Source organism: Lycium barbarum, chromosome 4 (assembly GCF_019175385.1).
Source record: "Lycium barbarum isolate Lr01 chromosome 4, ASM1917538v2, whole genome shotgun sequence".
NCBI lineage: Eukaryota > Viridiplantae > Streptophyta > Magnoliopsida > Solanales > Solanaceae > Lycium > Lycium barbarum.
The window spans coordinates 126,227,101-126,299,189 of NC_083340.1; the positions used below are offsets into that span (position 1 = coordinate 126,227,101).

Here is a 72,089-nt window from a genome sequence, read left to right on the forward strand (position 1 = left end):
CGATTTTGAAAATTCCCGAGCCTCGAAATATTCATGAGTTAAAAAGTCTGCAAGGGAAGCTAGCTTATATTAGGAGATTCATTTCGAATTTAGCTGGAAGGTGCCAACCATTCAGTCGTCTCATGAAGAAGGGCGCCCCTTTCAAGTGGGACGAAGCATGTACTAATGCCTTCGAGAATATCAAGTCATATTTAATGAAGCCTCCAGTTCTAGTAGCCCCTGTACCTGGAAAACCATTGATACTGTACATTTCAGCACAAGAAAGGTCGGTTGGAGCGTTGTTGGCCCAAGAGAATAGCGAAGGGAAAGAAAATTCTCTTTACTACTTGAGCAGAATGATGACACCTAATGAGCTGAATTACACGCCAATTGAAAAGTTGTGTTTGGCGCTAGTCTTCTCGATTCAAAAGCCGAAGCACTGCTTTCAAGCTCATAGTGTTAACCTCATTTCCAGAGCAAATCCCATCAAGTTTGTGATGTCAAAACCAGTCCTCAGTGATCGACTAGCAAGGTGGTACCTCCAGTTTCAACAATTTGAGATTACATACATCCCTCAAAAGGCTGTAAAAGGACAGGCATTGGCAGACTTCCTAGCAGATCACCCGATACCTGATGACTGGGAGCTAACTGATGAACTTCCTGACGAAGATGCAATGGTCGTTGAAATTCAGTCTCCGTGGAAAATGTACTTTGATGGTGCTGCACAACGTGATGGAGATGGTGCTGGTGTGGTGTTTGTTACTCCGCAGGGAGAAGTTCTACCATACTCCTTTACTTTGACACAACGTTGCTCCAACAACGTCGCTGAATATCAAGCACTAATACTTGGACTTGAAATGGTCGTCGACATGAAGCAGTTGCAGTTGCAAGTGTTTGGTGAGTCTCAGTTGGTGATCAATCAACTCTTGGGAAGCTACGAAGTCAAGAAGCCCGAATTACTCCCCTATCATGGTTATGCTCAGAAGTTGATAGGATGGCTTGGTGATGTGACTCTTCAGCACGTTCCAAGGAAGGAAAATAAGAAAGCTGATGCTTTAGCTGCTCTAGCTTCAACACAAACTCTGCCAGATCAAACTCAAGTGACTATCTGCCAAAAATGGGTAGTACCTCCACCAAATGAGGACAAAGGCGCGGAAAGTGAGCTTGAGCATCTCGTAGCTGTTTCTGAAGCTTCAAACGAAGACTGGCGACAACCCATCATTGATTACCTAAATTATGGGATACTGCCAGAAGACTCAAAAAGAAGAACTGAGATTCGTCGTCGTGCACCTCGATTCCTTTACTACAAGGATACCTTATATAGAAGATCTTTTGAGGGGATACTCTTGCGATGTTTAGGGGAGGATGAAGCAGTCCAAGCTTTGCAAGAAGCACATTCAGGAGTATGTGGATCACATCAATTTGGACCAAAGCTCCACTTCCACATAAAAAGGATAGGATATTATTGGCCAACGATGGTGAAAGATTGCTTGGACTATGCTCGAAGATGCAAGGCTTGTCAGTTTCATGCGAATTTTATACATCAGTCGCCCGAAGCATTACACCCGACCGTCGCATCTTGGCCATTTGACGCTTGGGGGTTGGATGTCGTTGGTCCGTTGCTGAAACCTTCTGGTGGACACTTGTACATCTTGGCTGCAACTGATTACTTCTCAAAATGGGCCGAAGCTGTCGCTCTTAAAGAAGTGAAGAAGGAGAATGTTGCGAACTTCATCTGAGTAAACATCATCTACCGCTTCAGCATTCCTCGTTACATAATAACGGACAATGGCAAGCCATTTGATAACAAATTGATGAACAAGATTTGTGATCTCTTCGGCTTCAAGCAGCGTAAATCTTCTATGTATCATGCTGCCGCCAACAGTTTAGCTGAAGCGTTCAATAAGACTTTGTGTAACTTGTTGAAGAAGGTTGTCTCCAAGTCCAAAAGGGATTGACATGAACGAATGGAAGAAGCCTTGTGGTCATATAGGACAACTTACCGCACACCAACGCAAGCAACCCCGTACTCGCTTGCTTATGGAGTTGAAGCAGTCCTACCACTTGAGCGTCAAATACCTTCTTTACGACTTGCTATTCAAGAAGGACTCACCGAAGAGGAAAATGCTCGATTGCGTCTTGCAGAGTTAGAAGCACTTGATGAGAAAAGGCTGGAGGCTCAACAAAATCTTGAATGTTATCAATCCCGTCTATCTCGTGCCTTCAACAAAAAGGTTCGCTTGAGGTCCTTCCAAGTGGGAGATCAAGTCCTTGCAGTAAGAAGACCCATTATAGTTTCCCATAAGTCTAGGGGAAAATTCACCTCAAAGTGGGATGGACCATATGTCGTACAAGAAGCATATTCAAGTGGCGCTTACAAGCTTGTTGATGCGGATGGCTTGAGGATTGGTCCTATCAACGCAAAGTTCTTGAAAAAGTACTATCCTTGAAGCGAGATGACGCTCCTTAAGGCACGAGCATAAACTGCATGTAACTCCTGGCCCGCAAGAGTATAAACTGTGCACGGCCCAAGAAAATGTCCGCTAGGTTGAAAATCCCGCAAAGGGCAGCCTAGGCAAAAGTTTCAACAACAAAAAAAAACTCATTTTTCTGAACTACGATATGACTTGATCCTCTTCACCGAGGTACGTAGGCGCTTAGAGTTTTATTCTAAGTTCAGTCGCATGAGTCAAAAAAAAAAAACGCATCCCCCTATGCGTTGTTCAAAATGAAGTTTGCCTAATCATGCGCATGGAGATCGTACATACAAGCATCATTTTGCTTCGGTTTGAATTTTCACTAAATATCAGTAGTCCAACGAAGGCAAATCTCCATGACAAATGGGTTTCTCCAATGGAATGACTGTAATCTCTTAGCAAGTGGTTAAATCAAGGAGTTAAAGTCTGCAAAATCATTGGTCTCCAAATTGAAGGCCTCAAATCTGGCAACTCTTTGAGTTGGAGTCCAAAGCCATCGCAACTGCACGGCGAAGCCTTCCAATATGTTAGTCTTCAAGCTAAAGTTTTAAATTCATCATATCTGCAAGTTGAAGTCTTAGAATCCAGCAAGCCTTCAAATTCAATCTGTCAAGTCTTCAAGTTGGAATAAAAAATCTAAGGTGGATTTCCCGAATTTATCTGGGATGATCCAGAGGGTTTCCAACTTTGATTTTTTGGATACATATTAGATTAATAATTCTAGTTTCCTGAGAATTTAGAGGCTCATGATTTTGATGTTCCTACATCGAGATATGAATTTTCTCGACGAAACTGCGCAAATCTGAAACTATCGACGTTTTAGCATGTATTGTCAACTTCTTGAATTTATCTGGAACTATTCAGATTGTTATTCGCTTTGATTTTTGGACACATGCTATATTTATAAGTCTAGTTTCTTGGGAATTTTGCGACTCGTGATTTCAACGCCCCTACGTCGAGATGTGAATTTTTTGCGAGACTGCTCGAATCTGAGAAATATTGGCGTTTCAGCATGTAGAGCCAAATTCTTGGATTTATCTGGGATGATCTATATTTTTGTTGAATTTTATTTTTGGATACATGCTATATTGATGAGTCTAGTTTCTTGAGAATTTTACGGCTCGTGATTTCAACGCCCCTACGTCGAGATATGAATTTTTTGGCGAGACTGCTCGAATCTGAGAAATATTGGCGTTTCAGCATGTAGAGTCAAATTCTTGGATTTATCTGGGATGATCTATATGTTCGTTGACTTTGATTTTTGGATACATGATAGATTCCTAAGTCTAGTTTCTTGAGAATTTTGCGGCTCATGGTTTCAATGCTCCTACATCGAGATATGAATTTTTTCTTGGCAAAACTGCGCGAATCTGAAACTATCGGCGTTTCAGCATCTAAAGCCGCCCGCAAGAACTTCGAGACATGAACAACAAAGATAAAGCAAAGCCCAATACAATAGCAATGTGCAATGAAACAAGTAAATGGTCCTTGATGTTTAAGCACGAAAGAGATATCAATGAGAATTGCAGTATAAACCAAAACGCAAGAAGCTTTTATTACTATCGAGAACATCAACTAATCAAAGGCAGGAAAATAAAAGGAGAGCAAAACAAAATGTTCCTATAGACTAATCTAAACACAATTTATAATTGATTAAGTCTTGGCGCATCGCTTCTAGACGCTCCTTCTTCTGCTCCAAATCAATCAAGTCGTCAGCACTCGATAAGTCTACGTCAAAGCATGCATCGAACTCATTGCTAGCAGTCGAGGCTCCTAATTTAGCTTCTTCAACTTCTGTCTCGGCGACTTCTAAGAGGGCTTCTAAATCTCTCTCCTTTTTTCGCAGCTTCTCTATCTTCTCCTTCACCTTATCTAGGGATTGATGGATAGAGGATACTTCTGCAACCTTTTCGTACTCTTCAAGCATGGCATTCGAAAGACGCTCTCCAGCTGCTATAAACGACTCTTTTCTTGCAACTTCCACATCCTTATCATGCAGAGTTGATCGTGCCTGGTCATATGAAGCAGCAAACTCAAAGAAGGAGTTCAATAATTTTATCAAAGGTAAAACATCCACATCCTTGCCATCCATCTCTTCGAGGATCACTCGGATCTCATCTTCAAGGGACGAAGCGCGATCTACATCACTTCTCGAGAGCTACCCTTGAATCACATCCCAAAGAGTAGAGATAAACTTCTTTCGATGGTTTAGGACAACCTTCTTTCCATCGAACACGGACACCGAAACTGCTGGACGCTTGTGTATATCAGAACTCAATCTTTCTCTAACTTCATCACGAGGAAGGGAGGTTGAATCTTTTCCTACTCTGGCTGTAAAAGGTGGTTGCATTAAGTCCGGACTAGATACAGACTCAGTACTATCTTGTGACCCTTCTCTTTGCAATACTCTCAGACCACTTGGTTGCACAAGAAAGACGAGAAATTAGTAAAGGTCACTGAGGTATACCTGGTAAACTAAAAGTTTATCTTATCATACCTCTTTAATGGGAGCTGTTATAGTCTTCGAAGGGCTACCAATGTTGTCAGAGATTTCAACCACAGGAGTTTTAGTATCTTCCAAGCTGCTTGGACGTGCTTTCACTCTCTTAAAGTTACGATCTCCATTGCTACTCTCGCTCCTTTCTTGGGATAGTCTTTTGGAAGAATAGACGACTTGAGCAGGACACTCTTCTCCTAAAACATTTGAAGGCAATTGAGCTTCCTCTCCTCGGTGCTGCCCAGACAACTTAGCATTTGAAGCACAAGGGATGTCAGTATTGGGGACTTCATTTGCACATACTTCATCTGATTCTTCCAAGAGTGCGGCAGCAATTGGCCCAACAACATTCATTAAAGTCTGCAGGTGTTTGTCAAGGAAATCCCCGTGCGTCTTCTTCCACCAGGTCTGGTAGTCAGCTGAAGAGAGTTTCTTTACATTGGAAGTGATTGAAGGAAAAACTGCTCGTGACATAGATCGATCCATCGTGCAAATCCTCCAAAACATGAGCCCTTCATCTAAAGATACATCGCGGACATCATTCCCCAAAATACCAGGCTTGTTTTGATAAAACCCAAATTGACGACTGAAGCGATGTGGACTATATGGCTCAATGATGAATGAATTATCGCACCTCAGAGGGAGATAGTTAAAACGGATATTCATAAAATAACTTGACTCCAGCTCTGGCACTCTACCACCATCTACATAATAGTAAGGGTGAGAATTATTCAGCATGGTTGATGTCCAAATCGCACTTTCCCCAATATGAATGCGCCTTCTCGCGTCACTTTTGTCAAAATACTTCGCACCACCTTCCCCTGAGTAGGCCACCATCTTGGGAATAGATGGTCCATGGGTAAGTGGATAATGAGTTTTAAAATAATGGGCAAGCCAGCCATAAACATAGTGAATAGGGAAGCAAACTTTAATTTGATCAAGTTGCGAGGAAGATGAAATCTTATTCAAGCCATTGTAGATACTTGCCAAAACTAGAATAGCAAGGCCGACCTTCCGTCCACTCGCCATCATGCTTGCCATCTTGAAAGTCCCTGGACGAATGAAATCACCTTTCTTATTTGGGAAGACGAAAGCGCATAACCAACAGGACAAGAAAGCTGCCAAATATGTATCGTCTCTTTTGTCATAAGTCACCCCAAGCTTGGAAAATACCGCGTCTTCTGTGTTTGACCATGTTGTCGTATCAGGTAAAGTCCCAGAAGGATTATGTGTCTATTTGAGACGAGCAGATTTCTTTTCCTTCCTTGGTGGAGCAGGTTCATACCTTAAAGGTTTCTTGCACCAAAATTTTATCCACTTGCTCAATGAGACTTCTTGGTCGACACCCCGGAGATGATGGAAGGCTGCGAATAAATATTCACAAGCTCGAGAAACATATCTTGTTCTTCTCTGGTCTAATCCTGTAAGTTCCTTAGCCTCAGGAACCACTTCTTCATAAAGAGAACCCCAAATAGGTAAGCCTCCAAGAACATGTAAGTCCCAAAGGGAAATGGATAATTCACCAACAGATGTAAGGAGTGTATTCGTCTTGGGGGCACCAAGCTTCACAGAATGCTTGCAGAATATCTGAATTGTGATCGTAAGTGAAAAGTGAAGCGTAAACCGCGTCATAAATCTGAGCCATGCCCAAGATTTCTTGACTCCTCCCAAGTATATCTTCAGCCCATTTCCAATACCCTGGAATGTGACGATACTCTCCCTCAATCGTTACGATGCCTCCCCAGCATACCTCTCCTTGAATTATACGACGAGCTAAGCATGGTAGTGCAGACGCAATGTTGGCATGATGATGGTTTGGTGCTTGGAGTGACCACATCTTGGATGATCGATTAGAATTTTGGGTTTTCTCCGACGTCCAGTTTGCCATATGAAGCGGATTCCTCAAAGAAGGTCACGGACTAGCATATCGCCCAGCTAGTATGGTATGAGTCAAGAATCTAGTTTGGTCTGTGCCATCTTCAGTCTCAACTACGAGATACCTTAGTTTGGTGGATGGGGAAGTGTAGTGTCTGAAGTAAACCATCTCTTCAAGCTGCAAAGGACAAGAGAAGTTATTAGTAGCAGACTTGGACATATATCCATAGGTACAAAGACCTTGACAAATGAACTCCCTAAATTCTTAAGGCGGGGACGAGTATCCATCTCTTTGCGCCGTAATATTACCTTACCATTCTTAGGGCGGGGACGAGTGTCCATCCTTTTGCGCCGTAAGATTACCTTACCGTTCTTAGGGCGGGGATGAGTAACCATCCCTTTGCGCCGTAAGATTACCTTACCGTTCTTAGGGCGGGGACGAGTGTCCATCCCTTTGCGCCGTAAGATTACCTTACCGTTCTTAGGGCGGGGACGAGTGTCCATCCCTGTGCGCCGTAAGATTACCTTACCGTTCTTAGGGAGGGGACGAGTGTCCATCCCTCTGCGCCGTAAGATTACCTTACCGTTCTTAGGGCGTGGACGAGTAACCATCCCTTTGCGCCGTAAGATTACCTTACCGTTCTTAGGGAGGGGATGAGTAACCATCCCTTTGCGCCGTAAGATTACCTTACCGTTCTTAAGGCGGGGACGAGAATTCATCCCTTTGCGCCTTAATATTACCTTCTTCATGCATGGGTCATTCTCTTGAACAAGAACTCATCATTGTCGTTTGGACAAAAAAAAAAGAGAAGGAAAAAGATGACAAAACGAAGCGCGAATCAGGAGAAAAAAAAATTACCTGGCACTCTAATGCTTTCGAATTGGACTCAAGCTTCTGTTAAAGAGAGCAAACAAATTGGTGCTCTAAGAATGAGAAGGACACAACTATTTATAGGGTTAAAAAAACTTACTGTCCAAATCCGAATAAAATATGGAAGTTGAATCCTAATAGGACCCTTATGTTGTTGGAGAAACATTCGGACCAAGGACATGTATGATTTGCAGCGGCGGCGCTATGCGAATCCTTGTTTGATTCAGAAAGAATTTCCAATTTGTCCATAGAGTAATCTTCCACTTCTGAAAATAGGAGTAAAAGCAACATTTATTGCTTGGGTATTATTTTGCATGGCAACAACAAGAAAAAGAAAACAAGTGGAAATTTATTTTACCGACGTGGGATCAGGTGCTAGGCGGCAACTATAAGCTGTTTACAACATTAATTAGGTAGCTGGCCTCTTCCTTATCCAAGTAGACATCAAATAAAGCTACTCGACTCCTAACGGGATTTAACGAAAGTGAGCAGTCGAATTATATACTTGTGATATGTCAATTGAGCAAGTGATTGAAGAATTAATATTTAATTATCATGTCTACTTAGTTGGACCAATATGAGATGATGAGCATGCTTATTGAGGCATCTGTAACAAAAAAAAAATGTTGATGGCATTGATTAGTACTTTCAAGACTGGTCTTTAAAGTATGTGTACTCCGACACGTCTTGAAGTAGGGGGCATTTGTGGACAATGATATTTTATCAAATTTAAATCCACAAGAAATTCGGATTATATTCAAAATATATTAGTCCAAATAATTAAATTATGGGCTAATATAATTGAGTTAATTATTTAGGTCCAATAAATATGGATTTAATTAGAGGAGTTCAAATGCATTGGGCTAGCCCATTTAATTAGGCTAAAAATGATAAGCCCACTTTGTCAAGCTCAAGATGTCATCTTATTCAAGAGGCCCAAATTGATGCCACATGTCAAATGACGTGGCACGCCAAGTCAAATAAAGGAGCCTATAGGGTCATGCCACGTGTCAACATGATGCAGCATGCCTAGACAAATCAAAGGTCAATGAAGATGCGCCATGTGTACAAGTGACATGTTCTGGCCAATCAAATATCGACATGTCAGCTTAATTCTGATTGGTCAAAAGAAGTCTGCCCTTATCACAACCCCTCCATCCTACAACTATAAATAGGGGTCTCATAATTCAGAAAAGGGACAGAAATTTTAACAAGAAGCAAGAGAGAGCTCGTGGATCAAACGCTGCGGATTTCTCTACAAGCTAAAAGCATTCAAGTATTTCTCTAGAAGTTCTAGAGATCTAGACGAAGATTCAAGATCAAGCTTCAAGCCCTTGAATCCAAGTACAAGTTCAAGATCAAGACCACAGATTCAAGATCAAGCTCAAAAGCCCTTGAATTCAAGTACAAGTCAAGATCAAATCCATCAAGTTCAAGATCAAGCTCAAAAGCCCTTGAAATTATTGTTGAAAAGACGAATCAGAGGAATAATAGAGATTGTAACACTCATATTCTGAAATCAAATACAACGATTGTTGCGATATTTTTCTGTCTTGATTATTATTTTCTCGACGCGAATTTTATTGTCTACAGTACTTTCAACCACTTTTTTGTAACGTAAAGAGCCCACGGACAAAAATTAAAGACCAATGATTTGAGGGGCGTAAATTAAAGACCACCCCAAGATAGGGGCATTCGGGCAAATTGCCCAGGTGCTTCTACCTTTATCCGGCAACATTTATGAGGGTTGGAAAACTGACAGCTAGGCCCAATATGAGCAATCTAGTCCCATTGGTGTATTACCAGAGGATTTTTTTTTTTTTTTTAATAATCCGAATGTATTTCCAGAGTTGAATAAACTTGTGACTATTTGGATGAACTTTTCAATAGGAGTCCAATGCCAAAAAATAATACGATTAATCTAATGTTATATATAATAATTTCATTTTTCTTTTATCTTCAAACTTTTCCCCCTAAGTTAACGCCCTTTCTAGTTTGAATATTCTTTAAATTTTTGCTATTTTACTGGCCTGCTCTCCATTGTCTCCGATCTCTTTTGCTTCATCTTCTTCTTTTATTATTTTAATAATTTAATTTTATTGATAATTTTAAAATATTTATCAAACGGGGAAAATACATCAAAATTTTGTATACCAACTACTGTGGTTAAATAATATCTAATGAAATTAATTTGATTATTCATCTATACAGGTTAAGACGGTATTATTTTGATCTCAAGTTCTAACAGCAATTTTTGTGCGCACTTTAAGTAGTACTACTTTATAATTCAAAACAATTACTTTTAAAGTATTTATGCAGTTTAAAGTTTTCATCTTTATGTGATCTCACACATAGCAAGATGACCAGAGCTTCTGGAGTCAGCTAACAATGGTACTATCATCTTTATGTGATCTCACTTAAGGTTCACATTTTCTCTACCCATTTTCAACATGGGATATCACTGAATTGTCCTGGAAAGCTCTAATTTTGACAGTTCTATCGCCTTCCCAGCATGATATCAAGAGATTATATAAATACAAAATGTAGTTTTTGTTAGTTCTCGCATATTAGCTGGAAATATATCTTCTTATAGGTGTCCCTGGAATTATTGACAAGCAGAGAAACTATTTGTTGACATGGTGAGTGGTTTTGTTCTGACCTTTCTGTACTCGGAAGAGCGTGTCATTTTATGGATCTCTAAATACTACTGGTAATTTACAGCAGAAAGGAAGAGGGTATTTCCATTTTCCAGACTAGTAACTTACTGAATCCTCAAGTACAAAAGAGGATATGATATGGACTAAGTTTCAATTGATAGTTTGAGAAAGAGAGTATTTCCAGGTACAAGGGTTCATATTTAAAAAAAAAAAAAAAAATGGCTAACACTTTGTACAAGTATTACTCTTTCGATGGACATTTGCAGCTTTGCAATTTCTTGGCCAGCCATTGAGAAGCACGTTAAATTTGGAAAATAAAAATAAAAATTGTATGTTAGTCGTAACTGTGAGAGATCACGCTTTATGTATCATGGCCTTACAGAAAATGTTAGTCCACCAGCATCAAATTATCTTTCATAATTATTGTGATGAAGTGCAAAGGCGGATCCAGGATTTAAACTCTATGAGTTCAATCTTAAGATTCTTAGCATTGAAGCCAGTATATTATTAAAGTTATGGGTTCAAATCGACTATTTATTATAGTTTTAGTAATTTTTTACACATAAATCTATACTCCGCGTCAAAAGTCAAGTGTTGAATTGAACCCTACCTACAAGGCTAGATACACCTCTGATGAACTGACTAATTTTATATGGACCTCTGTGAAAAGGAAGAACAAGTTTTTACAGGGAATGGATCTGGAAACAGACAATCCTCCAGCCAAGAATGGCAATAAGTAATAAATATTGTGCAAAAAATCTCACCATATCTTCATATGAGAATAAATTTACCGGTGCTGGGTTTTACATTTAAGCCAGCAGATAATCATTAGAGTGGAAAGTTAATCAAAAGAAAATAGCAATAAAACATCAAGTATTGTCGCAATCTAAGAATCAAAGCAGCACCATCCATGCGTAAGAAATCAAGTCCATTTAGACTAGCAGCAAGTCAAAAGTTACCTCTGGATGATATAAAAGTAATGATGCTAAAAAGGGTCAAAAATGAACATGACTTGAATTTAGAAGTATTTCAGAAGATCATATGTAGGTTCTAAACAGCCCTTACATACTACATTTAGAAAGAAAAAAAAAGTAACAATACTCTGAAGTACTTTTTGAGAAATTTCACTGGGAACTTGGAAGTACTTTGGGACTGGTAGTGTGGAGGTAAAGCTCAATAGAGGTGATAGCTGCTTTAGAAATCAGAACTGGTAAAGCATATAACTATGTGACTGCAGTAAACAGTAATTTTACTTTTAATTTTAGTAAGCTTGCATCCATTAGAAATGGATGTAATTCTATAGTTAGCACTTGCCTCTTTTTTCTTTTCCAATTCTTTTCGATTGAGGATAGCCCTTAAAAAGTGGGGAGGAGAAAGGAATATTGAAGAAGTTAAGACTTCTAGTGGCATTAGAATCCTACACTTAACAGTGTAAGAGAAGTTGCAACTATTATATTGTAACTCATATCACATCACATCATCTTAGCTTTACTTTGCCACTAAGCGAAGTCAGCAAGCATGTCAATATCTGGCACTTTATTGCATAAAATATTCACAGTGAAAACGTCAGGAAACCTGATCCGCCGTTGTATCTCAAGTATATATTTCTCCACACTATTGAAACTGAAATATCTGCCCACTTACAACCTGGAGAACCAAATATTTGTAAGAATTCAGCTTTTAACATATTAGCTTAATGGAGGTAACTTTTGTGGCTTACGCGAACATCTGCGGCTGATTGCGGGAGACTTGAGGTCGTTTAATCGGCGAAAAGATGAGATTCCTAAGGGTCTTTGTGGGGTTGCCTGCTCCAGTTCCAACACCAAGCATAGAACTTGCACCTGTCCTTCTGTTTCCAGCATCTACTGGTATTGCTGATTGTCTTGCAGGGGAGCCACTAGAGATATCGAAAGGGCCAGAGTTAGAACCGTTCTGTCTTGGTGGAGGCCAAATGTCCTCTCTTGGCCCTGGAGTTTCAGGAGTGCGAACCGACCAATCTGCAGCAAATGAGTCAACTAATATTTTGCTAAAAGGTTAATGCAGTTTTGAAATATTGCAAAATTAGAATACTTAGACAATCAGTATTCAAATATTGAGCAGAATACATCTTGTAAATGAAGAATTTTGACAATGTGTACTTGTAGTTGTACACTAAGAACAACAAATCTTGTTTTCCAAACTAAACCAGCCTCGGATATGTCATGCAATTATTTCAAAAAAAAAAAAAAAAAAAAAAAAAAAAAAGGAGAAAGGATTACCTTTTCCCATGTGAACTCTGTTGTCCATCATATTAGCATTATTCGCAAACAAATCTGGCTCTGTTCTTGAAAAGAATTTTTTTGGCTGAATGGCTGAGCGCTTTACTGATTCATATTCATCTCTCAACTGATCATACATTTCATCAAGTTTTCTTTTTTGCCTGATAAGGAGCAATATTAATTCTGAGATTAAGTACAACTGATAGCAGATTCTAGAAGAAAAGCACAGTGTACTCTTGCAGCTTCCCCAAAAATTTAATAGATTATAGTGGATAATTAGAGCACACTTTTGCAGTTCCATTAGATTTCTTTTGTTTTTGGTGGGTGGGGAATAAATAAAACCTGGATTTCTCAGCAAATTTTTCTTGGAGTTCCTGCTTGTCTTTAGATAAGCTCTCAATCTCTTGTTCCATCATTTGGCACCTTTTACCCATTTTCTGGTATGCAGTATGCACTTGCTCCAACTTTTCAGAGAATTTTTCTTGCATCATCCCACATTTCTGACGACATTGAGCTACTATCCTGTTCATCTTGAATTGCATTTCCAATTCCTTTTGCCCTATGTAGAAAGTCACACTTCTGTAGGCACTCTTCATCACTGGGTATGATTAAGGAGAAAGTAACGAACTGTATCGTTACCTTACATCTAATTCAAGAAGTAGTACGTTTATTTAAACTAACTGAAGATCACTTTGTTTCAAAAGTAAAACTCAACATTACAAATGTTGCAAAACGGGGCAGATGATGAAGGATACATATCTGTGGTGATATTCCGGCCATGGCCATCTGCATAAGAATGTGAACAAATTTTAACTAGAATGCTAACTGAGAAATGAGGGACAATGAAAAAGATTTGGTCACCAGGAATGTAGAAAGTGAGAATATAAGGAAGCAATCTATGCTTACATTTGTCCATTCATCACTTGGACTGACGTCCACAGGTTTCATGAGACTGAGAAGAAAAAGGTCAGGAACTTGGTATTATAACAGACAATTCGACAAAATTGCCACACATTATTTTGAGTGATTAGTTAATCTTAGTAGAAGTGGAAGACCGACCACTTATTATATCAAATGTAGTAGTGCGAAACAAAACCAATGTTCAGGAAATGTCATCACCCCATGCCCCCAGCCTGTGAAAAAAAAAATAGAGAAACATATCTAAAGGAGAAAGAGACAAGCAGCTAGAGAAAGTGAAAATTTAGGATAAACCTTTCGCCAAATGAGTCATTTTTAAGTGAACTGCAAAACACTTCAACCTCAAAGATGAAAGGGGTGGGGAATAGCACTAACCTTTTAGACAATACTTGATCACAGATAGGACAAGCAGCATCATTGCTGAGAATCTTACTGGCATCGTCCTGGCCTATAAACATTGTTAAGGAATCATAGCATTTGTACACTAAAATCATGTTCCTGAGAAAATTGCGCAAATACATATGCCTATATGGAGAACCTTTTTTTTCAGAATAATAGTGGTATCTAGGCTAGCTTTCACGCACATTGACCGATCCATCAGGTACCTGTTACCTCTCACCGGTATAGGTACCAAATAACTTTGCCACTAGGACCTGGACAGACGGAAAAAGTTCACTTACTGCCTCCTCTGCTGGATTTGAAATTTAATTCCCAAGAATGTCACTCTAGTTCTTCGACACACACAAAACAAATGCCTGCCTATATGGAACACATACAAAAACTAGGATACAGAAGAGGTGGCCACAAGTGGTGGTGATGGCCTGTCCTTCCAGTTCACGCCAGCAAGCATTGCATCTCATCTCACCCTTCAGAAATGATTGTCAATTTCATAGCACATTAGACAAAGTTCTGGAATCATTCAAAAGTCCTAGAACAATTTTGATTCCATTCACTCTAAAGCTGTGGACACACAGAAATATTCAATAAGAAAAGACTAATTATCCCTACAACAAAGTTGACACAGCGCTGAACAAACTTTGCTTCTCGAATGACACCAGAGAGACAATCCACTAAACAGCCAATTGTAGCTGGTTAATCCATTTTCAAACAGGATTAATGGAAAGAAAAACGTCCTAACGGCAGACCAGAATATCCATAGCTGGAACCTCTTAACTGCTTATAAACTATTGTTCTATCAGGGTTCATATTTGGATAGTCTAAGGAAACTAACTAGAAACACAAAAAACGTGTTTTAATAACTGGAGTAGAAAAGCCAGTTAACTATCACGTTGCTTGCCAGTTAAGAATAATTGACTTCAACAAAGAAAAACGTCATGGATATGCACGAACCACAATCACTAAGTATTCAGATTAAAAGAAGTACTGGCAAAAATGCTACTGCAGTTGCAAGTTTTCTAAAAATGATTAAAGTTTTACAGAGTGATATTATTATACACTATCAGGTACTTAATAAACACTAAAGGTAACTGTATATAAGGAATATAAATAGATAACCTGGAAAAGATGGTAACTAACCAGTTATATATCCAGCTAAATTACTCTGATAGTGTAAAACACTGCCAGTCAATACAATTTAAAGGCGGAATACATAGAGAGACACTTAAACTTGGCCTCTACAGTCAGTTGAACACTCCAACTTACGAAATAATCATCTAGACACCTCAACTCGTCTCCACTTTATCAGTTTAATACTCCAACTTACAGATTGATCATCTAGGCACCTCCAAAATTAATGTATCACGTCAGCATTGGGTGTCCAGGAGACACAATGGGGAGGAGTTGAGGTGTCTATATGTGCATTCTCAAAGTTGGAGTGTTCAGCTGCTAGCTGAAGTCAAGTTAAGGTGTCTATATATGTATTATGCCTAATTTAATAAACATGAATGATTTTCCAGATTCCTTCATTAGGAAAGCTAAAATAGTTAAAGGAGTCTTCCTACAAAGACAAAGTAGGAAATAGACAATTTTCAATCCTATCTTTTCCAAACCGCCAAACAGATAATAAGAATATCAGGTGCTTTGTATAATTTTTTTTTAAGAAAAAGTACTTAGGAAACAAATTTTCACCTTCAGACGAGCACAATTAATGGCTTGTTCGCAGAAGTTCTGATCCGAAACCTGAAAATAAAAGGACAGCTGCTTTCAGAGGATATATTTACACAATCAACAACGTAATCTCCTGTCCCAATTTATGTAATACTTTTCGCTTCTCGAGATTTAAATTGGATTAACTTTTATCAATATTTTAAGGTGTATTTTTTCACCAAATTGATATGAGAAAAATTGAAATTTATAGTAGTAATTTTCAAATATATAAATTTTATTTTTAAAAAATTGAGTTAATCTAATCCAATTCAGCTTCAAAGTTTAGTCAAATTGACACTTGAAAAGCGAAAAGTATCACATAAATTGAGTTAGAGAAAATACTATTTAAAAAATATACACACAACGAGATTAATTCGTGTCGAACTTGTAGAATTTGAAATATTCTTAAATAACCGGAACATAACAAGCAAAATCGGAGTTTTAGAAGATTAAATACAGACTTTGAAATACTCAGGCGAAGGAAATGGCTGAAAATCAGATAACACGAAGCAACGATTCGAAGCGATTGAAATTCAATTCCAAATAGCGAGACTCCAAAACTAACTACATAGATCTGTACAACTTCAAAATAACATCCACGATTTTGAAATCTCCACTGGATAATTGATAGTGAAATGTGAGCTGTAATGTGTATTTCAGATTGAAGCTTCTCTCTCCATCATCTATTTGTATTTTTGAAATGGCGGCAACTTTCTTATTTATAACGGTTTCCTTGACCCGAACCGAACCGCGCTGTGTAAAGTGTAAATAACCATCGGGACATTTTTTTTCCAAATTAACTTTTCTTTTTGTTTTCTTATCATCCGCGTGCAAAAATAAAAACATTTTGGAGTATGTACCTTTTATGGAGAAAAATAAAAACATTTTGGAGTATGGAGAAAAATAAAAACATTTTGGAGTATGTACCTTTTATGGAGTATGTACAATAGACCCTTGTGGTCCGGCTCTTTCCCAAACCCCACGTATAGCGGGAGTTTAGTGCACCGAGCTGTCCTTTTTTTACCTTTTATGGAGAAAAAGAACGGGCAATTTCTACTCGATATACAATTGTAGTTATTAATGGTTAACATTGACCAAAAGCCCATAACTTGTTTCATTTCAAGTGGTCTTATATGCAAAAGTAATTTTGGAAGAGAGTATCGGGTTAGTCTTTATTTTTTGGTTAAAAAAAGTGTATACTTACCAATCTAAGTTTGTTCTTATTAGGTGTTAAGTGATTAAATTTCAATACTTATTTAATTAGGAATAGTTTAGTCAATTACCTATTTTTTCTTAGAAGTTAGTATTTTCTTAAGGGGTGTTTAAATGGCTAAGTGGACACTCTTTTTTAATCGAATGGAGTATATATGAGATGAAAATGTATTTATTTCGGAGAGGTTGATGAAAGTAATTATTATAGATGTTTGGATGTATTAATTCGTATTAGTATCAATTCCATCAGATGACTGAACATCACCACAACACTAATCAAGCCAAAATTTATCTTTTTTTATTTTTCTCATTTAGGATTGATTTTATGTATTTTCTCTATATTAGTAAATATTTCATATGTTGGTTGAGCATTAATCGTAAAATTGTTAATACTAGTTTTGCTTGCATTAGATGAAGTCTTGATTTTCCAATCAGATAACTTCTTTTGAGTTTTTCAATAATATAATCAAAATGAAAGGAATTGACCTTAGTGGTAAAAAGAGGAACACCTAGGTAGCTAATACAGTCGGATCTCTCAATGAAAGTATCCGTATATAATAACACCTCTCTCTAATAGTTAAATTTTTTGGGAATCGATTTTTTTTGTTATATTTTACTTCTCTATAACAACATTTTACCTATAACAGCAACAACCAACTTTATAACAGTACACTCTTTGTAAAATTACCCCCCATCTAACTGTTATCTTTTTTTTTTTGGTAATATAATAATTAACTATCTTTATAAAAATAGAATACTTATGATTACCAATAATAAGTATAGAGATATGACCAAATATTTGATTTTTTTAATACACTATTTATGGTAAAGAGTATTATACGAATATATATCTTTTCATCATTAAAAGATTTTTCTTTGTTATATAAAGTGTGAATAAGCTTAGAATTTAACAACTAAAATTAAAAAATTAGATTTTACGCATCTTTTTTGCATATAACAGCGAAATATTATTTAAATGTCAATGTTGTTATAGGTGTATAACAGTCATTCTGTATAACAGCTAAAAAAATTTTGGATCCAATAATGCTGTTACAGAGAGGTTTGATGAGAACATGATTTCTAAAAATATTTGGGAACACAAATATTTTAAACTTGAGAAGTTAATAGTACCATTTAATAATCAATACGTATGGCGAACTCATCAATTGTTGGACAAGCATAGGTGTTGCTTAGTAATAGTTCTACGGGTGTAAATATTTCCTAGTTTGACTACTAACTCTGTTGACTGTAATATGGTGGCTGGGCCACAACAAATTGATCCCCTGTAGTTGTTTTGCTAAATATATATTATGGATCTGATTTATCCAAATAATAATAATAATAATAATAATAATAATAATAATAATAATAATGATCGACGATCCAATTTCCGCCATCATCTTTAATTCCTCTAAATTCTAAATTTATTTCTACTGCAAACGGTAGAAAATGAGAGTTTAGCATTCCTTTCTTTCCTTGAAGAATCCAATTTTGTCTAGATTTAATTCCACCTCATTTTGCGAATAAAAACAAAAGTACGGAAGAAACGAGAAAAGGTCATAAATAGTCATTTATCTATGGGAGTAGGTCTAAAATAGTCTCTTAATTATATACTTACCGGTTTTAGTCCTTTAACTATCCAAAAACTTATCAAATTTGGTCTCCATCTATTTTTTTATACAAACAGCGTACAAACTCATAAACCTTCGTGAGATTAATCATTAAACCATTCCTCAGACATATATTTCTCTCTCCCTGCTTCTTTTTCCTCAAGTTCCTCTTGTTAAAAAAAAAAAAGTGCATTCTGGCACTGATGTCGCTCTCGAGTCTCTAAAATTCGAAAAGACAAACTCAGGCACAAAATTTCTGTAACCATTCTTCTCAAACACTACTAAAAAACTGGTAAAAATCGATGGAAAAAACCGACGGAAAGACCGACAGATTCTGTCGGTTTTTCAATAATATTTTTAAGAAAATCGACGGACTGCGTCGATTATTTTTTGCACAAAAATGCCCAAAAAAATATAATTATTTGTTATATTATTTTCTAAAATAAACCGATGGAGTCCGTCGGTTTTTTATTTTTATTTTTTTATAAAATCCGACGGAGACGGAGTCCGTCGGTTTTTAAAGCGAAAAAACAGTATAAATTAAATCAATGTAAGTATATGAACAAAAAATAATAGTGGTCTAGTGGTAAAGCCCTTTAATGCCAAGGAACATACCCGGGTTTGACTCCAAGTTCCTACATTTCATTCTTTAATTTTCAAAAAAAAAACCGACGTGAGACCGTTAGTTTTTTTTTTTTTTTTTAGCAAAACGACTGACTGGGTCGGTTTTAACCGACGCAGTCCGTCGGTTACGAAACGCGAGAGAGAACTTGAGGAAAAAAATTGAGGTTAAAGAATGAACTTGAGGAAAAAGAAGCAGGGAGAGAGAAATATAGGTCTGAGGAATGGTTTAACGATTAATCTCACGAAGGTTTATGAGTTTGTACACTGTTTGTATAAAAAATAGATGGAGACCAAATTTGATAAGTTTTTGGATAGTTAAAGGACTAAAACCGGTAAGTATATAGTTAAGGGACCATTTTAGACCTACTCCCATAGATAAGGGACTATTTATGGCCTTTTCTTCGGAAGAAACAATTATTTTTGCTCATTACCCTCTTAGCCAAAAAAAAAATTCCAGGAAAGATATTTTTAAAAATATTCTGGTTCAAAATGTTAATCTTTTCTCGAAAAAATGACATCATAATTAAGGCTACTTATATGTAGATTTAGTTCGATTTTGTATGTTATTGGTTAGATTTAGTAATTATTGGTTTGTAAACATGCTAAACCGATAATCAAGTCAATAAGATATTCGTTATGGGTTATCAATTAGTGATCCTTAACGATTCAGTTATCGCTTTACTTATAAGAAAAATGTCTTTTTAGGGGCTAACGACTAACCTACCCCTTTAAATATTTTTATTTTTTCATTCATTAATATGCACTTTCCTCAACGATAACCTCTAGACGAAACCATCTTCGACTTTCACATTAGCATGTGTTACCAAAACAAAAAACTAATGCAAAATCACAAAATCGTAATAACAAAATTATTTTCAGCTTCCGATTTATTGCTAGCTACTAAATTTTGGATTGAAGGATTATCAAATGGGAAAATGACCTAATAATACGTATTTAAGATATCATATTACAAAATATAAGAATACTTTTTCTTATTTACAAAACATATTAACAATATTACAAAGTATACCAGATTTGAGCTTAATGAGATACCCACGATTTTAGGCCTTTTTTAAGGAAGAAAATCTGATTTTAAATGTAGACTTAATTTTAGGATACTTACCATTCAACTTCTTTTTCTTTTTAAAAATATTTCTCTCTATCTTTCTCCCTCTATGATAGACACCATTTTCATACTTAAAATTCATCTTCTCTCTTAGTATAAATTTTCAAACCAATATTACAAAGTATTTTTGATTACTAACTTGTGTATTAATTGTATATAAAAATTGATTTGTATCGTTTTGAGATATATATGATCATTGTGTGTTTTGAAAATCTGTATAAATTATATAAGCTGTAGTTTTAAAAAATGTTGAAAACTAATATATGTATGAAATGTGTACGGAGTCTGCTATATGTCATTTTTTAGATATATGCGGCACAATGTGTATGAAATGCAAACAAATTCGATATCAATTAGTCTTTAAAATGTAGAAAAATGATGTGTATGAAATGTGGATGGAATTTGGTTTGTATCAATCAGAAAACTTATTATACATATATACTTTCTCATAATCTATACATACTTTGATTAGATTTTATATAATTTATATGTTTTTTATCATAATCGCAATATAGAGAAAATACTCAAAATACCCTCAACGTTTGGCTAAAATTCCAACTACACACCTAACCTTTGCGGGGGTCCTATTACCCCCTGGACAAATTTTTTTCAGTAGCAAAATGCCCTTTTTTTGCTGATGTGGCAGTCAAATATGACAACTCCCAATTTAAGACAGACGCTTGTCTACACGCGTCTAGCCCACGTGCCACGTCATCATCCTCTTCATTAGGAGTTGAAAAAAAAAATCACATTAGATTTATGATTTACACTTTCGTATAGCCAGGAAAGGGAAATTCTTGTGATCTTGCTAGCGTGCAACAGTATAGACGAAGGAGTCTATATCAGTTGCTCAAAATAGCTCCGACAAATCCCATAGAATGAAGCAATTAGAACAGCTCCAAATTCAGGAGCTTAAAATGCTACAGCAATTTGGGACGGATACTAAAATTAGTAATGACTGTGGAAGCATCTGATTCTTTAGAACTATATACATCTTCTCCACCGTTCAATGTTTCCCACGACGAAAACTCCTCCCTTCTCCATTTCCATTCTCTATTCTTATTTCTACTAGTATATTCTAAAACTCGGAAACAGATGAAATAGTTACAGTTGGATAGATCAGAATTTCCAAATAACTAATAACTACAGTTTAGGTCGGCTCTGGAGAGAGAAAGGCTCAAGGATGAAGGAAGCTGACAACGTAATTAAAAAATCAGATTTGAGCAAAAACAGGAAAAAGTTGGTGAAGTTAACAAATCTTTTTTTTTTTTTTTAATTTGATTTGGAAAAACAGTGATTATAATCCAAACAAACCCAAATGGGAAAGGAAGCTTCCTAACACCAAGTAGAACAAAGTTCATCCATTAATTTGATCAAACAATCAAGAATTTAAAGAAACTCACTTAGTGTTCTTCATAGCTTTCTCCACAATGGAGTTTAATTTTCTCCCCAAATCAACTCAAAGAATCTCCAACCAAGCAACAAGTAGCAACGGAGTTTAATTTATGAATTTATAATGGGTATTATTTTGACAAAAAAAAAATGGAGATGAGTATTAAATAGGGTGAAGAAGAAGATGAAGTAGCCTAAAAATGAAAGGAGTTCAAATTTTATCTACGTGGCATCATATGTGGCAGCTTAGTTGGCGTCCAAAACACGTCAGATGCAGATTTTTGAAGTCCATAACGCGCCACTGAGCGGTGCGTTCACGCTCTCTGCCACATCAGCAAAAAAGGGTCATTTTGCTACTGAAAAAATTTGTCCGGGGGGGTAATAGGACCCCCGCAAAGGTTAGGTGTGTAGTTGAGATTTTTGTCAAACGTTGGGGGGTATTTTGAGTATTTTCTCCACAATATACATACAACTTTTATACATATTTCATACGTAGAAATTATAACGAATTTATACATTTATACATATTACATACAAAAATTAATATATATTTATTTTCTGGTGTATGAACTTTGTATGGAATCTGGTTTGTATCAATTACAAGTTTATTAAAATTTATACATACTTTGATTAGATTTTATACTATTTATATGTATTTTATAATAATCAAAATACACATACAATTTTTATACATATTTCATATATAAAAATTATAAGAATCTATACAGTTATACATATTGAATATGAAAATTATACATATATGTTTTTTGGTATATGAAATATTTACATAAAAATTACCGATTATAATGGACTTTTTGAGTAAAAATTGGAGAAAATTAGGTAACAATATCTCTTAATCTTGAATGGGGAGAGAAAAGTGGATGAAATAAGGAAGCAAAAGTTGGAGAAAATCAGGGAACTATATCTCTAAATTTTGAATGGAGAGAGAAAAATGGATAAAATAACTAAAATGATTTCCTTACCTTATTTAATGTGTTTTATTTGCTTCTTTTTAAATTTACATAATTCGTATAGATTTTGTAACAAGTCTATTGATATATTTTGTAAACTAAAAAATATCGTCATGTTCTGTAAATATACCCTCTTATCATGTACATATATGTTTTTTGCCCTTATCAAATAGTGTTGCATCTAAATGATTTACTGATAAGCCCAAAAGACAATAGTATGGGTCCGAACAACCGGCCCAAAAGATGATGCCCGCTCAAAATTTTATGGGTTGGGCTTAAAATAATTTCATATTGGGCTAATTTTAGCCCAACCCAATATAACCCATTTTAAAGTGGGCAATTCGCAGAATTGCCCTTCTTTTGGAGTGGTCTTTTAATTTTGCCCCTCATATTTGTAATCTTTAAATTTTGCCCTTCAGCTAGAACCCATGAGTTCTAGGTTCGAATTCCCACTCAGTCAAAAATTTTAAAAAAATTCGCTAGGCAAAGTTTAAATTTCGCTATGCCCCCACCGGCAGAATTTTAGTTATGTTAACCAAAAGTCTGCCGATGGGGGCAGACTTTGCCTTGAGACATATATATATATATATATATATATATATATATTTTACTTTTCAAGGTAAACTTTTTGTTATGCCTTAACTAAAAGTGTGCCCCATAAGTATGCCTCATAAGGCGGAACTTTTTCTTAAGAAATAACTAAAGTTATGCCGGACCCGACATAACTATAAGTTCCGCCTTATAAGGCAAAGTTTATGTCTTAAGGAAAAGTTCCGCCTTAGGGGTATACTTTTAGTTATGCCTTAACTAAAAGTCTGCCCCATAAGGCATAACTAAAAGTATGCCCCATAAGGCGGAACTTTTCCTTAAGGCATAACTAAAAGTTTGTCTTATAAGGCAAAGTCTATGTCTTAAGGAAAAGTTATGCCTTATGGGGCATACTTTTAGTTATGCCAGTACCGAAGATAGTAAGAAATCCGGACAAAACCTTCCTGTTTTTGGGGAAGAAGAAAGTATTGGATTAAGTAGGCAATCTTAGGACAATTCTTTTTCTTCGTTAGGGCTTTTAGCCCCGAGTCGCTGACACAATGGAGCATCTTAGACAAGATGAAATTGAGCTTCAGATTGGATTCAACACTACATGCGGTATTCCATTCCGGCCCTCACTAGCTCTTTGCTTGCTTGTACAAAGAGCATGCCCGAGAGGGCTACTACGCTCACCGCGCACTTGCATTACCACTTGAGCTTCGCTACCGCTCCGCCCAGCTCCTACGCCTACCACGAACTTAAACTAAAAGCCTGCCCCATAAGGCATAACTAGGAAAAGACTTTTAATTAAGGCTTAACTAAAATTCTGCCCATAAGTATGCCGGACCCGGTGTTATACCCTATTTTAACCGGGGTCAAAATAGTTTACAACATTCCGGTGATTCCGGGGTTATTTAAAGTTAGAGAGTCGCCACCTAATTATTTACGGTGAATTAGGACACCTAAAGCTCATTAAAGTTATTTTTAAAGTTAACTCCGTTTAAGGTCTACGAAACTTAAGGCTCTAGGTACGGGTTCAACTAATCTAGAGGGAAGGTATTAGGCATCCTCTAAATTCCATTAATAATGGTTAACCGACCGAACTCAAATTTAATTAGGCTAAGAATGTAGATGTAATATTTTATAATATGTAAGAAAATATCTTGTACGTGTTGCCAAAGCTATAGTGGAAATATAAATATGCTATTTTAAAATAAGGCTTTTAGAAAAGATAATATTCTTTTACATAAAAGACTTTAGTTATAAGTAAACTAAAAAGTGCGGGATTATACGATGTTTTGTAAATATTCGAAACAACTTAATAACTAAGTGTTAACTGATTTATTAAGAAATATGTTATTTTGAGCATAAGCGTAACTGAAGAGAATATATTGAAAGTATTTTAAGAAAAGAGTCATCGTAAAATAATTTATATTTCACAATCTAATAAGTGGGTAAATACCATATATAAGAATACTTGTGCAATATAGTAGTATAAGTGAAACAAAAGCTTAAAGTTGGACATATAGATCTTGTAAAAACTTGTAAAATACATATTTTGATGTTTCTGGAACCGATTTGGACTCAACCATGAGTCATTTTAGAGTTAAAAATATTTGGTTAGTAAATCATCCTATGGGTTTTAGTCATTGGTTTTAAATCATTAATTAGAGGTAAACACCTATGTGATCAAACAAACTAGTTTTTGACTAAACACAATGTTCAGGAGCATCAAGTAAGATACCAAATAAATAACACATACAAGGCACTTAATTAATCGGCAAAAATAAAGTAATGCAGCAACTGTTTGCTGCTCTCTTTTATGCTATTGTTCGGACGAGTTTCGAAGGAGAGCGAAACATATAAAGGAGGATGTGGACGCGTATTTCAAGCCTTCGCGAGGTGACGTCGAGTCTTAAAGTAAGACCCTTCGACTCCGGTGTGTCATGCAAAAGAAAAAGAGAAAAAAAAAATATTAGAGTGGTGACATGATTCTATAACATACAAGATTTTTATAATCGACAACCAACACAACAGAACAGTTTCAATTCTCAAGCCGAACAAGTGATATTACGTAAATAGATGCGGTGGTTAATCACTAGTAAGGAAGAAAGAACAGAAACTGATTACTCAATGTAAACATAACTCTATAATATGCATAGATGCAAGCTGTGTACATAACAAGAAAAGATGATCTTAAGTATAGTTATTTGAATGCCACTTTCGGTCCAGGCCCAGATCATAAAAAAAGAAGAAGCAAAGGACTGACTTCTGCGCTACTGCTCTTATTAGCCCAGAATCCCTCAAAACTCGAAATTAGTTCATTTCACCAACAAATAGGCCGAATTCGATTGGCAGAAAACATCACAGGAGCCGAAAGATTCAAGAACCATAACTTAGTACAAAAAAAAAAACAAAGACTAAACCAACTGTAAAAGAAATGTGACAGTGATCACGACAAAGAAAAAATAAACTGGACTAAATAAAAAACTAAGTCTACATCATATTTGATATTCCAACTCAAAGAATGTACTATTAAGGTTAAAGCATGTAAATGAGACACGGATGAGTTTCTGATTTAAGAAATTGTATTTAGCAAAATTCAAGAAGAGAAAACAGAAAACTGGGCAACAATTGTTTAAACGACTTAAGTTACATACATGTACTTCAACTAAACGAGAAAAGAAACATTCTGACTCTATCCCTCATTAACCTCTACTAAGAAGTTTGACACTAATTCTTCAACTAGAACTATGGGAAAAGGAAGGGAATCATACTTAGGCGACTAAAACACCCATGTGAGCACAGAAAGAAAAAAGGCAGGGATATTGGTCATTTTCAAACAGTCACGGGCAAGGCAAGATGTGTTAATAGATACCGTTAGCCACATAGAGGGGACAAACAAATTCTGTAGGCCGTTCTATGGCTCGAACACTGCAGAGGCAGCTACATAGAGGAGATAAACAAACCGAAATTTAACTGAACATAATAGCTGTGCTAGTCAGGACGTAAATACTATACTAAACGAATAATGAGATTAAACCCTACTAAGCATGATCACTAAACTAAATAAAAGCCTAAATAATACGCAAGTGACTGAACTAACCTACTAACAAAATGGTCATGATAAAACAAAGTTAAGCAAAAAGAGCCCAAGAGCACATAGAGGAAAATAAATAAATGCAGAAAATATAAAAGGGAATAAAGTATTAGACGACACGAAGCATATGAACACTCACAAACATTTATCGAACACTCATACTTTAACGATATACAGCCCGAAAAGATGACCTTAAGTTTAAACTGATGAATATGATTGTAGCAAGCATCCGGAATACAAATCACATAAGCAGGGCTTCTTCATAACATTTCAACAACATGATTCAAACACAACGAGGAACAATATTCCAGATTAACCAAACGAAAGCAGTAGCCATGTTTCACTATCATTTTCATATATTTCATTTCGCCACAATCTCAACGAAAGACAGAACGAATAAGGGGATTGTGTTTACCTTTCGCGGGTGCAGTGAATGGGGCATCGGGTCTCGGATCGATGCTCGAACACAACAAACCCGAACTCGAAAAAAATTTATTTCGAATCGAAACCTCGATATCAGCAAAAAGAAAACAGTATGCTTTTGTTTGAAAAGAAATTTTATTTATCTCAAAAAAATTCCAATGTCAGTTCTCCCCAAAAATAACCCGAAACTACTGCTCAAGAAATATGATGATTTTCAATAATATATGGCTACTGTTTTTTTTTAGACCCGAAAAAGAAACTCAAATTCAACAAATCCAAGATTTTGAGTAATAGTCGGAAATATCGAAAAATTGAATGTGGTAAAGTCGGTTCTTTTTAAAAATGTTTCGTAAGGGGTGTATTTATATGAAATGTAGACTAGGGTTTCGGACATTTAAGATTCAAATTAGAAAAAAGAATCCCAAAAGAGGTCACGGGTCGAGATTTTGACTGAAATTTGGAATCGAGTCAAAGCTCTGCTAATCTGAACGTTGGGGCTTTAGTCACGTGGTTTGCTTCGGATCTTTGCCCGAAGTGGACCGAATTCCTCTGGTCTTTGAGGATTTCGTGTGTTTTGGAGCTAAAGAAAAATCTCTTTCTCTGTCGACGACAGAAAAATCGGGTAAAGCAACATATGGATGTTTTCTTGTGTGGAAATGGGGTAGGCAAAACTGGTAATGGTGAAAGAGGTACTGGATTTCACTGGAAATAGAGGAGAGAGGAGCAGGGAGGAGAGAGATGAAGAAGGAACGATGTGCGGCTGCTGAATCTTTTGTTCATTAGGTTTTAGGAGAGGAGATTGGGCTGATCGGGTCGGGTAAGTAGAAATAATGGGCTGCGGAAATTGGGTTGGTCGGGTGAAGGAGTGGGTATGGGATGGTCTGGTCGAATAAATGGCGGGTGTGGGCCGAAAGTTGAGTTGGACTCAAATGTTGGTCCGAAAATATGGGTTCTTCTTCTTTATTTAAATTATTTTTTGGGCTTCTAACTAGTACAATATATACATGTGAAGATAATTAATAATTAATATGTAAAGGTAGAGGAATTAATAAAGTATAATTAATTTAACGAATACAAATCCTAAAATGAAACGATGACGAACCCTTTTAGAATTTGTGATAAAGTAATACTAGTAATGTTGATAGTAGAATAGTGAAAATGAAAGTACCGATATTAATAGTAGTAAAAAATAAAAATATTTAGATTGTTAATAAATTCAGAAGCCCAAGGAAATAAATTGGAATAAAGGAGGGGCAAAAATTGGGTGTCAACACCCGGCATACACTTGTTAAGGAATAACCAAAGTTATGCCGGACCCGACATACTTATGCCAAGTCTGCCCATAAGATATGAGTATGCTGGGTCCGGTATAACTTTGGTTATTCCTTAACAAGTGTATGCTGGGTCTGGCATACACTCGACCCAAACCTTGCCTTGCGATATTTTATTTTTATTTTATGCTTGAGCGGGGGTTCGAACCCAGAACCTCATGATTTCTGCGCGAAGCTCAAGGTTGTAACGCGAAGGCAAAAATTAAAGACCAGCAATATGGGGGTTGGAGGGGGGGGGGGGGGGGGAATTTAAAAATCACAAATATGAGAGGCAAAATTTAAAGACCACCCCAAAAGAAGGGCAATCCGCGCAAAAAATGTTTTAAAGTGATCTTCAACTTAGCCCAATACTGTCCCAACTTTCGCCCATTTTTAAGATTTACTTAAATTTGAGTTTATTGCTTGGGATTTACTTTATTTTTTCTATGTATTCACTTCTCTTATATTATGTATCTTAGAAGTTTGTGGTGTGTCTGATATGAAGGAAAATATTTTTCACAAAAAATATTTTTCTCGAAAATATAAAATATTTTTCACGGAAAATATTTTCCCCAAAAAATCCGCGAAAAATATTTAGCAAATATTTTTCACGAAAAATGTTTTTCTAGAAAATAGACCCTTTAGAAAAATTGGATCCAGTTGGGCGGGCATGACCCAACACATTTTTAGCTCATTTCAACCCAACCATTTCAGCCCAAGTAATTTTGAGCCAATATTTGCTCAACCCATTTATTACCTCAGCCTATTTTGATTGGGCCAACTTCCCCTACTTGTCCATTTTACGGGAAATTCCCATTAATGCCCTTATTTTGGGGTGGTTTTTAATTTTCGCCCATCAAAATAAAAGTATTTAACTTTTGCCTTACACCTAAAATCTCAGGGTTCCGGATTCGAACCCCTGCTCAGGCGAAAATTACAAAAAAATTAGCTAGGCAGAGGTTGCCTACAAACTCTGCCCCATCGGGCATAGTTTGCTTGCAAAACTCTACCTTAAGGTAAAGTTTTGAAGGAAAAATTCTGCCTTGCGAATTCCAACCTCTGCTTTGTGAAATTTCTTTTTTTTTTTAATGAGCGGAGATTCAAACCCAGAACCTCAGGGTATTAGGCGGAGACAAAAATTAAAGACCACCAATCTGAGAACCAAAAATTAAAGACCACCCCAAAAGAATGACAAACCGCGCAAAAAAATGCCATCTCACACCGTAGACAATACTATGGGCTGCCCGACTCAAAAAGACTCGCTCATAGCCCGAACACGCCTAGTCGCTTCGTCAGCATACTATTGACAAGCTGGCTCAGCCGAGCATCAACAGGCTGTTAGAAAAGTATTAATTTTCTTAGTATCTCAAAATAATTAAAACACCAATGGTGAATTGAATTTAATACAAAGGTTATATTAGTATTATTTCAATGTTTTGATTATGTGAATTGAATAACATTAAGTGACATCATTTCTCTCATTATAGCCTTTAATACCATAAACGACAATTACCTTTATTCTTTGACATCTTTATGGTCATTAACCATTTTGCTCTTTATTAACCTATTAATTTCTTTTATTACCACAACAACAAATATTTCTTAACCATTGCAAGAGGCTGAAACCCCATTCGGTTGATTACACTAATTCTACTATATATACATAGTCTATTTCTTTGGTGAGATAAGAATATGAGGAGAAAACACATATACAAATATATATACTTGCTCTTATATTTTTGTGCTGGGTTTTCTGCTTTGAGAAATCTTTGTTAGATTCTGGCTTCTAGTTTTGTACTAGAATAGCTTGTTGAATCCTAGGGGATACACCCATATCGGGTGAAATATCCTTAAGGACAGTGCTATTGGCATGCCTCAAGCTACGAAGAATTCTCTACAAGTGTTCGTGATCAAGTATTTTCCTCAAGCTTAGAAGAAGTTCCTACAAATTTTCGTGATGAAGAGAAGTTCATACAAATGTTCGTGATGAAGTATTTTTTCATAAGATTTCCAACACAGGCCATTAGGCAACATGCAGTCTCCTCAATGACAACTGACAAGAAGTGCTGTTGTGTTAGATGGTTTGCTTATTTTCCTGCCATAATCCTCATGTGGCACTTTACATGTAAACGACTCCATGTGCGTTTGAGCTTACCATGATCTCATTTTTTCTTTTTTTTTTTCTTTTCTTGTTGTTGTTTATCTTCAAATGGATATCCTTAGGATCCTTCACCACGAAGATAACCTTCAGCATTTCCCACAAGTCACCCTAACGCTTGTTAGTTTACTTGAGTATGTAACACTGACAAATATCCCCTTATAGTCCGTGCCAGCTCAGCGTGTCAATTCCCCAGTAACTGACACGTGTATAACAACCTTTCTGCCAACAACCTAAAAAAAATCCAACATCTTGGAAACATAAGCATAAAGCCCGTTAAAAACATCAGTCTATACCTCTGTAACAATTCTCTTTAACCCCTTATGTTTTGGGCGGTGGTGGCAGGTACCATCGTTTTTCTTCCTTTTTTTTTTTTTGTTCACACACACCCTCTTTATTATTAGTTTCCCACAACCCCTTTGCACCATTTCGCTTGCAGATCTTTTTTTTCATGTAAAAATCAAAGATCTTAGCTTGTGTTTTTAGAGGTGGAAAGTTGTTGTTGTTGCTGTTTTTTTTTTTTTTGTTTTTTAAATTAAGGATGAAAATTCAGTGTAACGCGTGTGAGATAGCAGAGGCAAAAGTATTGTGTTGTGCTGATGAAGCAGCACTTTGTTGGTCATGTGATGATAAAGTTCATGCTGCAAATAAGCTTGCTAGTAAACACCAGAGAGTGCCTCTTTCTGCTTCATCTGCACCCATGCCCAAGTGTGACATTTGCCAAGTAAACTTCTTTTCTACTCTAATTGTAGTTTTATTCTATATTGAATTATTCTGTTAGTATAGCGTACTGTGTAGTGTCCTTTGTTCGATGAACTGAATATATGTCTACTTGCATTTTTTAATCAAAGGAAACGACATGATCTTTGAAGAGGTGAAGAGGAAATGAAATTTCTTGCTCTCTTGCAATTTAAGAAAATGACCTTTTCAGATCTTTTATCTGTTTTTTTTTTTCCAAGAAAATATCTTTAAAGGTGGTAAAACTTAAAAAAAGAAGTTTGTAAAGGGCTACAAAACCATTTCTCCCGTTGGTTGATGCTATTTATATTTGACTTAAATTGTGGCTGCTGCAGCACTGCTTTCTTTCCTTTTCTTTTCTTTAATGCTGAATAATAATGTTTTTCATTTTACCCATTTAGTTACTCCATATGATTGGAAAATAAATTCAAATTTGGTTGGCATTTGCTGTGGAAAGGTTGGTTGAGGTCGTAGTAGATATAGTACTAATACACTTCATTTGTTTGCCAGTCTAGTTTGGAAGAACTAAGAATAGTGTAACATAACAGGTGTTATGAAGACAACAAGAATTCGATCAATAATAACGAAAAAGAAGAACAAACAATTTTAATGTGGAAACTTGAAGAAAACCACGATCGTCACCATTTTTATTATCTAATGAAAGATGTATTTACAAGGATATATAATTATGAAGGAAAATCATGTATATTTAGGCTGCCGCCCTCTGCAACCCCTGCAGTCGATAGGACCTAGTGCTTACATCACTCCCGGGTGGTAATTTCTGAGATCTTTCTGCTCAGATGTTTCTATATATCTATCAGAATATCACTAAAGACAGTGCACTCCCAACATATCATATATATATTTTATATAAAGGTGCTAGACTTAGCATAAAGTTTAAGATATTAATTTGATTTATATTTCTACAAATGTTATGGCTGAAGAGTCAGTTTGATAATAAAGACTATAGATCAAAATTTGAACTTGAATTCTTGAATGTTGTGAAAGTTGGTTAGAAAATGTATAGTGTGAAACATATCTGGACGTCTTAAAATAGAAATAATGTCATATAGATTGAAATAAAAGGAGGATGATACGTCCCAAGATAGTCAATCACTGATTCCAAGATAGTCGACATTGATTTCAGATTACACAGCTTTATTGGAGAAAAGACCTCAAAGATACTTAAAGAACAGTCCAATACTGCAAAAGAATGAAGGAAACAACAAACAAGATGAAATAGGAAATATATCAAATTACTCCCTTATCGGAAAATAAAAGTTGAAAGAGAGATAAATCAAACACTTGTTGGGCAGAAAATGTTCTAATAGCCTATAACCGTCAACTGAAACACAGGCAAATATGCAGAAACAATCGGTACTAAATTGGTTGTTCTTTCAACTGAAATCAGAAACTTAAGGACCAAGTCAAGAACAGTAAAAAATAGACTACTCAAGTCAATTTTGAAGCACTTATTCAACAGGTTTGAATGCAGGTACAACTTGAATGTGCATTTCTTTTCTCACCTTAGTATTAGACTTTCGAAAAAATGATACTCCATTGTCCAAGTTCTTTACACCTATTGCTAGCCTGCTGATTGCTCAGCCATGAAACTGTCATATTTCCCCTTCTCTCCTTGACTAATCTTGCAGCCATGTCAAGTTCAATGTGTTACTTTAGTGTGTTCCGCCCTGATGCCGCGTAATTCCTTTCGTTTCGAGTGACAAAGGAAGGTAGAAGGTGTCTATTCTTAATAATGGATCCCTTACTTTAGGGACCAGCTGTAGAGCATCGCCATGTTGTGTTGGTTACTTTCCTTCAAACAGAGCAAGAATAGTTATCAGCCAAGGTCAATGGGATTATCGTAGCCTTTTTTTTTCCTTTGAAAATTTCTCTGAGAGCCAGTAGGATATATATGTGGAGAAAGTGAAAAGAGGAGGAAAAATATAATAATAAGAAGAAAGTGGTGTATCATTTAGCAGGATAGAGAGTACAAAAGCTAGTGAGGGTCTATTTTTCGGATTCGTAGTTTACTTTTCTTATCTAGTATACATAATTATACACTGATTATACAAGGTTATATACATATTTTTCATGGATAAAGCCTTCGGCTAATTTTAGTTTGAGCAGTTGTGTGGACGGCTATTTAGGTTAGTTCTTCTTCTTATAATTATATTAACCTATGCTTGCCGTATGAATGATAGAGAAGGAAAGGTTGTAATGGAAAAGGAGGAGGAGGAAAAGTAGGAATGGAAAAGAAAGGGAGAGGAGGGAAGGGGCAACTTACTCTGGACAGGAAGAGAAAGCTAAAGATGAATATACCATACCTTGTCTCAAAATTATAACTGTGAAAATTTTGGTTCTTGGTAACATATGATTGAATTTTGCATATCAAAACGCTCCTTAACCTTGTTCCCCAGAGTGACTCAACTCCAAAATTAAAAGAAAAAAAATATAGATGCTGAATGTTTTAGGATCATATCCGACTACATGCCGCTATGCGAATGTGTATCCATTCTTATATAACTATTCTCATCCTTTAACATTCATTAGCGACTTGATTATGTCCTTCGCAAACTGAAGTGCTGCCAAAGACTGCTCAACTTCTGCTATAGCAATAGAACTATATTCTCATCCTTTAACATTCGTTAGCGACTCGATTATGTCCTTCGCAAACTGAAGTGCTGCCAAAGACTGCTCAACTTCTGCTATAGCAATAGCACTTGTTTTTGGGAGACATGATTTCACCTGTGCTTCTTACTTACCTTTCTTTTATGGAGCCAAAGTAGTAGTCTCTCGTCAAGCAAATGCTATGCTCTATGTTTTCCAGATTCTTTATTTCACTGGTTATGTTTTGCTAATACCTTGTGGCGCCAATGCAGTTGTGTTTTATCAAATCTATCAAAAGGAAAAAGAATTATTTGTCCATGCTTCATGCGTATTTCCTAGCTTTTTACCCTATCTGATAGTAACGAGATGCTATTTTGTACAGGAAACTGTTGGCTATTTCTTTTGCCTTGAGGATCGGGCTTTGCTCTGCCGAAAATGTGACATCGCTATTCACACCGCCAATGCTTATGTCTCAGCTCACCAGAGATTCTTGCTGACTGGAGTCAAAGTGGGACTTGAACCTATCGATCCTGCTACATTAGCATCCTCAGGGAAGTCACATTCTATTCAGAAGGTTGTGGAGCAAGAATCTCCTCCAATTCCTAAGAGTACTACTCCTGTGTCATCACATGCTCAGTGTGACGGCGTATTACCTGTCCAGACTAGTGGGACTGGGGATCTTGCACCTGGTAGACTTCCATTGGTTGGAGGTTCTGCAGCTGGAATCATTCCACAATGGCAGTTTGATGAACTTCTTGGAATGGGTGATTTCAATCATAATTACGGATACATGGATTACGGGTCATCTAAGGTATATGATTGACGTCTCATCCTTCCTCTTCATTTTTTCGGTAAGTACGGTCGCCAGTTCTTTTTATATTTGCTTTTCTTATACATGATGATCTTATTGTGTCTATCATCATCCAAGTGTGGCGTATTCCAACGGCTGCACATACAAGTCTCGTGCTAACTGTGAGGAGTTCTTTTTCATATGGAGACAGGGAAGTATCTGATGGCCAGTGTCTGGTCACACATTCTATTTGTTATACCAACTATATCGGATAGAGCTAAACATTATGCAGAAGGTGTGCCCCCCATATAAAATCTTGGAGTGGGAAAGACAGGTTTAGGTACAAACTTGCCGGCCTTAGGCCAAATTCGGCAATCACCAAGATCATAGAATTTGTGGTTGCTAGTGTTGTATTGGTGGATAACTGTGTCACTTTGCCAAACTCTCAGGCGGTCGGAGTTTTGACTCTTGAGAAGTGTCGAGATGAGGAGTTACAGATTTCTGGTTACAGCTGTTGGGGAAATGCGTAGCCGTCGAAGAATAAAGAATGAGGAAATATATCTGTATTTACATTTGTGGTATCATATTGGCAGATGTAGCTTATTTAAAGTGAAATATGAGTTTCATCTTACCATCACTTGGCAAGGATAAGACTGGTGAAATTGAGGGAGATGAAAACATTATCATGTATCATATTTGTTATTTCACCTATCTGTGATTTCTTGGCAGAAAACTTATCACTTTGATGACTGCCTGTATTGTGGATTGGATTTTATGCTTGTATGAGTCAGATAGTCTTTTCAAATGGCTATCAATATAGTTTTACCGGATTAGATGGAATTCTCTGTGGTACCTAATTTTAGTTTTTCCTTCGTTGAAATTATCAGGCTGACAATGGAAAGCTTGGAGAATCAGATAACTCTCCAATCTTGAGAGATGCTGACGCAGAAGTTGAAGGTGATGAGTGCTTTAGTACTGAGGTGCCAGATACATGTTGGGCAGTGCCACAAATTCCTTCGCCGCCAACAGCTTCTGGACTATACTGGCCAACGAAAACTTTCCAGAATCCATTTGATGCTGGAGTGTTGGAATCTGACCTTAGTTGCTTCCCTTCGCAGAACATCCAACATCAACAATCAAATGGTTGTGGTTTCAAAAGGAGTAGGCATTTCTAAGCACATTCTCCTTAAGTTTCTTATTAGGTAGTGAATAAAGTGTTTCAGGCACTAATCTTGTTCGATATAGCGATGAAGTGGTAGTTTATGATTTGTCTAATCCCTTCCTGGTTAAAGTTGTCTTCCTTGCGAGACCGGTGCTATAAATGATTCTGACTACTGCTGAACATTAGGATTTTACCTCAATGGATCATGTTATAGAAGACGCCAGTGGGTTTCCCAGGGTATCTGAAACCAGCTCGATATCTTCAAAAGCTCTTCACGGATGGAAGGAGGTATTTGCTCGGACTTCATGATAAACAAAGTGGCATACATGTGGGGGTACTGTCTGGTTTTGCTATCACGTGAACGTTGGAGTTGGTCCAGTTTTTGATACCTGCAGTAGCTATCTAGGTCTATCATATGTTCAAGTGTAACAAGTTCTGGTATCAATAGTTTAGCCGCAGAAAATAGTTTCATCGTTCATGTTAGTTACAGAATGGTGTTAGTTACAGAATGGTGATACGGTAAGAGCTTTTTGTCTCCACTTGTAGCGCTACCTATAAATAACAGGCACTAATCAGCTTATGAATGATATCTGTTTTGTTTCTTGTGTCTGTGTACGCTTTTTGAAACTGAAATTACTGCATTTTCTTCCATCCCATTGTTGTTTCCCTTCTCCTTCAGCTTAAACTACCTGTAATGTTAGTTATAATTAGTATGTGAGCCGCTTTCTTGGACGCTTGAATGAAGAATCGTCAAAGCTTGAAAGGAGAGCTACGCTTGAATGAAGAATCGTCAAAGCTTGAAAGGAGAGCTGAAGGAGCAAACACTTAACTCCAGAATTACGCGATTCGAAGGAGCGGAGCTGAAGGAATAAACTGTAGATGTTGTATCGAAATGCAGGCAAACCAGAGCTGATCAATACTTTGGCTTTATTTGTTCTTATAAGCAGCTGTAGCTCAGGTAGGGATTTCACTTATTTTCCAGCTAAATCCCTCGATCGTTGAGGGATAGTGTTATTTCCACTTCTTGCAAAGACTTCAACTCGCACTGCCCCGCTTTGTATTGCAAAATTTATGTTTTTGAACTTGCATAAACCCGTCCCGCTACCACTTATTCTACGCATGGAATAGTTTGAAAATTTTCGTTACTTGTGCTATTTACTCAATTATGTAAATGTTATTATGGCTTTGAAGATCGGTTTTGGACTAAGATAACAAAAACTGACATATAGAAATAACTTTTTTAAAAAATATGTCAAGCTCTTCCAATATTCAACGCTTGAATACATATATTTGATGAAGAATAATGCATTTATTCCATTTATCCTTCACTAACTGAAATTGATGTCAGGCTGACTGATAGAAACTATGAGTCCACCAAACAGTACAGAGAGTCAAGTTTTTTATCTGTTCCCTTAGATAAAAGACAAAAAGTAAATGACACAAGATGTTTACGTGAAAAATTTCTTGCTCAAGGAATTAAAAACCACGACCCACCGGAGTAGGATCTCAACTTCACTAAACAGAACAACTTCATATTACAACTCTTGCAACCTAGGAATTAAACTCTTAATTCTTCATCCCTTACAATAACTCTATTGTAAGTTCCTTACAATAACTCTATTGTAAAGCTACAGATCTTGACTAGATCTAGACAAGAAAATCAAAACAACGAAAGTTGAGATCTATCTTACAATAACACTTCTTGAAAGTAGAGTAGGATTACAAGTAAAGGACTAAATGACAAAGACTCAACGAAATGACAAAGACTCAACAAACCTAAAGACTTAAGACATCTTTAGTTGTAGGGATTTGGTCCTTGAGTTTGTAGCAGCTATGTTCTTGAAAACGCCTTGAAAGCAGTGACGGCTAGCACTTGAGAAAATATGTGTTTTAGATTTGCAACTGTTAGGTTAAGCATTGTAACATGTTGTATATATATTGGGAGCATGTGAGAATCATGTGATAATGGATAGGGACATTTCAGCCTTTAGTTTGGCCTTTAGCAAACTGATACGCTCAAATTACACCTATTAATGGTAAACGCGGACGTTGTCAAATATAGTAACCCAACGAAGTTGGGGTCGAATCCCACAGAGAATATGGTGTGAAAAGTTTACTAAACAAGTATTGTACTAATCTTGCGGTCCTGGTGTATTCCAGAAAAGGGTTTTATAGTTGATTTGGTTTGTGGACTAATTTAAAGTGGCTGGAAATTTAAAGTTGTAAATATATGGGTAAAAAGAATCAGAGTTGTGTCCCCGTCAGATAAAGTGTATGATCATGGGTATCGATCTTGATATGCTTCTAATGGACTGTTTGTATGGATGCACTTAACCTCTACGTGAATCTGAACTATTTCCCAATAAGAAAAGATTATTTCTTTCTATGATTTTTCCAAAGATAAGAAAATATGCATGAATAACGGTTAATTATGCCAAGTAAATTCCTCTTATTCCTAAGTGAATTTATTAAACAAGGTTTAAAGCCCTGAGTTCTTGTTATTTGTTCTTATCTAACCCTAACTATTTTTCCAAATAAACTAAAGTTTATGGCGTTAGCTAATGTTTGCAACCACTAACTATATGATGAAAACGAAGAATAAATAAACCCTAAGTCTTCAAAACCACTAACTAATTGAATTATTGTATTGAACTTACAAATAAAATTTAAAAGCAATGAATGTAATTTTCTGGAAATCTTCAAAAGCAATAACAACTCAAAAGTAATTACTACAAGTCTAGAACTCCAGATGTCTGAAAAATAAAACCTAAACAGGTATTTATACAAGTCAAAACTCGGAATAATCAATCCCAATCCTGTTCCATCTTGGCTTGCACTTCGACGGGTCGTCTTTGCACTTAGACGGTCGTCGACATGCTCGACGACCAAATCGACGATCTGAGTATACTTTTATCACTCTCCAGGAACTCCATCGTCGAAGCATGTCGACGGACCGTCGATCATGTCGACGGTGCAAGTCGATGATCTGATGATGATATGATGAATTGTCACTTTGCAGGAACTTATCGACGAGGCAACTCGACGGGCCGTCGAGCATGTTGACGGTCCATCCTTATTCTTATCAGAACAGATTGTTTCTTTTCCTCGTTTTTCGCTTTCCGAGCATTCTAACTTCAAAATACCTGCACAACACACAAAACACATCAAACTAACACAAACTTGCTCGAAAACAAGTAAAACTTAGAGTTAAAAAGTATTAGATGTGCGAAAATTCCCGGCACATCAACACCCCCAACTTAAAGTCTTTGCTTGTCCTCAAGAAAGTCAACTAATAGACTCAATCTATAAATGCCTCGATATCACAAAGAAAAGCTATCTACAGTGGTTGTGGCAATTAACTTCCGGCATATCAAGTGTATCACAATGACTCTCCACCCAATAAAGACAAAACCAATCAAGGACTCGTTGCAACTAACCATGAGGCTTCAATTTATGACATCTAGTTATCACAGAAACCATCGCGCACACGAATCAAGACTCATGAGAAACCAGTCACTTAACAAATTCTAATGACCTCACAAAGACCAAAGAATGTCTTAACATATATGTATATACAGAATGAGACAGAAGACAAAGGAGAAGAGAAACACTCACACTCACAAAGAAATTCTCTAGCTATACATGCAAATACCATAAGCTTGCCCTTATTTTCAGTGCCCTCGACTTTGGACAGTTCGGCTGTGATCACACTAGGACTTTTTCAAGGTTGTAATGTAGGCTTGGGGATGGGAAGGATAGATATTTGGTTAACAATGACTCACCCTCCTTGAACACTACATCTTATTCTTCTCTTTTACCTTTTTTGCCTTTTGTTTTCTTCCCTTCTTTCTTTTTGTTGCCTCGGTGTTGTTTTATTGTGATTCTACTTCTCTACACAATCTTTTTCTTTGGATGCGGTGTGTGTTTGTTTTTTTTTCTTTTCTTTTACGCTTACCACACCGCCGTCTTTTAACTAGGCACTTTACTTCAACCCCACTTTAGGCTTATGCCTCATATTCCCCTTAGTCCACTTATCACCCCCAACTTAGGCTTTTAGCCTCAATCTTCTTATTTTAGTGCCAAGGAGGGACCGAGTGCAAAAAGAGATGGATATTAAGAATGGGTATCGGCTTGTTACGGCTAATCAAAGACAGGTTTTCAGGCTCAAAATGGCTAACAAGGGATATTAATCTATAGGTAGGCTTATATTCAGGCTAAACAGGGGTTTCCTAACACAAACAAAGCCTAAGATAATTTCACAACTTCACTTATCTTCAGAATGCAGGCACGACTAACCAGGCAAGTTCTAGATCACATACAAAACTAGAGAATATATCTACAAAACCTCACAACACATGGTATCAGAATTGTCAACACACTAGTCTCCCCGCTAAAATTTCGCACACAAGGTAACCCAATAATCTAAATGTCACACAAGGAAGAATGCATGTCAATTAAACAACCAAGTCCATTTTTTCAAAAAATTCGGAGGGGAGTACTTTGTTTCTCAAAATCAAAATAAGACAGCCCTGAGTTAATCAAACCACCACCACATAAGTCACCATTACTCTATTTTATCTAAACACGACCTGAACATTCCAGGTTCAGTAAGAAATAAACCCCTCAGGAAAAGAACTATGGCAAAGAAAAGCCGAGGGGGTCCTAAACGCATATATGATACATCAAATACTCCCACCCCCAACTGAAAAAGTATGCAATGTCCCCAATGCAGAAAAAGTAATACCAGGGAGTAGGAATACCTGTGGCGCACTAGGCGCGCTGCTCATCTTGTGACTCATTGGTCTGCGAGGCATCAGGTGGTGCAACCGCACCAACAACAGTCTCTGTAGCAGCATCAGTAGCAACATCAGTAGTGGTGCCCATAGGCACTAGCACTGGAGTAGGAAGGGATGGTGGTAATGTCTCACCACTGGGAGCACTGCTCGAGGTGGCTCCCTTAGTCCCAAACTGGACATTCTCTATGAGCGATCTCTGAATGGCCTCTGCCACCTGCTGCTCCTCTATACTTGGGCCCCTAGTGTGAGTGCTCTCTCGCACCTCCTCCTCATCATGGGCCACTCTCTTTCTCTTTCCCCGACCACCTGCTGCGGCAGGCGCAACTAATTGCACCACTGGAAGCTCCTCCTTAATATTCTCCGCAGTAGACGGTGGTGCTGCTACTAGGCTCGGATCACGGGCCTTCAATAATGCAACATCAGCCTTAAGCTGCTCTAACTATGCCTTCAAAGCATCTGTGGAAGTGGTCGAGCGAGCCATCTCCAATGTAGTAAATCTCAGCTGAAATCTATCCAACTGAGCGGACAGTGTCATCCTCACAGGATCTAATGCGTCTTCCACTCTCGTCCTCACATAATCATCCAGCTGGTTTACTATGATCTTTGACTGCTGGTCCGCTGTAGCTGCCTGCTTTGCAAATTTCCTAAAGTTATCCATTGAGAGGCATATGGATCAACTCTAGCAGTACCCTGGGGCTGTGCAGCTAGACCCGCTGGCTGTGGGACTGAACTCAGAGGCGGTGGAGCCGAAGTCTGTGGGTCAGGAATAACAGTCTAAGTCTCAACAGAATCATCACCAACATCCACAGCTGGAGTCTCAGAATCTGCAGCCTGGACAATCTCAATAATAGGGGCAGCAGTGGCGGGTAACTCCAGTGTAGAGTCACCCACGGCCCCGGGATGAACAGGCTCCTGCGGTAGGGGTACCCCTCTAAGTGCCACTGGGAACCCATCCACTTCCCCTTGGCTCTCATTAAGGACCTCATTCCTGCTCTTTTCTACCGAATAAACCGAGGAAGCTGTAATCTGGTGGTGGATATCACTTATAAACCGCACTTGTGACCTCCGAACAAGCTCTGTAATCAGGCATGGAAATATCAGGGACGTGTTCGGTTGGGAAGCCCTCAACTTTATCTCCGTACTAGCCAATGTCCCGAAATCAATCGGGTATCTGGACATCAATGCGGCTACAACAACCTGCTTGTCAACCGTAAAAGCATTATCGGCCTGAGTGGGGAGAAGTCGCAAGTGCACCACGCTCCACAAAAACTTTCCCTCTAGAGTCAACCACTTCTACTTTATCCGATTCTTCAAATTAGTACACTCGGCTCTCTTGTTCGAGCGACCCACCACTGTAGATACACAGTCCCTGACGGACTGTTCCATGCACTCCGCAACTTGTCTTCAAGCTCAATCATCTGCCTCGGGGCAGTGTAGTTATTACCGAAATATACTCTGTTGATAGCCTGGGCAGATATATCAACACTCACCCCTCTAATCTGACCCTCGCTCAGTGGCGGTATCTCCCTCAATTTCTGGCGCTTCTTTCTAACTTTTCTGATCAAAGCCTCGTATGCGGCATATATCTCACGAACTAAGATCGGGCAATACTCCCCAGGCAGCTCTCGCATGAACTCTAACTGATAGTGGCGAATGAGCTCCCTAGCCCTGGGTAAGATCTCTAGCCCCTCAAAACTGATCTGCCGCTCCTCATTTATGGTGCGGTTCTCATGCTGAGTGTCGTCACCTTTCAATTCAATGCCATATTCATACAGTTGCCTGGCACCCTCAACAGTGAAGCGATCCTTAAGCCTCTTGCTTCTAAGTTCCCGAGCCCTAGCCGCCTCAGCATCAGTATCAGTATCAGCCTCATCATCACCAGGCTGTGAGCTCAGACTTCTCTTGGATCTAGAATGTGCCTGAGAGGACTGAGCAGCATCCTCAGTAGAATGTACTCGTGCGGCAGGTGAGGCATCTCCAGATACAGCCTCTTATCCATCCTCCTCGGATCCATCACCGGACCCAAATGTAGATGATTCCTCCTCGTCAGACTGGGATAAACTGGGAGGTGTAGGAGCCGGTACTGTGACCTGCCTGTTCCACGGGGGAGGAGCAGCCCTATTCTTCTTCACGAGCATAACCTCAGGCTCATCATCCGACCTCTCGTCTCTAAGTGTGGGTTGGCCACTGGGCCTCCTCCGACCCGTTGATCTTTGAGTTTGCCTCGAGCCACCCCTCGGGTAGTTGTCAACTTGGGTGGCACCGTATCTGTAATCATTAAAAACCACAATCTAGTCAATCCGTACAAGTGAAATCAACACAGTTAGTTTCAATGCAATTTTTTTTAGTTCTCTGATCCTCTCTGTCTGCAGACCGTCGAGGCACTTTGACGGACCGTCGAACCTGTCGATGGTCCGTCAATCAGCTCGACGGGACCGTCTTTGTGAAAAGACGATCTGTCGACCTGTCGACAGTTCCGTCGACATGTTTACGGCCCTTCATCAGTTACCAACAGTTAACAGACATCAGAACTTGTTTCGGTTTTGCATTTTCCATTTCAATCAATCAGAGAACCAATTTTTCACTATTTTGCACATTTGGGGTTTTGGGGCTTTGGGTTACTCAGACTTCACCCTCATTTTCAATCTTTTGGACTTTAGGCCATTATTCGGGTTTCATTTGGTAGGTATAACGATTTCAAACCGAGATTTTTAATCGAAATACCCTCCGACCCATTGGAGTTACTCAGACTTCGCTCCTTAAGCACCATGTTTCGATAGACTTTCTCTTTTTCGGACCATTAGCGGACACAATGAACCAACAAGTTAATCAAAATGCCCGCCGACTTAATGGGAGCACGATATTCTCGTCCCCACGAGTCCATCTAACAGCAATCATACCAAAATTCCCTTCCCCCAACCACAATTTCACAATTGCCAATTCAAGAATAAATTTCATTCAACAAATACAAACCCTAAGTCATAATCTCTACCCTTAGAATTCACATATATCACCCATGTATCTTAGTCAACAACACACCCACTTTATTTCAATGCCATCAAATACAGCCTAGGTCCCAAAATCCAATTCTTCAATTAAGTTAGGAACCCTAGGCCTCTCTTTTAGCAATTTTCGCACAACTACTAAGATTAAGACCGAGCAAAGGCCGAAATTCATGCACATACCTGATATAGAAAGAGACCTTGAAGAGAACTTGACCAAAAATAAGAGAAAAACTCAGCAAAGGACAAAGCAACTAGGGCAATACTTCAAAACATTATTGGGATTATGGTTTTAGGGTTCAGTGTAATGGAAGCTGATTTTATGGAGGAGTTTATGGGAAGTTATAGAGGGAAGTTAGGAATTTGAAGAGGGAGGGATATAACATCTGTTCGTATATGAATGCTCTGCCCGTTATTTTATTTTAAAAGCCCACTGTTGGCCTGTTATATCTTTTTGTCGAAGTTTATGGACGATTCGTCGACATGTCGATGACTCGTCAAAGCATAAAGACGACAAGAAAATTAAAGAAAAGGGCTGACCTATTGACGAGCACTTCGACGGCATCGTCGAACGTGTCGACGGTCCGTCGACATGCTCGTCGATTTACTTACCTGTAGGCGAGCAATTTTTAAGCCTCAAAATCTCAGCTCTACATACCGTCATTGCACATTGACGGTCCGTCGACATGTCGACGACCCGTCTTTGTGCTCTGGTGTAACTTTGGTGGTTTTTTCGAGTTTCAGTTCCTGCGCTCTTGACACCTGTAAAAAAATAAAAATCTAAAACCTACAAAAACAAAATTACAGAATTTTAAACTTGGGTTGCCTCCCAAGAAGCGCTTAATTTAACGTCGCAGCACGACGGTGTTATCAGTTTACTCTTGGTCGGGATTTGCCGCGTCAACATTCGTCCCAGGGTGCTTCAATCGATATCGGTCCACAATTCTATCTCCCGTAATCATACCATGGTAGTGCTTCACCCTCTGCCCGTTTACCTTAAATGTCCGAGTTCCGTCTTCGGACTTCAATTCAATAGCTCCATGGGGTGAGACACTTACCACTTCAAAGGGACCTAACCACCCTGATTTCAATTTGCCCGGAAGCAGCTTCAATCTAGAATTAAATAGCAAGACGGGGTCACCCTTGTAGAATTCCCGCTTTAGGATTTTCTTGTCATAATATTGCTTCATCCTCTCTTTGTATAGCGCTGTACTTTCATATTCCTGACAGCGGAACTTATCCATCTCATTAAGCTGAAACAACTTAAGTTTGGTCGCTTCTTCCCAATTCATGTTCAGCTTCTTCAAGGCCCACATGGCCTTATGTTCAAGTTCAATTGGCAGGTGACATGCCTTCCCGAAAACTATCTTGAAGGGTGAAGTCCTAATTGGAGTCTTGAAGGCAGTCTGGTAAGCCCATAGAGCATCATCGAGCTTGCGGGCCCAATCAGTTCTGTTTGCATTCACCGTCTTTGCTAAAATACTCTTTATCTCCCGATTAGAGACTTCAACTTGCCCGCTTGTCTGAGGATGATATGGGGTTTCCACCCTATGCTTGACTCCATACTTTTCCATCAATCCCGCAAAGGCTTTATTGCAAAAGTGAGAACCACCATCACTGATTATTACCCTTGGGGTACCAAAACGAGTAAATATGTTCTTTTTCAAGAATCCCATGACATTCTTGGCTTCATTATTAGGTAAAGCCACCGCTTCTACCCATTTGGAGACATAATCAACAGCCACCAAGATGTATTTCATGCCACAAGAGCTTACAAAGGGACCCATAAAATCAATTCCCTAAACATCGAACACTTCAACTTCCATTACAAAGTTCATAGGCATCTCTTGCCTCCTACCAATATTCCCATGCCTTTGGCACTGATCACAAGAACGCACTATCAGATTAGCATCACGAAAGAGAGTAGGCCAATAATAGCCACATTCGAGGACCTTTGCAGCAGTCCTCGTACCACTATGATGTCCCTCAACTGGAGAGTCGTGGCAAGCCTTCAGAATCTCTAATACCTCACTCTCTGGGACACAACGCCGAATAATGTTATCAGCATAAGTTCTGAATAGGTATGGTTCATCCCAATAGTACTGACGAACATCCCGCAAAAACGTTTTTTCTGATACGATTTGATCTCATCGGGAATGATACCAATCACCAAGTAGTTAGCAAAATCGGCAAACCAAGGTGCCACTTGCATAGACACTGCCAAAACTTGGTTATCCAGAAACGTATCTTCAATATCAAGTTCATCTGCTGGCACCCCAGTTTCCTCAATCCTAGAGAGATGATATGCGACTTGATTTTCGGATCCGTTTCTATCTTTGACCTCGAAATCAAAATCTTGTAACAAAAGGACCTAACGAATCAGTCGCAGCTTAGCTTCCTTCTTTACCATCAAATACCTCAGCGCAGCATGGTCAGTGTACACCACAACCTTAGACCCCAGCAAATAGGACCGAAACTTCTCAAAAGCATATGCTGTTGCAAGCAGTTCTTGCTCGGTCACCGTGTAGTTCATCTACGCCGTATTAAGTGTCCTACTAGCATAGTAGATTGGGTGCATAATTTTATTGTGCCTCTGGCCAAGCACAACACCTATCACAACATCACTAGCATCACACATCAACTCAAAAGGTAAGGACCGATCCGGAGTAACAATCACAAGAGCAGTAGTGAGGTTCTCCTTTAATTCATCAAACGCCTTTTGGCACTTGTCATCAAATACAAACTTAGCCTCTTTTTCAAGAAGCTTGCACATCGGGTTAGCAATCTTGGAGAAATCCTTGATGAAGCGCCTGTAAAACCTAGCATGTCCTAAGAAACTTCGGACACCTTTGACTGAGATGGGTGGAGGAAGTTTTACAATCACATCTATCTTCGCTTGATCGACCTCAATTCCCTTTTCAGAGATTTTGTGACCGAGGATGATCCCTTCCTTCACCATAAAGTGGCACTTCTCCCAATTTAGCACGAGATTCGTCTCTTCACATCTTTTCAGTACTTGACCCAGATGGTCAAGAAAATCATCAAACGAATCACCAAAAATAGAGAAATCATCCATAAATACCTCTAAGAAGTCCTCTACCATGTCAGAAAAGATCGACATCATGCACCTCTGAAAAGTGGTTGTTGCATTACACAACCCAAAGGGCATTCTGCTGAACGCAAACGTCCCATAAGGACAATTAAAAGTCATCTTCTGTTAATCTTCCAAGGCAATGTTGATCTGATTATAGCTCGAGTATCCATCTAGGAAGTAATAGTAAGACCTCCCAGCCATCCTATCCAGCATCTGATCAATGAATGGCCTGGGAAAATGGTCTTTACAAGTGGCAGTATTTAGCTTCCTATAGTCCGTGCAAACACGCCATCCAGCAACTGTACGAGTGGTAATCAACTCATTCTTTGCATTAGGCACCACGGTGATGCCTCCTTTATTTGGTACACATTGAACAAGACTTACCCACTTGCTGTCTGCAATCGGATACACTACCCCAGCGTCTAAAAACTTTATGATCTCATTTTTCACGACTTCTTGCATGTTCTGGTTCAATCTCCGCTGATGCTCAACACTTGTCTTGCTGTCCTCCTTTAGCTGAATTTTATGCTCACAGATGCCAGAAAAATACCCCGAATGTATGCTATGGTCCAACCAATAGCACGTTTGTACTCGCGCAAAATCTCCACTAATCGCTCAATCTGTTCCTCAGTCAATAATGCTAAAATGATCACTGGCAATGTCTTGTTCGGAACAAGGAACTCATACCTCAGGTGCGCTGGGAGCTGCTTAAGCTCAAGCTTTGGTGGCTCGACAATAGAAGGCTTAGCTGGTGGAGTAGTTCTATTTGCGATATCAAGATCAAGATTTATTGGGTGGTAAGTATAGGAACCTAGACCCTCAAGTGCATTTATAGTTTCCACGTAGCCCTCCATATCACATGTATCAAAATTTATCAGAACTGCAGCGAGAGCTTCTCCCAGACTTTCTTCTTCCATTATATGTTCGACAGCGTCATCAATCCTATCAAACGAATTAATAACCGAGATACTCTCATAAGCACTTGGCAACTTCATCCCATTGCTTGCTTGGAAAGTTACTTCTTCATCATTCACACGGAACTTAATTTCATTCTTTTTCAGAGTCCATAAGCGCTCTTTCTATAGCAAGGAACGGTCTTCCCAAGATAATGGGAATATCTCTATCCACCGCACAATCCAGAATCACGAAATCAGCAGGCAACATGAACTTGCCCACTTGCACCAACACATCATCTATAACCCCAATTAGCTTCTTAATAGATCAGTCTGCCATTTGTAATCGCATAGAAGGCTGTCTAGGAGTCTCCAATCCAGATTATTTGAAAATAACAAGGGCCATCAAGTTAATACTTGCCCCATTATCACACAAAGCACGAGCGAATGCATGAAGCCCAATATTGCACGGAATAGTGAATGCCCCTGGGTCTCCCTTCTTCTGAACTGTGGTGGAAGCAATAATTGAACTCACACGATGAGTTAAATTCACTGTCTCTTGTTGAACAGACATTTTCTTTGTAAGCAGGTCTTTCACAAACTTAGCAAATCCGGGCATATCTTTGACAACATCTAAAAATGGAAAATTCACTGTTAACTGCTTCAACTGATCATAGAACTTCTGACACTTAGCATCATCATTCTTGTTTGCCAACCTCTGAGGAAAGGGAGGCTTTGCTTTGTACATCTGAGTCAAAGGGCGAAGCGCCCCTTTTATCAAGTGCTTCCCTATATCAACAGCAACTTCTGGAATATCAACAACTTTTTCTTCACCATAGAGTTCTTTATCAATAATAGGCACTTCAGAACACACCTCTTCTTCCTCAATAATAGGTTCTAGATCAACCACTTTTTTGTCAGCGCCTTGAAGTATTTTACCACTCCTCGTGCTAATAGAAAAGTACATTCCACTCCCCCACCATTCTTTGGCTTTGGAATTGTATCGCTAGGAAGCCCTCCTTTTCTAGCCGGATGCTGTTGTTTGGAACGATCACGCATCTGCTGTTCAAGATTCTGAATAGCTGCTGAATGAGAGACCACCGTCTCTGATAGCCCAAATAACGTCTTTTCAGTGTTTTTCTGACTTGCCAACACTTTTTCAAGCATTGACTCCAACCTCGAACTACCTTGATCATTAGATTGCCCTTTTGGTGGAATATAAGGGTTGGAACTTCTGTTCCTAAAATTTTCGTTATTGTCGTTGTATCTCCCTTGGTTTGGTCCACCATAGTTGTTGTTGTTGTATTTCCCTTGGTTGTTGTTATAGTTCCCTTGATTGTATGACCCTTGCCCTTGTTGGGGTCGCCATTATCTCTGAATTGGCCCGGGAATATCCCCCTTCCCTACGTAATCTGCATACTGAACATTCTCAACTTACGGAGGGGGGCCCTCCTGATACGGACCCTCATGGACTTGGTACATTCCAGGCGGCTTGCCTGAGATATCTTCACAAACATTCACTTTCTTCGCTTCTTTCTCATCAAGCCTCTTTGTCAGTAAACAGAGACTAGTGGCCAATTGTGCCAATGTCGGCTGCGTTTCCTGGCTGTCTTTCATAATATTTTGAATCAACGGTGTTCCGAGTGATAGCCCATCAGAATTACTTGAATGCCATTCTTGGCTATGTATAGTCAATCGATCAAGTATATTAGTAATAGTAGCATAGGACTTATTCATGAAACACCCGTAGACAGCATTATTGGCTATCGCTTGGGTCATAGGATCCAACCCTCTATAGAATTTCTCCTTCAGAATCTCATCTGGAAAACCATGGTTTGGACTCCTATCCAAATATGCTTTGTGCCTCTCCCAAACTTCGAAAAGTTGTTCCCCATTATGTTGTTTGAACTCGTAGATCTGATCACGAATTTAAGCTCTTTTACTCGGAGGATACCACTTTCTGAGGAACACTTTGACCATCTCTTCCCATGTAGCAATAGAGTTTCGGGGCAGCTTTGTGAGCCATTTCTCGCTTCTCCGGCTAACAAATATTTGAAGAGTTTCAGCCGAACAGCTTCTTGAGTCACATCCCGTTGGATATGCTGAGAGCGCACATCCAGAAAGTTCGTTATGTGTTGGTGAGGGTCATCATTGACTGCATTCCGAAAGTATCCCTCTTGTTTGAGCATATGATAAAGGGAATTGTCAAACTTGATAGTAGTAGCAGTTACCCTCAGTTGAATAATTGGAGATGCAAAGTCTTCATCTGCTTCTGGTTCATCAGCAAAAACATTCTCGATCGGAAGTTCGTTGTTGGCCATGGTCACCTGGTTTACAATGTAGCAAACAAGGTGTGTTGGAATATGACAAAGACTTTAAGAAGAGTAAACACTATTTAGTAATTTCAAAACCGTATTTCCCGGCAACGTGCCAAAATTTGATACGCTCAATTACACCTATTAATGGTATAACGCGGACGTTGTCAAATATAGTAACCCAACGAGGTTGGGATCAAATCCCACAGAGAATATGGTGTGAAAAGTTTACTAAATAAGTATTGTACTAATCTTGCGGTCCTGTTGTATTCCAGAAAAGGGTTTTATTGTTGATTTGATTTGTGGACTAATTTAAAGTGACTGAAAATTTAAAGTTGTAAATATATGGGTAAAAAGAACCAAGGTTGTGTCCCCGTCAGATAAAGTGTATGATCATGGGTATCGATCTTGATATACTTCTAATAGACTGTTTGTATGGATGCACTTAACCTCTACGTGAATCTGAACTATTTCCCAATAAGAAAAGATTATTTCTTTCTATGATTTTTCCAAAGATAAGAAAATATGCATGAATAACGGTTAATTATGCCAAGTAAATTCCTCTTATTCCTAAGTGAATTTATTAAACAAGGTTTAAAGCCCTGAGTTCTTGTTATTTGTTCTTATCTAACCCTAACTATTTTTCCAAATAAACTAAAGTTTATGGCGTTAGCTAATGTTTGCAACCACTAACTATATGATGAAAACGAAGAATAAATAAACCCTAAGTCTTCAAAACCACTAACTAATTGAATTATTGTATTGAACTTACAAATAAAATTTAAAAGCAATGAATGTAATTTTCTGGAAATCTTCAAAAGCAATAACAACTCAAAAGTAATTACTACAAGTCTAAAACTCCAGATGTCTGAAAAATAAAACCTAAACAGGTATTTATACAAGTCAAAACTCGGAATAATCAATCCCAATCCTGTTCCATCTTGGCTTGCACTTCGACGGGTCGTCTTTGCACTTAGACGGTCGTCGACATGCTCGACGACCAAATCGACGATCTGAGTATACTTTTATCACTCTCCAGGAACTCCATCGTCGAAGCATGTCGACGGACCGTCGATCATGTCGACGGTGCAAGTCGATGATCTGATGATGATATGATGAATTGTCACTTCGCAGAAACTTATCGACGCGACAACTCGACAGGCTGTCGAGCATGTTGACGGTCCGTCCTTATGCTTATCAGAACAGATTGTTTCTTTTCCTCATTTTTTCGCTTTCCGAGCGTTCTAACTTCAAAATACCTGCACAACACACAAAACACATCAAACTAAAACAAACTTGCTCGAAAACAAGTAAAACTTAGAGTTAAAAAGCATTAGATGTGCCAAAATTCCCGGCACATCACAAACTGCAGCTGTGCTGTTGTGGTTCTGCCAGTCGGTACAGTGTCGCAGCTTTACAACTGTAGAGTTGACTGTATTGTATGACGCGCAGGGGACCTGATCGAGTACTTGATCCCTCGAGAGTTTGGCAAATCATAAAAACACAAAATAGCATATCTTATCAATTTTCCCCTTTTTGATAATGACAAACCCAACATTGATGTTTCCTCTAAGAACCAGATTCCTATTCGTCCCCCCTGCGGATCAGGCCTATCTTCCAAGAAAAACAACATGTTAGCAGCAACATCATCGTTCATTTTACCCCTTAAACTTCAGCATGTCAATTTACCCTTTGAACAACATGGTATTTTCCCCCTTTTGGCATCATTGAAAAGAGTAATAAAGTGGTATAAGCAAAACGAAGTAAAAGAAGTTCAGTAGAATTAACTCATGGCCACTTGAGCAACACAACATAAGCAAAAATAGGTTAAATTAAGCATTTCCCAAAGTTGATTAATTATAATAAAACAATAGTCTTAACATCACAAAAATATGAAGTCCTTTAAAGCCGCTCCAGTAGCAGTGCCTTCCTTTTTGACAATCAAGTCCTTTAAAGCCTCTGAAGTCGCTCCTTCGACTGTTTTCATCCCCGCAGTTGGGACACCAAGGATCGCATCCAGCTTTGCTTCATCCAACTCAAAGTCTGTGCCATTCGCCGACAGAACCAAGGTGTAATCATTAGTGTAGCACAGGTTGGCATAGAATTCTGCCACCACCGCTTCAAGCACACTAGGGGCAGGGTGGACAAAGAGGTGATATTTCAACAATCTCGAGTAACCCCTTCATTCCATGCTTTTCACCAATATCAGAGTCAAACACTCTGCCTAACATCACTTTTTGAGCTTTTAAATTTTCTTGCCTCTCTAAATCAGAGGAATTAATCTTTTGCTTTTTGGAGGAATTCAGTTCCTTGCTCACACTGCTCTTTCTTTTCTTAGGAGGTCGAGACACACTCTTCTTCTTTTCACCCTGTTCACTGTCATCAACTACAGTATCCTTGTCAATGGTTATCTATCATTTCTCTTCCTTTTTCTTCTTTGAATTCTTCCTAACACGTGAAGATTTCTCCACATCCTCTTTCTTATCCTCTACGGGCACCACATCTGCAGGTGACTCAATTTTCTCATTAACAAACTTACTTTTGACTAACTTCCTCCTTTTCTTCACAATACTCCTCTCTTCACTAGCCTTTAGAGCAGACTCAAATTGAGCCTTTTCTTTTGCCTGGTGGTGGGTGCTCTCTAAGCAATGCGTTTTCTTTTGTTGACACCCCCTTTTTTCACAGCACCAGAAGTTCTTAACACTGAACTTCTGACAAGATCATCATCAGAATTAACTTCATGAGAAGGACTGTTGGAACCAGGTTCCTTCTCAGGGGAAGGATCTCTCAAAGGTACAGTAATAGTAGACACAGCTAGGGGGTTGACAACACCATTCAAATTTTCCCTTGAGGACCCGGGTGTCTTATCCCAAATAGGAGACGTCTTGAGTGCAAAGGACTTAGACTCTCCTTGGGTTGAGGGACTAGGTCCCTCATTTAGTTCACCCTATTCCTGCCCATTTTTTATTTCCCCCCTGAATCCCACTACCTCCCTCAGCGTGCAAGTCATCAACAAAATCAGCCACAATCTCGACCTCGCTGGTCAAAATTGTAGACCTACCCAGTTCCTTTTCAAACAAAGACCCATGAAACTCTATTGAAGGCTCATTTACTATTTTTTCACTATCACGAGGGATGGGATTACCTGAGTTAGTCTTGTTTTCCTCAGAATTTCCTTTATTAGTAACATTTTCCTAGTCCTCTGCAGTACCAACACTAACAGTCTTGTGTATGTCACCGGAAGTCTTTTCAGCAATACCACTTTGATCCTTTATACGCACAACCTTAGCCACCGTAGATTGACTGGAAACCTCGACATTATCATCTTTTCTTCGAGTTCCTTAGTGTTTTGAGGATATTTTGAGACTGACACAGTTTGACCACTCTTTTGCGAGGTGTGATTTTTAGTAGGAACAGAGGTTGTGGAAGAGGACACAAATTTCTTTGGGGTTTGGCTCTTGCGAGTCCTAAGGGGACCAGAAATCATTGGCTTTGTTCGTGTGACAGTGGGGTTTTGGTCTATGGAAATTGGGGCTTTTGGGGGTGATTCTTGCAATTTTTATTCGGATAGAGTTGGGTTTTTGTATGGTGAGACAGTGGGTTCATTTCTGGTATGATGGGAGAAGAGGAATTATGTTAAGACATGGTTAATTTTGAAAGCAAGAAGACACAAAGAGAGGAAAATGTAGTAGGTTTGGAGTTTAGGCGTTATGTTCAGTGAGTGAGAGAAGGTGAAGTGGAGTGCTTGATAATTGAAGTGAGAAGAGAGATAAAAGAAATTGGGCTAAATGGGAGAGAAGGAACCGATTGTGATTGGATGTGGTGAGAAGGTGTCAGTATCGGGTTAGTTCGAAAAAAAAAGATGTTTGAGACCGTATTTTTGAGATTGAGGCGGGAAAGGAATTAATGACATCACACTTTATATAATTTAAAAACATATAAGTACTGGAGAGACTACTAACCTGAGTCACAGGAACCAGGTTCCTTGACAATTTTGAAAATGTAGGTAGAAACTCTGAGAAATCCAATGTTACCCATACTTATGTTGTCCTAAAACTGCCATGCGTGTATACCTATAATAATATAAGAGTGAGTTAGATGCCACCAAAAAATACTTTTTAGCATTGTACCTTTCCTCTTAAGATAGCCAATTATTGAGGGGACTTGAAGAAGGACAACTAGTTGAGCTTAATCTAGCCCAACTACAAATGATTTCTTTCAAAGTGCTCCCTGCTCAGTGCCTTGGTTAAGATGTCTGCTACCTGGTCCCCTATCTTGCAGAACTTCATACAGATCAAACCCTTTTCGACATTATCCCTTAGAAAATGGTGCTTAACATCAATGGGCTTGGTCCTTTTGTGTTGCACTGGATTTTTTGCCATATTAAGTGCACTTATATTATCACACATAGAGATCACACAATCAATAAGCACACCAAATTCCTCAGGCTGTTGTTTGATCCATAATAGTTGAGTACAACAAGAGGCAGCAACCATAGACTCAGTTTCAATAGTAGAAACAACCACAAAAATTTGTTTCTTTGTACCCCATGAGATCAAGCATGACCCCAAAAAATGTGCCATTCCAGATGTGCTCTTTCTATCCACCAAATATCCCGCATAATAAGCATAAGCATATCCGACCAAGTCAAAATTATCTCCTGAATGATAGAAGATGAGCAGGTCCCGAGTTCCTTTGAGATACCTCAAAATTCTTTTTGCAGCCTTCAATGAGATTCCTTTGGGATTGATTGGAACCTTGCACACAACCCAACACTGAAGACAATGTCAGATCTGCTAGCATTTAGGTACAGTAAGGACCCAATGATACCCCTATACATGGTTTCATTGACAGAAGAACCAGGTTCATCCATGTCTAACCGAGTAGCGGTGGCTATAGGTGTATTAATAGGCTTAGCATTCTCCATCTTAAATCTCTTAATTAGCTCCTTGATGTATTTTTTTTGACTGATCATAGTGCCTTTTGGGGTTAGCTTTACTTGCAGTCCCAGGAAGAAATTTAGCTCACCATCATGCTCATCTCAAATTCACTTCCCATGAGCTTGGTAAATTCTTCACAAAGGGAATCATTGGTAGCACAAAAAATGATATCATCAACATAAACTTGTGATATCATCAACATAAACCTGCACAATCAACAAATTTCTCCCTCGTTTCTTCGAAAATAAGGTGTTGTGAATTTTTCCTCTTGTAAAGCCATTTTCAAGAAGAAGCTTTGACAATCTCTCATATCATGCCTGAGGAGCTTGCTTTAAATCATATAGAGCCTTTTCAAGCTTGAACACATGCTCAGGATGCTCATGACTTTCAAAATCAGAAGGTTGCTTGAAAAAGACTTTCTCCTTCAGATATCCATTAAGGAAGGAACTTGTGACATCTATTTGGAACAATTTGAATTCCATATGAGATGCAAAAGTAATAAGAATCCTGATTGCTTCCATTCTTGCAACAGGAGCAAAAGTCTCACCATAGTCTATTCCTTCGTCTTGATTCTAGCCTTGAGCTACCAACCTTGCCTTGTTCCTGGTAGTGTTTCCAAATTCATCAAGCTTATTTTGGAACACCCACCTAATCCCAATCACTATTCTATCTTAAGACGAGACCAGGTGCCACACCTTGTTTCTCTCAAATTGATGGAGGTCTTCTTGTATAGCAGCTATCCAGTAAGCATCTTTCAATGCTTCTTTGATATTCTTGTGTTCAACTTAAGATAGAAAGGCTGAGAAGGGAAACATGTTTCTCGCCCTAGGCCTAGTTGGAATATCATAGTCTAAGGGAGTAATCACATTATGGAGATGATGAAATCCCTTGTGCTTCCAGTTGGATACTTGAACTTCAGGATTCGAGGGATCAGGTTCCTCTATATTTGATTCACTAATGACATCAACAGGGGCAATACTTCTATCTCTTTATCCAACCTCAGGAGTACCTGATACAACAACAGCTACCCGATCTTCAGCTTCGAGTGGAGTAATGGGGGGACCAGGTCCTTCAGTGCCTTCTGGAGGTTCTGCTGTGTTACATCTTGGAGATTTTGGATTTGTTGAATTGTGAGTAGACCAACGCGAGCTTAAGATGAAAAATAAGTACTTACGAGATAAAGGAGAGTATTTGATAACCTTAAGTGAGTACCATGAGATTTTGAAGTCATATGAACCGGTGGAACTAAATTCGACAAAGAAAGTGAAATGCAAGTTATGTGGAGAAGGTTTCGTAACAATTGAGTGAATAATTATTTAGTAATGTCTTGAGGAGGAGCTATAGGGCTCCTCAGATGGTTAATGAAGTGTTATGCAAGTGCCAATAAGGTTCCATAAGGATTGGGAGTTGAACGAATTGACACAAGAAAGCTTCGAAAAATGTTAGGTTGTACGACCTCCTACATGGACTGTATAAGTTATACGACCCGTATAATGGTCTGTATAACCATTACAGAGAAGGGTACAACAATGGTGGGATTATACGGTCCATTTATACGAACCGTATAAATGGTCGTATAATCAGGTCGGGCCAGTTTTTTTTTTTTTTATATATATGGACGACCCTTGCTCATTTATTTCATTTATAACATTTCCCCAAGTTTTAAAAGCTCTAGAACCTTCCTCCAAGCATATCCACACAACCCAAGAGAGATCATAGATCAAATAGCAAAAATCAAAGGATCCAAGTGTTGGAAGGCTCACTTGGGTTTGTAGAACTCAAAATTTTCTTTGGTGTTGAAGTTGGGGTTTCACTCAAGTGAATGATTTGATTCAAAGCTTGCTCTTGTGTGATTAAGGTGAGTTTCTATACTTGTTTCCATGTTATTAAGGGTGTCTAGTTATTGAATAACTTGATTGAGGGAAAGAAAGCAAAAGAAGAAGTCCAAATGTGGGCTTGATGATGTTATGAGTAATAAATTGACTTGAGTTGTAATTGTTGGAGTACTTTGGGTATAATCTTGCTATGAATGGTTGTAATGATGATGAGGATGTGTGGTACACGAGTGTATACATAGTTGTATTGAAATTGATGTTGTGTGTTGGTTATGAAAAGGGGTTTTGGGCGTATAATGAAGTCTTTTAATTACAAAATTGATGATAATGTCATTGTTTATTGAGAACTATTTTATGATATAATGGAAGTCGATAAAACAAGGGAAATGCTGCCCAATTTTCACTAGCTCATGAATTATTCTAGTTTGAACTTAAGAGTGCCTTTAAGACTTAACCTTAGTATGATCCTTTCTAAATGTACATTTTATGACGTGGAAGGAGAACGTTAAACGATTAAGGAGACGTTAAGGTATGCTGAGGCTATCCTTTCTTTCTTTTGGCATGATCTTATGATATGAACCAACAAACGAGTAAGCGAGCTTCCATATTACTCTACTCTTAGAAGCACTAGGAGTATTTCAGTATTCAATGTCCCTATACCCCGTATGATTTTTCCTTCTATTGATGAGTCTTGAGATTACTTATTTTTAAGTTTAGCTCCAAAGTTGTCCATCGGAGGTTATATGACCTTATATCACTCTGAGAGTTCTATGTATACATTTCAGTTATGCATTGCATTCACATACATATTCATATTGACGCATGACCAGAAGGAATTATATACGCGTATATTATATGTACATGGGGTATGGAAAAATGGATAGGCATTATATATGCATTGCCACCTGATCAGCTGGTGCACCTTGATGATGACATATGGATCGGGCCGTACGTTCCTCGACATTATTATATGATATATGGATCGGGCCGTATGTCCCTCGGCACTATTATATGGGATATGGATCGGGCTGAACGTTTCTCAGCACTATGACCTATATTTATATACATGAGCATGATTATTATTGAGAGCACGCAGATTACGCGCCCACAGAGGCATTGTAAGTTATACAGATACTTGTTCGTTCAAATCTATGCAGATAGTCAGTTAGCTTTGAGTTCCAGATTGCGTTCATGATTCTTATGCTTATAGTTATGTTACTCTTATGCCTTATATACTCAGTACATTGTCCGTATTGACTCCCCTATTACTTGGGGGAACTGTGTTCATGCCCGCAGGTACAGGTAGACAGACAGGCGGTCCCGCACAGTAGGACCTTTATTCAGTAGTAATTGGTGCACTCCGCTGCAGTCTATTTTAGTATGCCATTCTTTTAGAGATGTATATGCGTAGGGGTATGATGAGGCCCTGCCCTGTCCTTTCTATAGTTTTCTATTCCACTAGAGGTATGTAGACAGGTGTATGTGTATGTCAGATGATGTAGCCTTGTCGGCTCCTATTCCTTTGTGTACAATATATGTAGTGGCCAGTTGGCTTGCACTGTTCTTTCAGCTTGTATGTATGTAAATGTACAGAGTTCATGATGTCACCCCTTCATGAGAAAGTATGAGATCAGTTTTAGCCAGTTATGGGTCCTTGGTGTTCAGTGTGGCTCAGATATAAGCATAGGGGTGTTTGGTCACTAAAGGTCAGACACTCCTCATGACTCATCGGTTTGGGTCATGACAGAAGTGGTATCAGAGCAGTTCCGTCCTAGGGTTGTCTACAGGCTGTGTCTAGTACGGTCTTATTTATGGGTGTGATGTGCACCACATTTATAAACAGGAGGCTGCAGGACATTTAGAAAATTATCATTCCTTCTCTCTTAGATCGTGCGATAGAGCCATGTGTTAAGCGTTCGCCTTCTAATGATTTGTTCTGATTTCAGCTATGCCTCGCAAGAAAGCTATAGCTGCCCAGAAGGGTAAGGGAGCGTCTGGTGAGGCCACTAGCCGTACCTAGTGGGCTACTAGGACTCGGGGCGAGATTCAGAGTGAGAGCCCATCTCAGACTTCACAAACCCCGCCTCCAGCACGTGCCCCAGTTCCTCAGCCAGATGCACCGGGCCAGGATGTGCGGGATGCTGTACAGTTATTAACTAGATTAGTAGTTGCCCAGGCTCAGCGGCAGGGGGTGGTGTTGATCTAGCACATAAGGCTGGTAGTTCGAGGGTTAAGACTTTCCTCGGATTAGACCCTCCAGAGTTTTCGATGATAAAGCAAAATATGGACCCCCAAGACTTCATTGATGGTATGCAGAGGACCCTGGGGGTTATGTAGGCGGATGAGGTCGAGTTTGTGGAGTTAGCTTCATATAGGCTTCGTGATATTGCAGTACAGTGATATCAGACTTGGGAGCTATCTGGGGGAGAGAAAACCCCTCCAGCTGTTTAGTGAGAGTTCATTCGCCATTATTTACCTCCAGAAGTCAAACGAGCCCGAGCAGATAAGTTTCTATGTATCGAGCAGGGCAGTATGAATGTCCAGGAGTATTGTGTGTATTTTGATTCTATGGCTAGATATGCCCCAGCCATGGTGGCTGAGATGGAGAACAGATTTCATCATTTTATGGCAGGTTTAGGGCCGCATTTGATAGTTGCTTGTACGACTGCCGCATTACAGTCGGGCATGGATATCTCCCATATACAGGTATATGCACAGAATTTGAAGGACCACAAAAATCAGCGAAGGACAGAGCGCGACCGTGACCGGAGCCATGGCAAGAGGTCCAGATCTTTAGATATCGGGGGTGAGTCAAGGGGAGGACAGTGACAACAGTATCCCCGATATCCATTCCATTCGGCAGGGAGTGCACCTCCGCGATTTTCAGGTCCGAGATTTGATCGATCTTTTTATTCCGGAGCGGGTCAGAGTTCTAGAGTTTCGAGTTTTTAGCATAGACCGGAGTCAAGCCAGATGATCCCTCTTTGCCGCGGTATGCCCAGTATGGAAAGTTACACGCAGGTCAGTGTCGGCTGGGATTAGATGTTTGTTATGCTTGTGGCCAACTAAGTCATAGGATGCGGGAGTGTCCGATGAGAAAGAGTGGGGGTATGGTTCAGCCTATAGTGTCTATGACTGGTTTTTCTTCTGCAGTACGCCCTTCATGGCAAGTTTTTCGGACACCAGCAGGACGAGGTAGAGGGAGGAGTGGAGCATCCAGTTCGAGCAGTCCTCAGCACCACATATATGCACTAGCCGGTAGGCAGGATCGTGAGTCATCTCCTGATGTTGTCACAAGTATATTATCAGTCTCCTCCTATGATGTGTATACACTGGTTGACCCAGGTTCCACTTTATCATATGTTACTCCATTTGTCGCCCGCAAGTTTGGAATAGATCCTGAATCGATTAAACTATTTGAGGTGTCGACACCAGTTAGTGATCTAGTCATAGCTAGGCGGATATGCCGAGGTTGTGTATTGATAGTTTTTAATCACCGTACCTTAGCAGATTTGATTGAGTTAGACATGATTGATTTCGATGTGATCATGGGTATGGATTGGTTGGCTTCTTATTATGCTAATGTTGATTGCAGAACAAAAGTAGTTCGATTCCAGTTTCCGGGCTAGCCAGTCCTTGAGTTGAAGGGTAAGGTTGCTTCACCGAAGGGTAGGTTTATTTCCTACCTTAAGGCAAGGAAGATGATTAGAAAGGGGTACATTTATCACTTGGTTCGGGTTCAGGACGTACAAGTAGAGCCACCGACCTTTCAGTATGTTCTTGTGGTTAATGAGTTCCCAAAAGTGCTTCCAGATGAATTCCAGGCATTCCGCCAGAGCGAGAGATTGATTTCACTGTCGATTTATTGCTAGATACTCAGCCAATATCTATCCCTCCTTATTGAATGGCATATGCGGAGTTGAAAGAATTAAACGAGCAGATGAGGGATTTACTTGAGAAGGGTTTTATTAGGCCCAGTACATCGCCGTGGGGAGCACCGGTATTATTTGTAAGAAAGAAGGATGGCTCCTTGCGAATGTGTATTGGTTATAAGCAATTGAATAAGGTGACTGTAAAGAATAAATATCCACTCCCGAGAATTGATGACTTGTTTGATCAGCTGTGAGGCGCCAAATATTTCTCGAAAATAGACTTGAGATTGGGGTATCATCAGGTTAGGGTGAAAGAGGAAGACATTCCGAAGACGGCATTCCGAACTAGATATGGGCACTATGAGTTCCGTGTTATGTCATTCGGGTTAACTAATGCTCCAGCCGTGTTCATAAACTTGATGAATCACGTATTCAGGCCTTTCCTAGATCTTTTCGTGATTGTGTTTATAGATGATATTCTGGTTTATTCGCTGTCAGAGGCAGAACATGCTGAACATTTACTAGCAGTGCTTAGAGTCGTTCGAGATAGAAAGCTGTATGCTAAATTCTCCAAGTGTGAGTTCTAGTTGAACTCTGTGGCTTTCTTGGCAACATTATTTCAGATGAAGGCATTAGAGTGGATACTCAGAAGATTGAAGTTGTGAAGAATTGGCCAAGGCCTACGATACCAACGGAGATACGTAATTTCTTGGGTCTGGCTGGTTATTACAGAAGGTTCATAGACGGGTTTTCTTCTCTTTCGGCCCATTGACCAAGTTGACTCAGAAATCAACTGAGTTCCAGTGGACAGATGCATGTGAGCGAGGTTTTCAGATGTTGAAGGACAAGTTGACCTCAGTGCCCGTCTTGACTCTTCCAAAAGGAATAGATGGCTATGTGATATATTTTGATTCTTCGAGTATTAGTTTGGGATGTGTATTGATGCAGCACGGTAAGATTGTTTCTTATGCGTCTAGGTAGTTGAAGAAGCAGGAGAAGAATTATCCAACCCATGATCTCGAGTTAGCTGTGGTGATCCATGCTTTGAACTTGTGGAGACATTATTTATGCGGTTTCCATGTTGATATCTATACCGATCATAAGAGCCACCAATATATCTTTAAGCAGAATGATTTGAATTTATGCCAGAGTCGGTGGCTAGAATTGTTGAAAGATTATGATATACCATCCTAGAAAGGATAATGTAGTAGCCGATGCTCTTAGTCCTAAATCCATAGGTAGTCTAACCGATATGTAGCCGGAGAAAAGACAGATAGTCTGTGAAGTTCGTCGATTAGCTAGCCTTGGAGTTCGGCTAATATACTCAGGTGATACAGGAGTTACAATTCAGGATACAGCGATGTCATCCTTGGTTGTCGAGATAAAGGAACGTCAGTATGAAGATCCTGTTATAGTCCATTATCGGGATACAGTTTCTCAGAAAGAAAAGACACCTTTCGTGATTACAGGAGATTGAGTGCTCAGGTATCGAGGTAGATTATGCGTTCCTAACTTTGCAGGCCTTCGTCAGCAAGTTATGGGGGAAGCCCATTATTATTGCTATTCTATCCATCTGGGCCCAACAAAGATGTATCATGATCTCAAAGAAGTTTATTGGTGGGATAGTATGAAAAGAGATGTAGCGGAGTTTATCACTCAGTGTCCCAATTGTCAGTAAGTTAAAATGGAGCATCAGAAGCCTGGAGGTTTATTACAGGCTATGAAGATCCCGACATGGAAATGGGAGGTAATTAATATGGATTTCATTACAGGATTTCCCCGTACTCAGCGGAAGTATGATTCAATATGGGTCATAGTTGATAGGCTTACAAAGTCAGCTCATTTCCTACATGTCAAAATTACTTATTCAGCTAAAGATTATGCGAAGCTCTATCTTAGAGAGATTGTACGACTTCATGGGGTCCCTACAACCATTGTCTCAGATAGAGGGGCATAGTTCACAGCTAATTTCTGGAGATCTTTTCAGGATGGATTGGGGATTTAGGTGAGTCTTAGTACCGCTTTTCATCCACAAATCGGTGGACAAGCTGAGCGTACTATACAGACCTTTAAGGATGTACTAAGAGCTTGTGTACTTTATTTTCAAGGTAGCCGAGATGACCATTTGCCTCTTATTGAATTTTCTTAAAATAACAGTTACCATTTCAGTATTCAAATGGCTTCTTATGAGTGTTTGTATGGACGAAGATGTAGATCCCTTATAGGATGGTTTGATGTTAAAGAAAATCAGTTAGTTGGCCCAGATTTGATACAGCAAGCAGTTGACAAAGTGAAAGTAATTTAGGAAAGATTGCTAGAGGTTCAGAGTTGACAGAACTCCTATGCAGATAATTGACGACGCAAGTTGGAATTTGAAGTAGGCGATTGGGTTTTCCGGAAAATTTCACCTATGAAGGGAGTGATGAGATTTGGAAAGAAAGGTAAGTTGAACCCTCGGTACATCGGACCATACAGAATTATTCGTGCAGTAGGTAAGGTGGCATATGAGTTAGAGTTACCTTCTGCGTTGGAGTCTGTGCATCTAGTTTTTCATGTATCCATGCTTCGTAAGTGCATTGGGGATCCTTCCAGAATTGTACCTGTAGATGATGTTCAAGTCCCCGAGCAACTATCCTATGAAGAAGTTCCTATTGCCATTCTAGATGGGCAAGTACGGAGACTCAGAACCAAAGATGTAGCTTCAGTTAAAGTCTTATGGAGAAATAATAACAGAGAGGAACTGACATGGGAAGAGGAAGGAGACATGAAGTTCAGGTACCCACATTTATTTCCATCTCCAGAGGAGACTCAGGCAAAGACACTATTTTCCTCAGGTATGTAATGTTTTCTTGGTCGTGTGTGGCCATGGTTATTGTTGTTGTTGTTGTTGTTGTAGCCCGATGAGGTGATATATTTTGAGTTGTTGTGACAGGATGGCAGTGCCATATTATAGTGAAAACTCTGGTGAAATTTTTGTAGAATCCCAAAGAGTCTAACATTCGAGGACGAATGTTCCTAGGGGGGGGGGCGAATGTTTCATCTCGGAGATTTTAGATTTGGTGCATTGTGAGTAGACCAACGCGAGATTAAGATGAACATGAAGTCCTTACGAGATAAAGGAGAGTATTTTATAACCTTAAGTGCGTACCATGATATTTTGAAGTCATACGAACTGGTGGAACTAAGTTCGTCAAAGGAAGTGAAACGCAAGTTATGTTGAGAACGTTTCGTAATAATTGAGCAAATAATTATTTAGTAATTCCTTGAGGAGGAGCTATAGGGCTCCTTAGATGGTTAATGATGTGTTATGCAAGTGCCAATAAGGTTCCATAAGGATTGGGAGTTGAACGAATCGACGCGAGAAAGTTTCGAAAAATGTTGGGTTGTACGACCACTTATACAGACCGTATGAGTTATACGGCCCGTATAATGGTCCGTATAACCATTCCATAGAAGGTTGCAACCATGGTGGGATTATACGGTCCATTTATACGGACCATATAAGTTATACGAACCGTATAAATGGCCGTATAATCGGGTTGGGCCACTTTTTTTATTTTTTTGTATATGGATGACCCTTGCTCATTTATTTCATTTCCAACATTTCCCCAAGTTTTAAAAGCTATAGAACCTTTCTCCAAGCATATCCATACAACCCAAGAGAGATCATAGATCAAATAGCAATAATCAAAGGATCCAAGTGTTGGAAGGCTCACTAGAGTTTGTACAACTCAAGATTTTCTTTGGTGTTGAAGTTGGGGTTTCACTCAAGTGTATGATTTGATTCAAAGCTTGCTCGTGTAATTAAGGTGATTTTCTATACTTGTTTCCATGTTATTAAGGGTGTCTAGTTATTGAATAACTTGATTGAGGGAAAGAAAGCAAAAGAGGAAGTCCAAATGTGGGCTTGATGATGTTATGAGTAATAAATTGACTTGAGTTTTAATTGTTGGAGTACTTTGGGTATAATCTTGCTATGAATAGTAGTAATGATGATGAGGATGTGTGGTACACGAGTGTATATAGAGTTGTATTGAAATTGATGTTATGTGCTGGTTATGAAAAGCAGTTTTGGGCGTATAATGAAGTATCTTAATTACGAAATTGATGATAATGTCATTGTTGATTGGGAGCTGTTTTATGATATAATGGAAGTTGATAAAACAAGGGAAATGTTGCCCAATTTTCACTAGCTCATGAATTGTTCTAGTTTGAACTTAAGAGTGTCTTTAAGACTTAACCTTAGTATGATCCTTTTTTAAATGTAGATCTTGTGATCGCGGAAGGAGAACATTAAACGATTAAGGAGACGTCAAGGTCTGCTAAGGCTATCCTTTCTTTCTTTTGGCATGATCTTATGATATGAACCAACAAACGAGTAAGCGAGCTTCCATATTACTCTACTCTTAGAAGCACTAGCAGTATTTTAGTCTTTGATGTCCCTATACCCCGTATGATTTTTCCTTCTATTCATGGGTCTTGAGATTACTTATGTTGATGATGTTAGCTCCAAAGTTGTCCATTGGAGGTTGTATGACCTTATGTCACTCCGAGAGTTCTATGTATACATTTTAGTTATGCATTGCATTCACATACATATGCATATTGACCCATGACCAGAAGGTGTTATATACGTGTATATTATATGTCATGGGTTATGGGAAAATGGATAGGTGTTATATACGCATTACCACCTGATCAGGTGGTGCACCTTGATGATGACATATGGATCGGGCCGTACGTCCCTCGATATTATTATATGATATATGGATCGGGCTGTATTTTCCTCGGCACTATTATATGGGATATGGATCGGGCTGAACGTTTCTCAGCACTATGACCTATATTTATATACATGAGCATGATTATCATTGAGAGCATGCAGATTATGCGCCCACAGAGGCTTTGTAAGTTATACAGATACTTGTTCGTTCAAATCTATGTAGATAGTCAGTTAGCTTTGAGTTCCAGATTCCGTTCATGATTCTTATGCTTATCCTTATGTTACTCTTATGCCTTACATACTCAGTACATTGCCCGTACTGACTCCCCTATTACTTGGGGGACTGCATTCATGCCCGCAGGTACAGGTAGACAGACAGGCGGTCTCGCGTAGTAGGACCTTTATTCAGCAGTAATTGGTGCGCTTCATTTGATCCGGAGCTGCAGTCTATTTTGGTATGCCATTCTTTTGGAGATGTATATGCGTAGGGGTATGACAGGGCCCTGTCCCATCCTTTCTATTGTTTTCTATTCCACTAGAATGTAGATAGGTGTGTGTGTATGTCAGATGATGTAGCCTTGTCGGCTCCTATTCTTTTGTGTACTACAGTATATGTAGCGGCCCGCGTCTAGGCCTCCCGCGTCCGGAGTAACCATCTCATGCCGCCCACCGGTGGTGACTGCTCGGCCAACTAGGCACGGTGTTATCCATAAGCCGCTCACTTACGCCCAGCGTAGTGGTGTCTTCCCGGCCAATAAGGCATAGTATAATCATACGTATACATAGTATAAAGCACGCATGAGAAATGTCCGGACCAAGACACACTTGAGATTTCTCCCAAGTAGAGTTACTACTATTTTGGTCCTAATGATATGCGTTTAGCTCCTATAGGTTTTAATTATATATATACAAGAACATATGGAGTATATCTGCTATTTTGGTAATACATATAAGTATATAGTAGGAAAGAAGCATATAGTAGGAAAGTGGGAATATTAAGTCCAATTTTAGTCCTATTGAAGCTCAATACGTCAAACATAGTCCACACCAAAGCCATCTCACTCTCAAATCTGTCCAAGTATATGTCCTCTCGTTTTATCCCTTTAGATTGGGCTCACGTGCCAAAGTACTTTGAATCTTTTTGCAAGGAAAATCAGTCCCAATTCAGTCTAATAATGTTCCAACTTAAAAGAGATTTTGAATTTTTATTTAGGTTGCAAGAGTTAGTCCAAATTTATTAAAAAAAACATTTTTTTTCCGATTTTGATTGAGTCCAAGATGGTCCTTTTGATCTCAAAGTGGACTTGAGGCCCAAAACAGAATGCGTCACATTTCCAGGTTCTTAAAAGGGGCAAAAGGCCCAAAATGTCACTTGTCCTCATTTTTGAAATGGTTTAGGCTCAACTACACATCCAAACAAGTTTCAGCATTAAGGAAACTTATAGTTAGTGTGATTTCATGCATATGTTAGAGAAATAGACGAGTTTTGAAAATACTTTTGGCGACTTCCTAATAATACTAGAGTATTTCCTAAATTCTAAGCATATAAAGGGTTTCAATATTTATACATTGTTATACATACAATATGTACAAGTAATATATAAAAGAGAGTAAGGAATGAGATTTTATGACGGGTGGGCCTACCTAAGCCCACCAGTGACCATTTTTACCCATGGTTGGGCCTTCAATATATTAGCTTCCCTTTCTATAATCATGCGGACTCGATCAAGAAAATTGGACCTCAAGCCTAACATGGTATAAAATAGAGAAGAACGCCCCGGTAGTATCCTATGCAAAGAGAAAGGGGAAAAAAATAATTGGGGTTAGAACGCACCCAACTTATACACAACAATCAAACAAAAGTTAAAATGCGCAACTATTCAAACATACATATACTAAACAGGAATAACATAGATATATACCTCAGCAAGTTTGGATGAGACGTGAACACTATTCAAAGCCCAAGGATACACAGACACAAGCCCAGACAGTAAAGAAATGCAGACAATTTAAAAAAAATCATACCAAAGCCTGATGGTTCAAATTAAACTCAAGCCCATAAGGCTCACGTGTGGACCAACATATGGGATCAGACAAGCCCATTATGCCATGTTTAAGCTTATTTTAAGAGAAATTCAGGTGATATACATTATATACAACTCTGTGTATAGCGGAATGTATACTGGACTTGTATATTCTATGTATGTCCATTGTATATAGCTGATATTTAACTCAAAACAAATAAAGGGAAAGGGGAGGGGATATACATGGTTGAATATCTCTACCTATAGTCATCTCATTCAAACAAAGGATGTAGGGACAAAGAAATCACCTTAACATTATAAGTTTAACAGAACATGACAACAGGGTACAAGTAATTCAACTTCAAATGTTTAACCCCCATTTTCAATCCTTTAAAGTCCATATAAATTTATATCCTATTCGTTAAAATAGGTTCAAATGACTACTTAGTTTGGCCAGATGTCAAAAATAGTACAAGAAAGTTCAGGTCCTGTATGGGAAGCCAACTTAATATTAAAAATCCATAAAACAACATAGGACACAGGCAATGGCAGTGGCAGTTGATGTGTTTAACATTTAGGAGCATAGAGGATAAACCAGAGAAAATAAGATATAAACCATGATCCTATTTTACTTAACTCCTAATCGGTAAACCTAAGAGATCTAACTAACTTCAAGGAAAATTAGTTCACCTAATCAGTTAACTACGCTTTTATATTATCAAGGGTGGGATTCACCCATTATGATTGTTACCATGGTAAACCAGTGATAAAATAATGCCAAATAGGACTCAAGATTACACAAGACACTTAGACATATACAAAAAAAGGACAGTCTTTCTTTAAAACTTGAGTAAATAATATAAGTTTGTAGACAGTGTATGAAGACAAACAAGACCTCTTAGATGAGATTAAGAACCTAAATTCCTCTTTTTTTTAGACAGCAAAGCACAGATATAACAACCAACAGAAGAACCAAACTGACTCAGTTAAACTAGTATACTTACTTTAACCATGTTTAAACAAAGAGTGGGAAGCAAAGTAGACCACAGACTATAGTCTAAACTTTTTTGACAGAAAAAGGTTTGAACTACAGATAAGAGAAATAGCCTTTGACACATAATGGCAACTCATAGCTTCTAAGGGTGATCCAAAAATACAGACCCCAAACAGTTTGGTTAAACCAACATATTACAACCTTTTTTTTAGAAAATTGGAACTCTTATCAGGTTCATGGGTTTCAACAAACACAGACAAACATCTATTATCTAATACCAGATCATCAGTTTATATTCAAAACCATACTTGATAAACGATTACATTATATTAACCACTCATGTTCCAAATGACCTATGTAATACTAATCAAACCACATGACTATGTTTGAATATTTAAACCAAAGCAAACTACCACAGGATAACCAATCCAGACTAAAACATGAACCAAATAGTGCACAACAGTTTTGGACTACAAAGAACAACAAAGAAACCAAACTTTATTTGTAAGCAAATTCAACACTGACCAAGAACCAGACTAAACTATACCATAAGAATAAATCACATAACCATTTGAAGCTAAAGAAAAGAACTGCACTGATTTAAAATGATCATAATCCAAACACTAATGCTAAGAAATCTCTAATTAGCTAAAACACTATCAAATAAACAGAGATTAACACTAAACTACTCTAATAAATGCATAGTAGAAGAAATATAAATTAAGTAAGACTATTTTAAACTAAGCTAAACTACCACATGATCACATAAGAGAAATCATATAAAGTAACTAAGTAAAAGGATGAAAAATTACCTTTTGCTCGTGCAGCCCAATCGAGGTTGGACTTAGAGATTCTCCTTGCTTCCAAATAACCTTAGCCACACACAACACAAGCAATAAAATTTTAAAACTTAAACTTAACTCAAAAATTAAAGATTCTCGCAATTTTTTATGCTGAAAACCCTAGGTATTTGAGCTTTTTTAGTATAGTGGTGTACCAATATTCCCCAAAACTTGTTCAACAATGTGAATTAGGGGTTCTTTATATAGAACCCCAAAAATTCCCAAAACCCTAGCTTAGCCGATGTGGGAAAAATGCCAATTGCTCAAAATTGGTTCCTCACATCTCACTCAAGGGCTGAGATTCGACTAAAAAAAATAAATAAACGGTCTGTTTTGACCAAGAAATGGGTCAATCCTCTTAGTTATTCATGAACCAATGGGGGTTGAGGATTTCAAATGAATAACAACGAAAAAAATTAAGGATTTCAGTCCATGAACATTGCAAAATACAGAAAAAGTAAAAAAGAGATGAAGTAATACCGTGTTTGGGTCGAGATTTGGTGGAAATGGTTGAGAAATGACAGAGAAATAAATGCTCTTTCCATTGTCAGCCTTACAAAGGCTGTATCATCAACGCGGACCCACAAGGTTGCTATTTCTGGCAACGTACGAGGAGAGAGAAGAATAGGAATTAAGCCAGCTAGGGTTTGCCCTTCATTCTTCAAAGTTTCGAACAAATGGCCACAACCAGAACAAATAATGAAATAAATTCTTTAATTAATGGCCAAATATGACTTCATTAACCAATTAACCAAACTAATGAGCATGGTTAATATGCTAATGGACTTAAGTTGCAAATATAGCTTCAATTGACTTTAAACCATGAAATTGGTCATTTCAGTTATGGCCATAATTGGACCAACCAAACTATTAAAGACTAGTTTTTGGTAATAATAACCTTAACTTACTTAAATCAAGAAATTGGGTATTTTAATTGAGGCCAGATTTAAACACAACCAAACCATTGAAGGCTAATATTGCAATAGTGACCTTAATCAACTTTAGGCCATACAAATTAGCTATTTCAATTAAAGCCACAATTAGCCAACAATTGAATAATTTATGGAATTAATCACAATTAAACACTTTAATTAATTATGATTAACTCTAATAAATTTCACAAATTCACATTGGGTATGCAAAATTAAGATTTGAGGGCTAAAATGATTAATTTATTTAATTAATCAAATTACTTGAGCTAAACTGGGTAAAATATTTGCCAATTGGTTTCTGATAATTTAAAAATTAAATAAATTATTATTTTAAACTATTTCCTTGATAAGATTTAGCGAATGTATCATAATTGCTGCAAATTAATTTCCAAATGATTTATGACATTATAAAAATTATTTTACCAAATAAGAATGGTAAAATATTGTCTAAATAATTTTATAAAATTATTTTGACTTCTAAAAATACATATTTCACTCAGTTTAATACTCAAGGACTCTGTGTAATTAAAATAAGTTATGGGCGGTCAAAAATTAGGTGCCAACAACTGCCCCTTCGGTATAAAATTTGACTAACCCTAATTTTTTGCTAACCCATTTTCATATCACCTCTCATTTTTATGCAATTTCAAAATATGTGGCCGGACCATGGTTTCTAGGTTTCCTACATATCTCAGGTTTCATGAGAATTCAGGCCATTTGTAGTTCGACTCGATTATCACTTCTAAATGCAAATTTAAACAAATCTCTAATCTCTCGGTTATCAAACTAGGAAGTCTGGGGTGATTAGTCGGAGTGTGATTGACTTTCTGGTATTGAGTCCACCTACATATCCCTGTTTTTGGGAATCAAGTCACTTGTAGTTTGAATCGATTATCGGAAAAGGATATCCCTTATGTGAGAATGCCTTGGTGTGCGCCGGTGTGTGTCCGACCGGTTGCGGAATAAAAGAAAAACAAATAGACATATAAGCAAATAGCTGTTCTTGTGTGGCTGAGCGGGGACGAGTGGTCTTCCAAGCCTTGGCCGGAGAGCTTGACTCTCATGGGAACCCTCTCTCGATCGGCTGTGTAAGAAAAAGTTTCACATTTGCTCCACATATGTCTGGATTTGATTTGGTCAGCCCGCTCTATCTGGTGGCTGTAAATCTGCTTCCACTTACTGAGTAACGTTGGTTGATTCTGATGACGAATACTGCGATCATCTGATCGGCTTTACATCATCTTTAATCTTGGGAGCGAATACTGCAGTCATCTGACCGGCTTTACGTCGCTTTATTTCTTGGAGCGAATACTGTAGTCATCTGATTGGATTTACATCGCTTTATTTATTGGAGCGAATACTGCAGTCACCTGACCAGATTTACATCACTTGACTAACTTGATTATATCTGTATGCTTGCATGAATGGCCCTCTCGACAGTTCGTATGAATGACCCTTTTGGCATGTTTAGGCGAATGGCCCTTTTGGCATGTTTGTGTGAATGGCCCTCTTGGCATGTTTATGTGAATGGCCCTCTTGGTAAGTTTGTATGAATGGTCCTCTTGGCATATTTGTATGAATGACCCTCTCGACAATAGGAAAATAGATATGGAATGACCCTCATGGAAAATAAGAAGAAGTGATGGCCCTCTCGGCAACAAGAAAATAGATATGCAATGGCCCTCATAGCAAATAAGAAGAAGTAATAGCCTTCTCAGTAATAGGAAAGTAGATATGCAATGGCCCTCATGGCGAATAAGAAGAAGTAATGGCGATGACAGACATAACCCTTTTGGCTAAATCGTCTTTCTTTCATCCTTTATGCCGACTGTGACCCTCTTGGTCAGGTAGGCCGTGCTATTTTACTACGACCCCATCGGCCGGAGATTTTGCAGTTTACAGCCTTTTGTCCTTTGTGAGCCCTTATGGCCAGGTGTTTGCCCTCATGGCATATTCTTCCTTTTGTAGCCTTTGTGGCTAGATATTTCCCCTTGTGGCGTTCAAATCCTTATAGTCCTTGTGGCTAGATATTTGCTCTTTGTGGCATTCAAATCCTTTATAGCCCTCGTGGCTGGATATTTTTTCTAAAAGCCTGATCTCAGCAGCGGTCTTGACCTTCTTTTGGCGAACCATTTCCTGCACATGAAGCAAAATTAGAAAAAGGATTGTCCTCTGACGTCCTGGGGACCTGATCAGAAATGGTTAATTTTTTCCTATTTAGAGTTCATTCGTGTCACCGACGCTATTGCATCTTCGGCTTTCTGGACTCAAAACCCCTTCGGCTCCGGTATTCAAAAGATGAATTTATTTTCATTATGTGGAAAATCGTCTTTGTAAAGTTACCATAAAGATATCCATGTCACGATCCAATTTCACTGAATCATGCGGCACCTACCTTTCCCAACTCAGTAGGCGAACCCTTAACTCAACATTCA

At 38.4% G+C, this 72,089-nt stretch overlaps 2 protein-coding genes across 3 annotated transcripts; one reads left to right on the forward strand and one right to left on the reverse strand.

Moving 5' to 3' along the window:
* Positions 1-11,354: 11,354 nt before the first annotated feature.
* Positions 11,355-16,433, reverse strand: LOC132636393 (E3 ubiquitin-protein ligase CCNB1IP1 homolog). Of its 2 annotated transcripts, none has more exons than XM_060353246.1 (10): positions 16,100-16,433; positions 15,621-15,671; positions 14,323-14,398; positions 13,908-13,980; positions 13,521-13,566; positions 13,370-13,400; positions 12,957-13,212; positions 12,615-12,775; positions 12,077-12,323; positions 11,355-12,003 (listed from the first exon to the last, which is right to left on the reverse strand). In XM_060353246.1, the coding sequence occupies exons 3-10, from the start codon at positions 14,390-14,392 to the stop codon at positions 11,997-11,999; spliced, it is 891 nt and encodes a 296-aa protein (XP_060209229.1). In that variant the 5' UTR covers positions 14,393-14,398; positions 15,621-15,671; positions 16,100-16,433; the 3' UTR covers positions 11,355-11,996. The 2 variants fall into 2 exon arrangements, with proteins under 2 accessions (XP_060209229.1, XP_060209228.1); XM_060353245.1 differs by having other exon boundaries at positions 12,077-12,353; positions 16,100-16,427.
* A 13,985-nt stretch (positions 16,434-30,418) lies between these two features.
* Positions 30,419-35,995, forward strand: LOC132636394 (B-box zinc finger protein 22-like). Its single transcript, XM_060353247.1, has 5 exons — positions 30,419-30,437; positions 30,633-30,816; positions 33,823-34,251; positions 35,118-35,391; positions 35,579-35,995. The coding sequence occupies exons 2-5, from the start codon at positions 30,634-30,636 to the stop codon at positions 35,635-35,637; spliced, it is 945 nt and encodes a 314-aa protein (XP_060209230.1). The 5' UTR covers positions 30,419-30,437; position 30,633; the 3' UTR covers positions 35,638-35,995.
* The last annotated feature ends 36,094 nt before the right edge of the window (positions 35,996-72,089 follow it).

Bases quoted from the DNA above. Each gene is read 5' to 3' on its own strand.
- LOC132636393 (XM_060353245.1), bottom strand. From the start codon at position 14,392: ATGAGATGCAATGCTTGCTGGCGTGAACTGGAAGGACAGGCCATCACC. The intron at 13,213-13,369 runs GTATCCTTCATC...AATCATACCCAG, and splicing joins CGGAATATCACCACAGATAT to TGATGAAGAGTGCCTACAGA. The intron at 12,354-12,614 runs GTAATCCTTTCT...CATTTGCTGCAG, and splicing joins CAGAGTTCACATGGGAAAAG to ATTGGTCGGTTCGCACTCCT.
- LOC132636394 (XM_060353247.1), top strand. From the start codon at position 30,634: ATGAAAATTCAGTGTAACGCGTGTGAGATAGCAGAGGCAAAAGTATTG. The intron at 34,252-35,117 runs GTATATGATTGA...TGAAATTATCAG, and splicing joins TGGATTACGGGTCATCTAAG to GCTGACAATGGAAAGCTTGG. The intron at 35,392-35,578 runs GTAGGCATTTCT...GCTGAACATTAG, and splicing joins TGGTTGTGGTTTCAAAAGGA to GATTTTACCTCAATGGATCA.